Raw genomic sequence first — 68,397 nt, 5'->3', positions numbered from 1 at the left:
GGGGCTCCCTAGTGTCCCTTCATGCCTGGACTTCTGCATCTACTCCCTCATCTCATGCAGTAAACGCTTCTAGGCTTTTACCGGGAGAACCGGGGCATTTGCTGCTAGAGGAAGGGGGAGGCTTGGTGCTGGCAGCTAGCCACAGGCACAACCAGGACACACCGCAGCAGACACAAGGCCCCAGCACCCACTCCTCCTCCCGTCTGTCCTGGCCTTGCGCAGCTCTGCTGGCCACCAGAAGCCACAGGTCAGCTGCAGCCAGGAGCTGGGGCTTCTGGGGGTGAGGACAGGCAGTGCCTCCCTGGGAGCAGGTCCTGGAGCAGGCCGACTCCCCCTACTTTGAAAGTGTCCTCTGCATGGCTGCCCAGCTCCCTGGAGGCCTGTGCGGCCCAGGGGGGACAGGGATCACCTGCAGCCTGGGCCCTTGTGGCCCCTGCAGGGAGAGTCCCCAGTGGGGCTGGTCTTTCTCTGCAGGCCACTGGCCCAGGCAGCCGGGGCGGGGACAGGGCTCAGGGCGGGAAGCTGGCCTGGGCAGGGGCCAACCCTCAGGCCTCTCTTGCCCAGCAGAGGCATGGGGGGGGTGCCTGGCTGCTCTCCCAGCCTGGCTTGCTGCCCTTCCTGAGACCCAGGACTCAGCCCTCCTGCCAAGATGATTATCCACAAACAGCAGGAGGGCGGGGCCCGTGAGGGCACTGCCTGTCTGCATTGTGTCCGCAGCTAATTACGTGCCCCAGCTGAGACCCAGAGCAGCCAGCCTGCAGGGACGGTGGGGTGCCCTGCTCCGGGATGGTGCCCTCGCCCCTTCCAGGGCTGCCTGGGGAGCAGCCTGGTGCCAGGGCGGCCGGGGACAGCTGAAAGGCTCCAGGGCTGTGTTGCCCACACCCCTCTCTGAGCCTCCTCTGAAGGGCAGTGTCTGCCTGCAGGGCTCACCCTGAGACACGGCCAGAACCAGCAGAAAGGGTGTCCTTCCCCAGTGCCCACCCCATACGCCCCCCACTCACGGCCCGTGCTCCCCATGCTCACGTCCCCCAGTGCTCCCTGCTCTGACGCCCCCGTGCTCCCTGCCTCACGTCCCCAGTGCTCCCTGCTCTGACGCCCCCGTGCTCCCTGCCTCACGTCCCCAGTGCTCCCTGCTCTGACGCCCCCGTGCTCCCTGCCTCACGTCCCCCAGTGCTTCCCACAGTGGATAATATGATAAGAGACCTATGGAGTCCCCCCCGCCCCCCGCCTCGGTGGGAATCCTCCCCCTGCAGGCCCATCAGAGAAAGGGGTCTTGCTCCCCTGCGGATCCCCAGCCCACTTCTCACCTGGGACCTGCCTCGGAGCCTTTCCTTGTTCCTTCCCGCAGAGCCAGGTCTCTCAGTCACCTCTGGAGAGCTCTTGGTCTTGTGGTGGCCTGAGTGTGTAACGGCGTCTGGCTGAGGACATGTGAGAGGAGATCTTCTGTTTCGGGGAGGCGTGACTGTGGGAGAGGGTGGCTCTAGAAGTGCTGTTCCCGCCACGAGGAGGTTGGTGTGAATGAAGACAGTCTGCCCTGCACTCACCGCCTTTGCTGGGGGAGGACGTGAGGCCTGGAGCTGCAGCAGCCCCTTTGTGACCACGGGAAGTTGGGAGCAGAGCGGAGAAGCCCTATCCAAGTCCCTGCCACAGAGACCTGGGCCCAGCACAGATAAACTCCTTACTCTGATTAAGCGAAACAAACAAACAAAAAACTCTCAGTGTAGTTCAGGCTACTCTGGGTAGGATGTTCTGTTAATTGCAGCTGAAACATCCATGTAGCATCATATGTTTAGATCAACTTTCTCCAAACTCTGTTCCTTGGAATACTGGTAATAAAGGTGTCTTTAAAAGCCTTTGTTAGTGATCCACACATTTTTTTTCACAGATTGAAGAACCTGAAACACACATTGTTTAATTAAATAAAAAAGGTGTTGCCCTGCCCTCATCCCCAGCCCTGGCAGCGCTGGCCACGGAGCCAGGAGCCACCCAGTGAGGTGTTTTTGCTCCAGGGAGGGTGAAGTCGGAGACGGTGCCTTGACACCTCCCTTAGGAGAGACAAGTGCCAGAAAGCCCAGGAAACACGAACGGGCCGAGCTCTCGGGGGTCCTTGTGCACCACCCACTCCTGCAACGCACACGCCAGCATGAGCTAGGCGGACAGAGGCACGTCCCACGTGGGGAGACTTTTGCTCCCCCTCCCAGCTCTCTGTTGGAACGTCACTGTGGCCACCGGAGTTAGACCGGAACGGGGCACTGAGGGCACCGAGGCTCCCGAGGGGAGGGGGACGTGCCCTGCACCCTCTCTCGATGTGCTTCGTCCAGGAGTTGTTCTGTTTGGAATGTGAATTCTTGCACACGCACGCCGCCACCGCTGCGCACCCGCACCCACCGTCCACTGCTCTCCCGGGGCCGGTGGGCACTGCCTGTCTTTTCATTCACCCCCGCCAGGACCTGCGCGTGGACTTCCGCGTGCGCCCTCGGGAAGCAGCAGAGCGGAGGGAGTCCCGGCAGGGCGGGACGCCTGAGAGAGGGCGTGCTGGCACAGCCCGGTGCCCTCTGATGGCCACTTGGATTCTCCCCGGGACTCTGCAGCGGGGTCTGAGGAAACACAGGGCGGAGCAGAGCCACCCGAGAGGGTGGGAGAGGGTGGGCGCGTGTTGCTGAGTGTGGAAAGCCCTCGCTCAGAGTCACAGAGGAAAACAGTGGCTGGTGACAGCTGAGAGGGTGACACCCACGGTGTTGAGCAGCTACTGAAATGTTTACTTTGGGAGGCCAGGTTGGCGGATCGCTTGAGGCCAGGAGTTTGAGGCTGCACTCCAGCCTGGGCGACAGAGTGAGACCCTGTCTGGAGCAAAAAGAAAAGAACGTATTGCTTGTCTTGCTTCACAGACACGGGGCCACGTGCAGGGACGTGCAGCAGCCGGCTGGGCCGGCGGGATATAGGAACGTCACTCCCCGGCCCGCGAGGCTGCGTCTGATCCTTCAGCGGACACTTGCAGAAAAGTCTTCCGCTGTACTCCTCACCAAAGGCTTCTTAATATACTGAAATATCGCCTTTTTAGTAAGCAAAGTACCTTTTTATTTTAACTAAAACAAAACAGAATTTTTTGTTTCCTGTCTCAGATTTTATATTTCTTTTGTAACACCCTAAATTTCCCCTCGTGTTTTTATTTTTTTTATTTTTTTAGAGACAAGGTATCACTCTGTCATCCAGGCTGGAGACCAGTGGCATCATCACAGCTCACAGCAACCTCAAGTCCTGGGCTCGAGGGCTCCTCCAGCCTCAGCCTCCCCAGCAGCTGGGACCACAGGTGTGCGCCACTGCACCTGGCTCTCTTGTGTTTTTTAACTCATGCACATGCATTGTTTGTACGATTTCTAAAGTTTAATAAAAGATCATGTATTCCGACATTGCAGCAGCAGCGTTTATAGGTATGTTACGCGGTAGCCCACCTTCAGACAGTGTGTGCCATGCTGGACAGGCCAGACTCCACCGCTCGCTGGACCCGGAGCCCAGGCGTCTGCTCCGTGTCTCTGCCGGGCAGCGCCCCCAGCCGCCCGGCTGCAGCCCAGAGTCCAGACGTTGTTTTGCAACTTCAGCAGGTATCATGACACCCATCTGTGTTTCTCCCACACCGGCACACACGCCGCACACACCTGTCTCTCCTGGTTCTGTGACCAGAAGAGGGAAGAAGTCATCAAAACGTAGCAAGGTCTTATGATCTCAAACTGGACCCAAATCCAACAAGAACAAATCAAAGCACACCCTAGTGAAGATCCGTGATCACGGCCTCCAGGACAGGGCAGGACCAGACCAGTGACACCGGTGTCGGGACAGGGCACACTGTGTGCTCAGCACACTCCCTCCTCTGCCGTGGGCGAGCTGCGGTTTTCAGACCATGCAGTCGGAGGACCAGGGCTGGGCCGAGGGGGAGGTTCCCGCGCAGCCAGACGCGGCGGGTGACTCGGTCGGGCTTGCGTAAGGATCTTGCTCCTAGGTCAAATTTTACGAGGAGGAGAAGAAAAGAAAAATGAATTATCTATCTTGCCATGCTTGCTTGCTTAATATATAAATAGTTCTTAATAAAAATATATGCAACTCGATTTCTCTCAGTCTTCTTTTATAAAGTTTAAGACATACACATATATGATCTTAATAATTTCTTGTATCAGTCAAATCACCCAGTAGCTCATTTTCCTGTGTGCCAAGAAAATCTACAAGCACCCATTGTCATTTATTAGACCTTGTCATTTTATAACAATCGTGAGCCTCCGTGTGCCCTAGAATAAAGCCCCCCCGCAGAGCAGCACCCCTGCCTGCAGCTGTGGCGAGCGGCAGGTGTCAGACGAACTCCTGGACCAAAGGCAGCTCTCGAAGCTGCATCGTGAAAAACAGCTCCTGGAAGCCTTTGGAGAGCACCGGGCCAGCCGGGACTTGCGGGAGTCCTGAGGACAGGGAATCACGCTGAGGAGCCTGGAATTCTCTGCCATTGTCCTCCCCAGGGAAATTCGCTCTGGGTGTGCCTGGAGGCCCCACAGAAAGTGGCAGCTTGGGGCGGAGACAGGTGTCGGGGTTGGAGCTCCCGCTCAGCCTTCTGTGCTTCCTTCCTCTCAGGGACTTGCCAGTCTCTGAGCTGTTCGGGTGGGACGCTCAGAAGCGAAGCAAAAATGGCAGCTAAAAGCCTACGAGGCTACGCAGAATTTTAACAGCGCGACGGCGTTGGAGAGAGAAACGGCAGTGAGGCGTCCAGGAGAAGCGACCCTGTGAACACTCGCTCGACTCTGGAATGTGACACTCCAGCAGGCTGGACAAAATAATCTTCCTGACTCCATTCCATCTTTTGCACACGGTGTCCAACACTCGCCAAGAAGTCGCCAGGCATTCCAGGAGATAGGAACAAAACACGAACAAAAAAAGAAGGAGAAGGAAGAAAAGAAACACGCACAGGCCATTCGGACACTGGGGCTGTCAGACATGGGTTTTTAAATGGCAATGGTTAAAACATTCAAGAAATGAGTGACAGGATGGAGACTTTTACCAGAGGCTTGGAATCTATAAAAAACAATCAGATGGAAATTCTTGAATTAAAAATAAGATAACTGAGGCCAGGCGTGGTGGCTCACACCTGTAATCCCAGCACTTTGGGAGGCCAAGGTGGGAGGATTACTTGAGGCCAGGAGTTTGAGAGCAGCCTGGGCAACATAGCAAGACCCTGTTTCTACCAAAAATACAAAAATTAGCCCTGTGTGGCAGTGGGCTCCTGTAGTCCCAGCCACTCCGGAGGCTGAGGCAGGAGGACAACCTCAGCCCAGGAGATCAAAGTTACAGAAGAGCTATGAGCGCACCATTGCACTTCTGCCTGGGCAACAGAGCAAGACCCTGTTAAAAAAAAAAAAAGTGAAATTAAGAACTTGATACAATGTTTGATACCTGAACAATAAAAGGTTTTCAATTTTAAATCCTTTTACTGTCTCCTTGCTCCAGTCTGGATATTTTCTACTGCCCCAGACTAGAGCAGGGGGAGACAACAGGAGGCAAAACTTTCTAAAAATGAGGGTGTGATACGTGGATCCGTGGAAAAGGTCGGACAGGCGTGTAGGTGGCGTCCCAGAAGGTGAGAAGGAAGAGAGCGGCAGAAGCCATATCCAAAGAGGAAACTTCCCAAAGCTGGCAAAGGACGTCAACCACAGACTCAAAAATCCCAGTGGATCCCCAGCAAGATCAATAAAAAGAAAACACTCCGAGGCACATCTTAATGAAATCAGGGAAAACCAAAGGCGAAGAGAAACATTAAAATCTACCAGAGAAAAAAAGACACATTACTTTTCAAGGACCAACAAGGAAACCAATAAATACATTTTCCACAAGAATGTTGGAAGCCAGAAGACAGTAGAATGACATCTTTAAGAGTTGCAAGAAAACTTATAATTCTGCTATTTTAAAAACCCTTTAAAAGTAAAGATGGCAGAAGTACCAATGAGAAGGGTGACACTTTGTCTCCAATGAAGAAAAACAAAACAGAAACCTGTTGCCTTTCTCAGCACGGAAAAGGCGTGGAACAATCGCCAGGCCGGTGCGATGTGCACCCCTGCGACCTACGCCACTTCCACAGACCCCTGCGCGCCGCCAGGAACCCGGCCGCGGGGAGGGGCCGCAGCGAGGCCTGCAAAACCCCGCTGCTCCCAGGGGTCAACGGCACAGTCAGTGAGTCATTCAGATGATAAAAGCAGCAGATTGAAAGACGACCAACACATTTAAACCTGTAAGTTCCCCAAAAGACCAAAAATATGAGTCATCACTGGACGATGTTAGTGAGCTAATTCATTGTTTTGGACACTGGTCAATCCAGGGAAAGAATCCAGCATTTATCCGGCATTTATCCCACCTTTTCCATGTGAACTGTATGTACCTTTAGGCAACTGAAAAGTTTTCCTTTATAGAAATATTCTCGTACAACTATGATATATCAACTAAAAAATACCAAAGAAAGAGAAATATTCTACATGATGGAGGAATAAGGAATGACAGAATGAGCGTGTCACCGTTCCATGACCCTAACTTAAGGATCTCGGCTGATCACGAATGGCTGCGGACACGACGAAAACAGAGGCGCCTGGAGCCGCCGTGCAGCAGCGTCACACCTGAGCGTGAGTGTCACACCTGAGCGTGAGCGTCACACCCCACGGCCGGCGCCGCCCAGCGGAACGTTCTGCCTGAGTCGTGTCCCGTGTCTGCAGCATCCACGACAGGAGGCCGTGACCACACGTGGCTACTGCGCCGCAGGCTGGTGCGTGAAACTGGATTTGTATTTCTATTTCATTGTATTAACTCGGTTGCCGCCTGCAACTAGTGGCTGCCACAGTGGCCGGCACGGCTCCAGGTGCCGCCGTGTTACCGCCGGCCTGCACAAGCAGGAGGGACCTGCCACCCGACGTTGGGTTCCAGTGTCGAGACTGATGATGTCACACACAGACACGCCACGAAGATGTGACAAGGCTATGACTCGCTCAGTTGCGGTGTCTCAGGAGGGCAGGGCTGGCCTCCTAAGCAGGTCCACGATGGCTTGTGGGAGCCAGAGAGGGACACTGGCCTGGGCATTGGTGGGGTGGGGCCGAGTGAGAATTCACACAGGTGGGCAGGAGCTTGCCTGGCTTGAATCTCCCCCTGCACCCGAGGGCACCCGGGCTCTCTTACCAGCTTGTCCAGACGGGGGCACACGGGCGGGCGGAGGCTTCAACGCTGTCGGCAGCCGGACGGTAAGAAACGGAGTTCAGCTCCTCATGGCCAAGCACCGCCTTGGGGAGTGCAGAGGGCGCAGCGAGATGTCACACCACAGCCGGCCAAACCCAGACGGGGAAACCACAGGACGTACCCTGGTCCCCTTGCTGGAAGGGAGGAAGGTCGATGAGAAAACTATAGCTTCAAACAGCCCTGACGTGCCAGCCGGGTGCGAAGGGTCAAAGGTGCTCAGATTCTGATCCAAACAGACACTTATGAGACAACTGGAAACTTGAACATTGACTTGATATTTAATAATAGTAAGAATTTGTTAGATAAAATAATACTGTGGGTTTTTAAAAAGTCTTATTTAGATGCCTACTGAAATATTTATGGATGAAATGATATGATATCTGCCCAATATGATGATTTGCTTCCAACCAATACAGGAGGGGCGAGAGTTGGGTGTGAAGGAAACCAGACTGGCGAGAGGAGATGGCCGTGGAGTTGAGGGAGAGACCCCGGCGGCTCATCACACGGCTCTATTGCCCTTTAGGGCTGACATTTCCCATAATAAAAAGTTGTAAGAGTACCAATATGAAGAGATTTTAAAACAAAAACTGAGATGGTTAATTGCCTTCAGACGGACTGGACAAATAATTAAATAAAGACCATTCTCACCCCAGAAGAAATGGTCCGAGACGGAGGCCCAGCGACGCGGGAGGAAATAACTCAGAAAACGGTAAAGACAGGGTGAGTCTCACACTGACGGTTTCAGTGAATCACCACGTTTAAGGCACGTGTGGAACTAAACACGACGGCTGCGCAGAAGGTGGCCGGGGTACACAGAGTCACAGCGTGGCAGACCCCTGAAGCGTTTGGGAAAAGGAAAGTTCTCATTTGTAGAAGTCTAATGCGCAAAGAATGAGTCTGTCATTTCTAGGTTACCGCTAAAAGAATAAAAAAATATAGCTTTAATGAAAGCCAAAAGAGCGGGACTGGAACAGAATAATAAAGAGTACTTGATTAATCCAAAAAGAAGTCAAGAAAAAAGAAAAATTAAAGGAATGATACATAAATAGAGCAAACAGATTACAGATTGAAAGATGGTAGATTTAAACTCAAATATATCAGTAATTATAATAAATGTAAATTATTTTAAAAAGAATGCTAGGATGGCAATAAAAACAAAGCAATACTCAACAATAAACAGCTTATATAGGCACACCTTAAATAAAAGACTAGAAAAACACTGAAATTGAAGAACAGAACAAGATATTCCATACAGACAGTAATCAAAAGAAAGCTGATGCAGCTAAAATAACATCAGATGAAGCCAACTTCATGCAAGAGACACGAGTAGAGACAAAGAAACCATTTCACCTTATAAAAGAGCCAACCCAGTAGGAAGCCATAGCAATCAAAAACCAGTACGTGCCTAAGAACACAGCCCCAAACACAGAAACAAAACCTGGCAGACCTAGAGGAAAAGCAGTAAATCCACGATCACAGTGGGAGACAGTAAAACATTTCTTCCAGGAACTGGTAGAACAGGCAGATAGAAAATATCAACAGAGACACAAAACATTTTAACACAAGAATTTAACAAACTTGATTTAATTTACACATACAGAACATATCATCCAACAACTGCTGAATACACATTCTTTCTTTTTTCGAGACAGAGTCTCACTCTGTCGCCCTGGCTGGACCTTCCCAGGTATCAGACACATCTCTAAAGTCACTATAATCCAATACATGTGGCACTGATTTAGAAATAGAGAAGTAGATTCCTGGACCAGAATAGAAATTCTAGAAAGAGACACACTGCGCAGGGAAATTTCATTCATGACAGAAGAGGAAGGTTAACTCATGGGAAAGAATGGGTTATTTAACAATTGTGCTGGCAGAATTAGGTAACCATCTGTAAGAAAAATTTACATAGCATGTAAACATAGTAGCCATAGAGGTAGAAGCCAAGGAACCGGAAAAGACCAGGCCAGCACGTACGCAGCCTAGCGTGGAGGAGATGACTCAAGCCAGATGCCCCAGAGCTACACAAGGAAGGTAAACACGTTTGACTCCATAGCAATATTAAAATTCTGTGTGGCAAAAGATACCATAAACAAATGCAACGCCAGTGTGATAACCTGGGGAAGACACGTATTTGTAAACCACTCGTCAGACAGGAGATGAACATCTATAATACGTGAAAAGCTTGTGGAAACTGACAAGAAACAGGTTTTTAAAAACAACAGAAAAATGGGAAAAGGGTATAAATAAGCAGTTCACGGAAGAGCAGAGAGAACGGTCCAACCGTGAGGACACACGAATTCACAGGAAGCACGGCCGGCCCCGAGCCCCATCCTCAGGCAGCCAGGACCAAACGCAGGCCAGGGCCCAGTGCTCCCAGGGCTGTGCTCCCAGGCACCCTCACATGCTGGTGGCAGAAGTGAAAGTCATTACAGCCACCTTAGAAAGCAGTCTGGCAGCCAAAAATACGATTAAGATGAGAAATGGACACTGACCCAGCAATCCCTGATTGAGAATTTCCACCATAAACATAAAACCTGCATTGCAGAAAATATATATTCACAGCTACCTAGCGCAGCACTGTCTGCAATGGCAGAACAAACAGAAAAGAACATGTTAAGTGAAGTGAGCGCCAATGGAAGTAAATGGCTCCTCATTCATCGGTGCACTCAACAATTGCATACTGCTCACGTGCCTGTTGCTGTTTTAAGATCCCAGACTGTGGCAAAAAGCAAATCAAAGCCCTAGTCTTTATGGAAAGTTTGTTTTAGTAAAAAAGACAGAAATAAACAAATATACTGAAAATGTTAGGTAGTAGCAAGTGTTAAGATCAAAAATAATTCAGGAGAGAAAAGGAAATTAAGAAAGCAACTGCATCTAAATAGCATCTAAAAGAACTAAACATTTAGGAATAAATCTAAGGAGGTGAACGACTTGCGCACTGAAGACTACAAAACATTGCTGAAAGAAACTGAAGAGCTAAAGAAATGGAAAGACACCCCGTGGTCATGGATGGGAAGACTGAGTACTGCTAAGATGTCAGTACTCAGCAGACTGATCTACAGATTCAATTCAGCCCCCGTCAAAATTTCAACAGCCGTTTTTTGCAGAAATGGAAAAGCCAACCCTCAAATTCATATGGAAATGCAAGGGGCCCCAAAGAGTCAAAATAAATTTTTAAAAGAAAAATAAAGTTGCAGGACTCACACTTCTTGACTTCAAAACTTACTACAAAGCTACAGTAATTAAAACAGTGTGGTACTGGCATAAGCACAGACATATAGACCAGTGGAACAAAATAGAGAGTCCAGAAATAAATCCTCACATATTTGGTTAAATGACAAAAGTGCCAAGACCTCATAATGGGGTATGGACAGTCTTTTCAACAAATAGTGCTAGGAAAACTGAATATCCATGCACAAAACAATGAAGTTGGAGCCTAACCTTATGTCATATACAAAAATTGACTAAAAATGGATCAATGACCTAAACTTAAGAGCTGTAACTATAAAACTCTTAGAAGAAAACATAGGGTAAAATCTTTATGACCTTGAATTTTGCAATGGTTTCTTAAGTGTGACACCAAAATCACAGGTAATAAATGGACTTCATTATAAGCAGAAAATTTTATGCACCAAAGACATTATCAAAAGAATAAAAAGGTGACCCACAAAATGGGAAAAGATATTTGCAAATCATATATGTGATAAGGGATTAGTGTCCAGCATGTATAAAGAGTTGCTACAACTCAACAACAACAAAAACCAAATAACCCAATTTATTACACCAGTGAGCAAAGGACTCAAATGGACTTTTCTCTAAAGAAGATACACAAATGGTAAGTAAGCACACGAAAAAATGCCTAACATCAATAGTCATTAGGAAAACGCAAAACAAAACCACAAGATACCATGTCACACCCATTAGGATAGCCATTTAAAAAAAAGAAAAAAGAAAAAAAATAACGGCTGGGCACGGTGGCTCACACCTGTAATCCTAGCACTCTGGGAGGCCGAGGCGGGAAGATCGCTCAAGGTCAGGAGTTCGAGACCAGCCTGAGCAAGAGCGAGACCCCGTCTCTACTAAAAATAGAAAGAAATGATTTGGACAGCTAAAAATATATATAGAAAAAAAATTAGCCGGGCATGGTGGCACATGCTTGTAGTCCCAGCTACTCGGGAGGCTGAGGCAGAAGGATTGCTTGAGCCCAGGAGTTTGAGGTTGCTGTGAGCTAGGCTGACGCCACGGCACTCTAGCCCGGGCAACAGAGTGAGACTCTGTCTCAAAAAGAAAAAAAAAGAAAAAAGAAAAGTAACAAATGTTGGTGAGGACATGAAGAAATTAGAACCCTCATGCATTGCTGGTGGGAATGTAAACTGGTACAACCACTACAGAAAACATTTTGGCAATTCCTCAAAAAGTTAAACATAGAATTACCAACATAAGCCAGCAATCCCACTCCTGTGTCTTTACTGAAGGAACTGAAAACAAGGACTCGAACAGATACTTGCACACGAATGGTCACAACAGCATTATTACAACAGCCCAGATGTGGAAGCAACCCAACCACCTATCGACAGATGAATGGACAGAATGTGGTCTATACGTACAAATGGAATATTCTTCCGCCATAGGAAGGGGTGAAGCTCCGATACATGCTACAATATAGAAGGATCTTGAAAACATTATACTACGTGAAATAAGCCAGACATAAAATTTCAAATATTGTATGATTCCACTTATATGGGGCATGCAGAACAGGCAACTTTATAGAGACAGAAAGTGGAACAGAGGTTGCCAGGGACTGCGGGGGCGGGGGGGGGGGGCAAGGAATAGGGAATTACTGCTTAATGGGTACAGAGTCTGGGATAATGAAAAAGTTCTGGAAGTAGGCAGTGGTGGTGATTATACACCATTGTGAATATACTTAATGCTACTAAATTGCACATTTAAAAATCGTTATAGTGGTAAATTTTATGTTATGTATTTTTACCACAATAAAAAATAAATTCAAAAATATATAGCAAAAGGAATGACAATTAAAAGGTACACTAGAAAATATCAGTTTAACACAAAAGAAGGCAACATGGAGGAACAGAGCAAAATATGCAAAATACGTAGAAAATGAATAGCGACACGGCAGACATAAATCCTACCTTATCGGTGATTACATTAAATATTAATATATGAAACACTAATTGAAGATGACATTGGCGGCATAGATTTAAAAACATGATCCAAGGATCTGTCTGTTAGAGATACACTTTAGATTCAAGGACACGATATGTTGAAAATAAAATGATAGGAAAACGTATAACATGCAAACGGCAACCCAAAGAAAGATGGAGTTTCAATACCAATGTAAGAAAATACAAACATTAATACAAAAAATACTCAGCCATAAAAATAATGGTGAGCCAGCACCTCTTGTGTTAACCTGGACGGAGCTGGAGCCCGTTCTTCTAAGCGGAGCATCACAAGAATGCAAAAACACACACCACGTGTGCTCACCACCAAACCGGCACTGATCTAGGGAAACTCGTGCGCACACGTGGAAGTAACATTCGTCAGAAACCAAGCAGGTGAGAGGAGGGGCGGGCAGGTAAACTCACACCTAACGCTGGGTTGGGGCAGCGAGGGCCCCGGGTGCAGGGGTTGGACTGGTCGTGGGCGCAGGAGGTCTCCGTGGGGACCCTCGAAGGGCCTGGGGGCACGTGCAGCCCCTCGGCTCCAGCCTCCGCTCCCCACCTGCGCCTCCCCTCGCGGTTCCCGCCCCGCCTCGCCGCCCACGAGGCACACAGACCCTTGCGGGTCGCCCCCTCCCCCACCACGCCCCCCCCGCCCTGGCAGCCCCCCCCCGCGCCTCCCCCCGGCCTGGCAGCACCCCCCCCAGCCCCGCGCGGCCCCTCGCACCTGTGCCCCCTCGCACCTGCGCCCCGGCCGCTGCGGGTCCACTCTGCCTTCTCTGCGCCCCCCACCCGCCTCCACCCGCTTCCCAGACCGCGGCCGGGCGCGCCCACCAGACACTGCCGGCAGCCCCCACGTCCCGCCCTCCCAGGCCAGGCGCTGCGCCTCGGTGCCCACCCGCGCCCCTCCGCAGAGCCGGAGCTGAAGTCACCGTCCACGTGAGACCCGGCCCTGGACACCCTCCTCACAGCGCCTGCCCGCTCCACGCCGGTCGCCCCCGAGGCCCGCGCCTGCTAGTGTCTCCCGACCCTGGCCCGTCCTCCCCCCAGCCACCGGCGGGCGGGGGTCTCGGGCCTCTCCGCTCTCCGCCCTGGCCAGGGCTGCCACCCCAGCTCTGCTCACCGCCTCGTCATTCTTCGCTCAGCAGAGGAAGCGACCTCCCGAGTGCGGGCCCCACCAGGTCGCAGACTTGCTTAAAATCGGCCAACTCTGACTCATTTCTCCCAGGACCCCCACCCCGTGTTGCCCCCTCCCCCGTCTCCCGCGGGCCCAAACATGCTGCGCCCCGGCCACCTGCGGCGGGCCAGGTCTAGGTACCCGCTGTCACCTCCCCGACGCCCTTCCCCCTGCTCCGAGAGCCTGGGTCCACCTTCCGAGCCCACACGGAGCCCCTCGCCCCCGCAGACCCTCGCAGTCCCCTGCGGCCCCTCCTGCCGTCTCAGAGGGAGCAGGGCGCCCGGGTCTGCACTCCCAGCCTGTGCCCCCACCCCTGGGGCCCCCCAGCGCAGCGCCCTCTGCGGAGGGATCTTAGCAGCCCCAGACGGATGGAGTGGCCACCAGCGTCCGCTGTGTCCAAGGATTGCATTTGCGCGCGACCTCCGCGATCCGGGAGCGGCGAAAGTGGACGTGGGGACACGCGGTGGGCGCGGGGAAAGAGGGGGACCCCGGGCCGGGGCGCGTGGTCCCAGGACCGGCCGGGCAGATGGAGGAGCCTGCGCGTCCTGGGGCGCCAGGCAGGGGCCTCCCCGCCCAGACACCGTCCGCAAAGCAAGAGCTCGGGGCTGGCCACGGGTGACCTGAGGATGATGTGGGATGCCGCCCCCACCCCCAGCTGTCCCAGGCCGCCCAGCTGCCCAGATGGACCAAACCTCTCGCTCTGGGCGTCGTGCTCCGTTTCCCCGCAGTCCCTGGAGGGCCAGGCTTGGCCACTGCCTCCCAAGGGGGTGCCCACTGGGGCCCGAGCACAAGGACAGGGCTCTCTAGCCTCAGCAGACTCTCTCAGACTACCCCTAGCATCCCCCCTGCACTGCGGCCCTGCACTGTCCCAGCATCCCCACGCTGACCCCTGCCCCTTCCGCCCTTGCCCGGTGTGTCCTCCACCCAGAAGCTGGGCTGCAGTCAGAACCCAAGCTCAAGCCCTGTCCCTCCAAGGATCAGACTCCCATCTCCCGCAGAGTGAAAATCAGAGTCCCCGCGACAGCCCTAAGGCCTCCTGCCTTCCCCTCTCCCGCTCCCTCCCGCCCTCCATGCTGGGCAAGGGTGTTTTGCTGCGCCCCACAGACCCCAAGCCCCACCTCGAGCTTCTGCCCCTGCGGTTCCCTCTGCCCAAATCTTCTCCCACCTCTGCTAGACTATCCCCATCAGTGAGGCCATCCTGGCCAATCTTGACACCTGTCAGCATCTGGCATCCTGAATATTACTTTTCTATTTGTTTTTTGGGCCAGGAGGATCTGCCACCTGCCTTCATGAATCCCACAGAGAAGGTCCTGGGCCTTCTGTTTGGTATTAATAGAATGGTCTAGACTCCACAAATGACCTTTTCCAGATCTCAGAAATCCGAGCACCTGCACCAGTTTCCTGCCTGTGCCTCCTCCACACCTCTGTCCCCACAGTGGCCCATGCCCCCACCCAGCCCAGAAGGAAGCCTCCCCATTCCTGGCTCCTCACCCCCAGGACAGGACCTCAGGCCTCCGTGATCAAGGTTCCCAAACTTCCCAGAGTTTGCTCTCAGGCAGCATCCCCGGCCCATCTTCCATCCATCCAATCATCTTCCTACCTACCCATCCCAAAACATCCATCTATCCATTCATCTATGCATCTGTCCTTATCCCCATCTAACCATCCATCCAATGGTCTAACCATCCATCCATCCAACCATCTAACCATCCATCCATCCAGTCATCCATCCAACCATCTAAACATCCATCCATCCATCCAGTCATCTATCCATCCATCCAATCACCCAACCGTCCATCCATCTAAACATCCATCCATCCATCCATCCAAACATCTATCCATCCAACCATCTAAACATCCATCCATCCATCCAACCATCTAAACATCCATCCATCCATCCATCCATCCCTGCTCCACCCAGTCATCCACCTGTACTTGCTTTTTGAGGCATCTCAATTTTGGGGGGCTCTATCCAGTCCTCTCCTTTCCTTCCTGTAATTACATCTCAGGTGGGATCCACGACATTAAGATAGCAAAATGGTCCATTAGTTTAAAATGCCCATATCCAATTTAAGCCCCCATCCCCCACTAAGCCCTCACTGCTGGCCATCCCTGTAACTCACTAGACCTAAGCAGGGGCAAAGGTGTGGTCTGCTCATTCACTCTAGCAACGTGGACAGAGAAGGAGAGCAATGGCTCTGCCTCTGGGACACCCTTTTACTGCCCTCTCCTGGGTCTTGGTCCTTCTTGGTTGGGGGCAAGGAGCGGAGTGGGCAGGCAAAGACCATCGGGGCAGGAGATGTCCCTGCTCTTGCTCTGGCCGGGTCTCTTCCCCTACCATGTGATGGTCTCTACGTAAGTGGAGGTCCCAGTTTTCTCAGGACAGTAGGCAACTTCGGCCAGACCCTCAATTACTGAGACCCCGCAGGGCAGCTGCATGTCCCTTGGGCCCCACCAGCAGTCCGCAGCTCAACCTCTTCCCCAAGGCAAGCATCCTGGCCTGATGCCACCTGGGGGTCTCGTTTCCCAGCTTGTTTCCTGTGACCCCCTGCCGTGTGCCTGGGGAGGGTGGCCCTGTAGACTGCTGCCTGGGCTCACATGCCAGCTGGCTTCTACTGGGCTCGGCCAATGGAAGACACCAGCAACCAGCTGGGCGGAGGGAATTTTTAGGTAGTTTAATACTTTGTCCTGGCTCCTCCAGCTTTAGTGCCCAGTCTCTGGCAGCACCCACAGCCCTCCACGAAAGCAGCTCCCAATGGGCCCTGCAAGCATCGGTTGCTTCCTCTCTCCTTTCAGCCCTACATACGGTGACCGTTTTCTACTTTGGGGAGCGAGAAGCCTGGGTCATCCAGGGGCCCCAGGTTACCACAAAGGACCTTGTGAGAGGGCAAGAGGCTCAGCGCAGGGTGAGGAGAGGGAGACAACAGCTTGGGGTGCTTCGGTGATGGAGGAGGAAGCCGGGAGCCAAGGAACGTGGCGGCCTGAGCAGCCGGAAAGGCAGAGAACCGTCCCCAGAGTGCCCAGGAGCACAACCCTGCTGGTACCTTGACTTTTAGGCTTTTAGCCTCTAGAACTGCAAGAGGGCAAATATGCATTGTTTTAAGCCACTAAGTGTGTGGCAATTTGCAACAGTGGCTTTGGGAAACTCGTGACACATCCTCATCCATTTTGTCCGTTTTGCCTGTGCATCAGCGGATTTGACTTGAAGAATGGTGCTAGAGTGTCATAAATTTAACCAGGTAGCTCCCCTAGGTGTCGTGTCTTTGTGGAGCAAATCACTGCACCTTCGTACCTGGTAGGAGGCTGTTGCCCTGTCCGGTCTTCCCTCAGTCCCAACCAACCTAGATCACCGCCGTCCACCTCGCTCGGCAGCGGTGTCAGTGCCCCTCCGCGGTCTTGCCTTCTGCCTCCCGTCATGACGTGGTCCACGGGGGCCTCGGTCATCCCGACACCTCCTAGGACGTTGCGCTGAGCCTTGGCCTTTCCCACATCAAGCCAGCTGGATCTGGTTCTCAGGAAGGGCCAAATACGCCAAAAGCCTCAGTAAGACGTGTGTGCCAGAGGCTGGAAGATGCATCTCATGAGGTTTCAGGTGGTGACATTTCTAGGGGTCCAGTGGTCTGGAGGGTGGCAGTTATCCCTCCCCCAAAAGTGAAAGATAAGTTGCTATGATTTGTGTCACCAACTACAAAAATGAGGCACCATGCTCCGTGAACCACTGGGATTTTTAAGGCAGTACATTGTTTGGGTTTTTTTGTTTGTTTGTTTGTTTTTTGTTTTCTTTTTCGAGACAGACTCTCACTCTGTTGCCCAGGCTAAAGTGCCGTGGCATCAGCCTAGCTCACAGCAACCTCAAACTCCTGGGCTCAAGCGATCCTCCTGCCTCAGCCTCCCAAGTAGCTGGGACTACAGGCATGTGCCACCATGCCCGGATAATTTTTTCTATATATATTTTTAGTTGTCCAGAGAATTTCTTTCTATTTTTAGTAGAGACGGGGTCTTGCTCTTGCTCAGGCTGGTCTCGAACTCCTGACCTTGAGCCTCCCAAGTGCTAGGAATACAAGGCATGAGCCACCGCACCCGGCCACATGCGCTGTTTGGATACGCTTCCCCAGAACGTTTGCTGAGTGACACTTAAGGCTGCCCACTGTGCGTGGGGCCAGGCTGGGGCCAGGCTGTCTCGCCACTAGGGAGACTTATGACCTGTGGGAGCTAGTGCCACTTAAAGTGCCCGCAGAAGACGCGCATCCTGTGTGGAGCCTTTGGTAAGCGCTAACGGGAGAATTGCAATGAAGACCCTTAGAAATGGGGAACGAGGCCACGCTCTCCTCGCTGCAAACTGTGCCCGTTTGGGAAGCTTCCTCCAGCTGAGCTCCTGGGCCCTGAAGACCGGATCACGGAGCACCGAGTGACTCCACGAGCTGCTCACCGTGAGCTGCTGATGTTCAATGTGCACAGACATAAAATTAAACAAGCACAGCAGCGTTCCCGCCATTAAATGGAAACGGCACGTCTAAGACCGGGCCCGAGCAGGTCCAGAAGGCACAGCGCTCGCACGAGCAGATGGCTCTGCCTCTCGTGACAGTTACCCGCTGCTCCCCTCCCCCGCTCCCAGCGTGCTCGCGGCCCCATGGGGCATCCATTTGACTGGGTAACAGGAGAGAAGAAAACATGGAACTGCTTTACCAGTGGGTCTGAGTGCAAGCTGGTTCCAAAGCTACAGTATGGACAGCCCCGCACAGGGATGGCCCCAAAAGACAGCAGGGAAGGACGGTCACCAGATGGCACCTCTGGTCATCCACTTCATCTGGAAGGCAAAGGTGGCCAGAGGACGGATTGAGGAGGCTCACAGTGGCGGTTAACAACGCAGACTGGGAAGGGCCCACTGATGAGCCACCTGCAGGGGCAGAGTGTGAGGACGTTTGTGTTCCAGGAGCCGCTGGAAGCCTCCCTGCAGAGGAGGCTCTCAAATCAGAGGGGAAAACGGCAACTTCTGTGGGTGCCGTCATCTCCTGACCAAGCCTCTGTAGTCCTTGCACACGGTGGCCGAGGCAGCAGGCACGGTGACCTTCCACGGCTGCGTGGCCCACCCCCGCCCTCCCAGCAACACTGACTGCCGAGCGCCGTCTTACCCACAGCAGGGAAAGCAGCTAAGCCCCCTCCAGCAGGGACAATCCTCAGGGACCCGCGGTCACACGGCTCCTGCCAGCATACCGTCCTTTGCCTCACTCACTGTCTTGGGATCCCACAGGTGACATCCACAATCCAGGAGTTTGTTTCAGAGGGAAAGAAAGCGTGGCAAGGGGCGTGTCCATGAATTTGCGGGTCTCATCCCACGCCCTTCATCCAGGAGCAGGCGGCCTGATGGAACGGTGGGTGGCCCCACTGGGAGACCGTGCCCTCCCTGGGGAGACACCGCAGGTAGGACACAGGACAGACTTTCAACCTGGGACCAAGACAGGCTGCCACTTCCCTCACCGCCAAAGGAGCAGAGGGAGGCCGGCCCTCCGGGAGACATCCAATCATCTGATGTTCCCTCCTGTCGTGGCAAGGTGGGGTCACAGCAGTGGCGGTCCTGGTTCTCAGGGCTCCGGGGACGAGGGTCCCTCTGGCCATCTGGGGCTGCTTCTGCTGGAGCAGGGAGTGGCCATCCTGGGAGTTTGTGGGGATCACTGCCGAGAGGCTGGACCGCCACCGTGGGAAGGGAGGAGGGAGCACTGCGTGGACTGCCCACGATGCCGGGGTGCTGCCTAACACCCCCACGTCCAGAAAGAAAGGTCAGTAGGAACTGCGCAGCCCACAGAGACCCACCCAGGGCTCAGAGCTCGTGTGAAGGAGGGTTTGGTCACAGCATCTGGGGAGGAACCCCAGCCACCACGTGTGCCACAGGGAGGAGCACAGGGAATGTGTGGGGGAAACGGAAGGGGTTATAGGTTGAACTGGGTCCCCCCAAGCCCATATGTTGAAGCGCTAACTCCCAGGGCCTCAGAATCTGACCTTGTTTGGAAATAAGGGCGTTGCAGACGTGATTGGTTGAGCTGGGACGAGCCACACTGGAGCAGGTGGCCCCCAATCCCATATGACAGGTGTCCTAATACAAATGGGAAATTTGGACAATGCAAGGAGAGCGCCACATGAAGATGATTTTGAGCAAAAGGCCAGGAGGTGGGGACAGGCCTAGAACAGACGCCCTGGCAGCCCCAGAAGGACACCCCCACTTTGACCTTCGGCTTCAGGGCTCCAGAACAGTGTGACAATACATTTCTCTGTCTAAGCCCCGGTTTGACAGACCTAGTCATCGTCATCACTGATGTTGGCCACAACCTGCTCCTGCAGTGTGAGGGCAGAGGACAGCACTGCTCCTAACCTGGAGGCCGCAGCCCCTGTCCCGAGGCCCACTCTGCAGGGCCGCTCTGGCCTCCACCAGCCCAGGGTGCCCCCTTCCCGCTAGACTGTGCCTGGGACGCTGGAAACCGCAGAGTTCCTGCCCACACGGGGCCGTGCAGGCCCCTTCTTGGGGTCTGTCTTCTGGTGACCCCACTGCTGTGTGCAGGTGTCTGGGTTTAAGCCTCAGCCTCCCAAGTAGCTGGGACTACATGTAGGACCACACCCAGCTACTTTTTCTGTTTTTTGTAGAGATAGGGGTCTCGCTCTTGCTTAGGCTGGTGTCAAACTCCTGCATCAAGCGATCCTCCCGCCTTGGCCTCCTAGAGTACCAGGATTATGGGCATGAGCCATTTTACCCTGTCAAGATTCTATTTCTAAATAAGGCCACGTTCACAGGTACTGGGGGTTAGGACTTCAATATAGCTCTTTGGGGGATGCAATTTAACCTGTAACAGTTGCAGATCACAGAATCCACTCCAGCCAGTTTAAGAAGAAATGGATTTCTAAGGAGTTATAGGACGGCTCACAAATCAGGCTAAACTTCCAGGAGCAATGCCCAGACCCCCTGCCAGGACTGGTCTGGCTCAGCTGCCTCCCAAGCCCCAGAACTGCTGGGCTCTGCTGTAGCAGGAAGCTGACACCCACCACTGACCCCGGAAATGTGTCACCTGGTTTGCTGGGACCAGATCCAGCAAGCAGTTGCCACCACACGTCAGGTCAGATGTCTGGCCCTCGTGGTGAGGGGAGGCAGACCAGCGAGATCCTGACTCTCAGTGGGAAAGACAGAGTTCCCCGCATGGGGACTGGTGGAAGGCAGAAGGATATTCAGAAGATGCTGAGGGGCCACAGGACAGACGTCCCTCCTGCGGCCACTTCCCCAAGCTTTGTGACAGGGTTGTGATGACTCAGCTCTGGCCAGCGAGATGTAGGTGGAAGCCTTCTGGGGAGCCTCTGCGAATTCGTTTTCAGGATAAAAGAGAGAGACATCTCTGTCACTATCCTTTTCTGCTTCTTCCAGCCAGAACATGATGTGGCGTCTGGAGCTGTGGCAACCCTCTTCTGACCATGAGGAAAGGGCCACAGAATTGCAAAGATGTCGACCCTGACATCACTGGGCTGCTGAACTAATAATGCCAGCTACACCTGCCTCTAGAATTCTTGTTATGGGAGAAGAAAATCCCTATTGGTTCAAACCACTCACTGCGTTTGTTGGAGTTTCTGCTACATGAAGCCAAAAGTGCTTCTCACTGATACATTATCCGTCTATCTATCCATCCATCTCCCTACACATCCACCATGCTACAGTTAACAGAGGTTTTGGCCGGGCATGGTGGCTCATGTCTGTAATCCTAGCACTCTGGGAGGCCGAAGCGGGGAGATCTTGAGCTCAGGAGTTTGAGACAAACCTGAGCAAGAGCGAGACCCTGTGTCTACTAAAGATAGAAAAATTAGCCAGGCACAGTGGCATGCACCTGTAGTCCCAGCGACTCAGGGAGCTGAGGCAGGAGGATCACTTGAGCCCAGGAGTTTGAGGTTCCAGTGAGCTATGATGGCACCACTGCACTAGAGCCCAGGGCAACAGAGCAAGACTCTGTTTCAGAAAAAACAAAAACCAAAAAACAAAGGTTTTATGCAAATGAGTGACAACTTGCTTTTTAGAACGGATTGGAGGGAAGAACACAAGAGGCGTAGAGCCGGACTGGAAGGCAGCTGCGGGGACGCAGGTGCAGGAGCTTATTCCAGAGGTGTCTGCCTGCAGGAAGCTGTTAACTGTTAGAAGTAGGACTAGGGAAATGGAAAGTTTTGACGGATTCCTAGATTTGTACCACATCAAGCCCTCCGATGAGGATACTATAGCTCTCTGAAGCAGCGGTGTTTTTTTCTCCCAGACCTCACGTGTCTGGGTCTTTTGAGATGGGGTCAGAGCTCTTGCCCATCCCACTGCTGTCCCCAAACCTGTCGTCCGCCACCGGGGCTGCCTCGCCGGTGTCTGCCCAGCCCGGCCGGGAGGTCCCAGCAGGCGGCGAGGGCGACCCTGTCGGAGAGGGCCGTGCTGGGAGGCGCAGCAGGGATCGCGGGGAGCGGTGGGGTCGCGCGGCCCCAGCCCTCCCCGCCCGGGCCTGCTGTGGCGTGGCGGCCGCGGCGTCCACGAGAAAGACGCACCCGGGGCTGGTTCCTCCGACGTGAAGTGACCGCGGCGCCGCCCGCCGCCCGCCGCCCGCCGCCCGCCGCCCGCGGGACCCCTCGTTCCCGGCGCAGATCTTTCCCGCGTTCCGTGGCCGACGTGCCAGGCTGGAGCTCCGAGGACGCAAAAGAGAACAACCACACGCGGTCCCTGTCCGCGGGCGCACATTCTGCACAGGGACAGCGACAGGACGCCGCGACACGTGACCAAACAAGGACTAACGCAGGGATGCGGAACCCGAACGCGCGGCTCCGCTTCCGATGGGGCCTTCCGGGAGCTACACCGCCGCGGCTCCCACGTGACGGGCGGGGCAGGCAGTGCGCCTGCGCAGCGCGCCTAGTCCGGCTACGCCCGCGGCCTCGGCCTTAGCTCCGGGAGGGCGCTGGGCTCGGCGCTCCTTCCCGACCCTTCCCCGTGGGTCTCTTGGAGAACGAGGAGGGGCGTGTCGGCTGGGGGCCGAGAGGGAGCTGGCCACTGCCCCGGACCCCTGCCACAGCCCCGGACCCCTGCCCCGGACCCCTGCCCCTGCCCGCTTCCCAGGCCCGGGAAGAGCGGGGCGAGGCCCCCTCCTGGCCGGGACGCGCAGAAGCCTGGGCAGGGAAGCGCCGCGCTCTGCGCCCTTTGAGCGGGGCTCGGACCATGGGCCTGGCCGGGAGGGGATGTTGGAGGGGAGGCGGGGCTGGACCACTCGGGGAAGAGGAGATGGGATGTCATTATCCCATGAGGAGCCCTGGGGGCCCCTAAGCAGGCAACTGCTAGGGTCGAATTAACGTTGTTACGAGACCACTTGGTAATTGTGTGGGGGTGATTATGACCTGGACTAGGGTGCAGGCTGTGGAGAGGGAGAGAAATGCAGAGACTCAGGTGTGTTCTGCACACAGACTCTGCAGAACCTGTTGATTGCGGGAGTGAGGTAAAGAACGGAGGGGGTCACGCAGGCTTCCAGCCTGAAAACGGGCTCACTGGTGCTTTTACTTACTGGAACGAGGGTGACTGGGTGAGGGACTGGAGAGGGGCCAGAGTTCACTGTGTGGTCCCGTAATCTGCTCAGGAGGTGGGATGTGGGTGCTGCACATGTGACTGGATTTCAGAGGAGAGCTCCTGGCGGTCACCGTCCATTTAGGAGGCACCAGCAAGGGATGGCATTTATCACAACGGGAAAGGATGAGATTCCCTAAGGTACAGGTATCCACAGAGAAGAGCGCCCTGGTCTGAGGCCTGAGGAATGCCAGCAAGTGCAGAGATTGGAGAGAGGGGAGGGGCCGGTGCAGGAGCAGCCAGTGAGTGGGCGGAAACCCTGAGACTCTGGGAGAGGAGAGAGCTGGAGGGAGAGTGTTCAGTGAGCAGAATGCGGCTGAGGAGTCAGGGGCACGGTGTGGTGACGTAAAAGCCTCCGTTTGACTTGGTGGTTTCTGGAGCAGTGGATGGAGTGGGGGGAGGGAAGCTGTACTGGAGTTGGATCACAGAGTAAATGGCAGTTCCTTCTTTGAACTAGACGAGCCATCAGAGTTCACGTGGAAAACGAGCATGCAAAAATGGCTAAGGAAACTGGAAAAGCAACAGAATGAGATCAAAACACGTCATAACACTCCATCGGGCCCAGCATGTGGCGAGGCTGCAGGAGAGCGTGGGCAGAGCTAGGGAAGGGAGATGCCCGGACACCCCCACGCCTGGGAATTTACATGTAAGGATTGCTGTCAAGCCAGCAGGGGTAGTAAGTGAAGTCGCTCATCTGGATAATGACAGAGTTAGGTCCATACGTTGACCCGACACCACTTCACACTAAAAAGATCAAAGATATGAATGTGAAAGAAGTAAAACCACAAAAATGCTAGGAAAAAAATTGGTGAATTCAACATCAGAGTGGACCAACCCACTAGGAAGATGGGAAAGGACACAAACAAGAGTGAACCCAAAACAAAATACAAACGACCCACGAGGATAGGAAAAGATACTGAATCGACTTATAATAAGAGAAATGCAAATTAAAACGATTCTGAGATCCCATCTTTTACTTATCAGATTTTGAAAAATCTAAAAGTTTGTTAACAGTGTCAGGATAATGGGGAAACAGGTGTTGGGGCATGGAGATGGTGCGGCCACCACGGAGGCAGTTTGGCACTCTGGGGCGGGGGGTGTGCCAGTGCTTGTCACCGCTGAGCGTGTGCACCACACCATGCGTGCTCAAGGGCATTTGCTACAGCATTAGCTACATTATTTACAACTCAGGTGCCCATCTCCCGCAGACGAGTTAAATACATGATGGCACAACCACACTGTGAAACACAGCGTAGCTCTTTAGAAATAAAAGGGTCAAAGGAGTTTTTCTGTGTTGACATGGAAAGATCTCTACTATATTTTTAAGTGAGAAAAGCCCAGTGCAGACAGGACGTGCAGCGTGCTGCCGTTTGGGTGGCGATGGGAGGGGGAATAAGGAACGTGGGAGGATGCACACGAACTCGTGACAGTGGGGACCTGAAAGCAGGGACAGAGGGAGTGGGGTGGAGCTCCAGGGGGCCACGGAACAGAAGCCAAAGGAAGGATTTCCAGTGTCCATCTTTTAGTGACAAAGGATAAAGATTAAAACACAATACTGGCCGGGCGCAGTGGCTCACGCCTGTAATCCTAGCACTCTGGGAGGCCGAGGTGGGTGGATCGCTCGAGGTCGAGAGTTTGAGACCAGCCTGAGCAAGAGCGAGACCCCGTCTCTCTACTAAAAATAGAAACAAATTACCTGGCCAACTAAAAATATATATAGTAAAAATTAGCCGGGCATGGTGGCACATGCCTGTAGTCCCAGCTACTTGGGAGGCTGAGGTAGTAGGCTCCCTTAAGCCCAGGAGTTTGAGGTTGCTGTGAGCTAGGCTGACGCCACGGCACTCACTCTAGCCCGGGCAACAAAGTGAGACTTTGTCTCAAAACAAACAAACAAACAAACAAACAATAAAAACACAATACTTAGGAACAAAGGGAATAGAAAAGGGAAGACACAGAATTGGCCAGTCATGTGAGAAGTCTTGCTGGAAAAAGCAGAAAAATGGAAGGCGATATGGGATAAAGCAAGAGGTTTTGAATTTTAATCTAATCCACTGAATTGGTAATTAATTGGTAGCATGGCTCAAAAGTTTAAAAGTTACCCTCTTTCTTCATCTTCCAGCCACTAAGTTCCCTCCCCATAGGCAACCAACATTTCTTTAATATCTCTCCAGAAGTATTTCACACATGCAAATGTGTACTGTATGCATGTGCATATAACTTCCCTTTTCACACGAAGGAGGACAGCATACATCACCCTCTACACTCTCATACCCATGACCTCGTCTAAACCCAACGACCTCCCAGGCCCCAGAGAGGCAGGTGCCTTCGTTTCTGACTGTGGCATTCCATTCAGTGGAAGGACCGTGACTTATTTAGCCGGTCCCTTGCCGGTGAACAACGCTCTGACAAAGGCCACTGTAGGTAGGTCATATTGCACGTGTCTACGGGTATAGGATGGGTCCCTAGAACTGCTGGGTCCAAGCATTTGTGCAATTATAACGTGGACAGCAACTATGAAATTGCCCTCCGAATTAGATGCGTGCCAGTCCGTACCCCACCGGTGACGTGCAGTGGAGCCGTCCGCAGCTTCACCGGCAAAGTAGGTTCCGAAGTGCTGGACTGCGTGTTTGTGTCCCCCCAGAACTCCTGTGAGACCCTAATGCCCAACGTGATGATATTTGGACGTGGGGACTTCGAGGCGTGATTAGGTCATGGGGGGGCCCACGATGGGCCTGGGGGAGCTCGCTCTCTCTGCCATGCGACCGTACCACAAGAAGGCTGCCCGTGCCAGGCACCGAACCTGCCGGCACCCCGTCCTGCACGTCCAGCCTCCAGGCTGTGAGGAGCGCGTTTCTGTCTAAGCCCTGCCGTCTGTGGGTTCTGTAACAGCAGCACGAACTAAGACACGAAGCTTTTATCCTTGCCAGTCTGATGCAAGATGGTACCTTTACGTGTTTTTCTGTAAATATTTTGTTATGGAAAGTCTCAAAATATACGAAAACATTTTTAAGGTACAATAAACTCCCTGTACCCGTCAGCAGTTTCAACAGCCATGCCCATCCTGCCATTCTGGTTGTATTAGACAGACCTTCGTCTGTTCCTTGTCCCAACAACTGTTTTTATGATTTTTAAAAAAATGTGCAGACATCAAAATGCACGAATCTTCACTGTAAATTTTGACAAATGGCTACACCTGTGTAGCACGCACCCCTATAAACATCTGGAAGGTTCCCTCATATCCCTCCCAGCCAACCCTTGCTCTCCGTGCAAGGCGGCTGCTGTCCCCATCTTTTCCACCGTAGACCGGTTTTGTCTCTGCTAGGATCTCAGACACAAAACCGTCCTGTCCACGCTCCTGTGTCTGGCTTCTGCCTTCAGGTCAGCCAGCTCCATCCGTGTCAAGCGTGTGTGGCCAGCGCCTCCCCCGTGCTGGTGCGGAACTTCCCGCTGCGGGAATAACCTGCATTCGGCTCACCCGTCTCCTGCTGACGGACACATGGGTTCTTTCTAGCTTTTGGTAGCATGGAGAAAGCTACAATGAACGTGCAAAGACAAGTCCTCCCGTGGCATTTCATCTCTCCTGCCTAACACCTGGGGCTGTCGCTGGGCCAAAGGATGGGCGAATATTCAGCTCTGTGAGAGACCGCCAAGCCCTCTCCCAAGGTGGCTGTGCCGCGTTGCACTTCCCCTCAGCAGCGGTGAGCGTCCCCACCGGTGTTTGGTGGCGTCAGTCTTCAGGACGGGTATGCGGTGATATCTCATGGTGGTTTTATGAAGATTTGCATTTCCCTGGTGACCAGTGATGTCCCGCACTCTGGCATGTGCTTCTTAGCCATTTCTGTCACCTCCTTCCTGCAGGGTCTGTCAGATCTGTTGCACAAACTGGTGAATCTCCCCGGCTGCAGTTTGTCGTTCCAGGGCCCACCCCCTTCCACTCTCCGGCACCGTCACTTGCTCCCCAAGGCCTTGAAGGCTTATTTGCTTTTTTTTTTTTTTTTTTGAGACAGAGTCTCACTCTGTTGCCCGGGCTAGAGTGCCGTGGCGTCAGCCTAGCTCACAGCAACCTCAAACTCCTGGCCTCAAGTGATCCTCCTGCCTCAGCCTCCCGAGTAGCTGGGACTACCGGCATGCGCCACCATGCCCGGCTAAGTTTTTCTGTATATTTTTAGCTGTCCAGATCATTTCTTTCTATTTTTTAATAGAGACGGGGGTCTCGCTCTTGCTCAGGCTGGTCTTGAACTTCTGAGCTCAAATGATCCACCCGCCTCGGCCTCCCAGAGTGCTAGGATTACAGGTGTGAGCCACCGCACCCAGCCTTTTTTTTTTTTTTTTTTAAATCTTTATTTCTGCCCAGAATTCATCATTGCTATGCATGGTGTGTGTGTGTGTGGGGGGGGGTCAGTTGAACCAAGCTACCCCAGCGTTACTCCATGTGGGTTTATTTTAATTTCTTTTATTCTATTTATTATGAACGAGGCGGCACAGGTGTCTTAGGTCCTAGAGACAGTTGCCCTTTCTTTCTGTGACCTGCACACTGAGGGGAGGCTTAGGTCCGCCCTGGGCTTGGGCTTGGCGGAGTAGTCTGACAGCAAAGGCGAGGAGGCTGAGGGGCCTTCCCTGTAGAGAGGCGGGCGGGAAGGGCAGGAGATGGGCGTGAGGAGGCGGCAAAGTCACTAAGCTGAAAACCACGAGGCCAGAGGGTAACCGTGCAAAAGCTGTTTGATCAGGTAGAGCCTGTGCGGTGCCGGAGGGACCCTGCGCTCCAGACTCCAGGGGAGAAACAAGGGAGCAGGGGTGCAGGCGGGAGGGGCGATGCAGGGGAGGGACACTGCAGGGGAGGGGGCGCTCAGAGCCTTCAGCCAATAACAGGGAGACCTGGCTGGAGAGCCCAGCGCAGTGGGGGAAGAGAGGGTGGGTGGTCTACCTGGGGGCGGGGGCGGGGCGTCAACACAGCAGGACTTTGTGAGCGGGAGGGGCAGGGGGACATTCTGCAGGGGTCACGGAGTGTGTCCAGGGCCCATCTGTCCAGCCCGGGGCCTGCCTGGGGAGGACCCGTGGAGGGCGCCGCGGAGGAGTCAGCCGGGGGCTCTGAGTGTGCCCAGCACATTCTAGGATAGAAACAGACACATCCGCAGATGTTACTGACAGAGAAGTGCAGCGGCTGCCCAGGGCCGGGCAGGGCCCGCCTGGGATCTGCCCCGCCCCCTCCACATTCCGAAACGCGCGTCCCCCACAAATCCATATGTCAAAGTCCTGCCCCCAAGTCCCTCAGAATGTGCCTGTGTTTGGAGACAGGACCTTTATAGAGGGAATTAAGGCAAAATGAGGTCACTAGGGTGCACCCTGATCCGACGGGACTGGGGTCCCCATGGGAAGAGGAGGTCAGGACGCGCGAGGGAGGACGCAGGGAGGACCCCGGGGGGGAGGCGCCGTGTGCAAGCCCAGGAGAGAGGCCTTGGCAGGACCGGCCCTGGGACACCGTGGCCTGGGAACTGCGAGGGCATAAGCGTCAGCATTGAAGCGGCCTGTCTGTGGTCCCGTTGGCAATGGGAGCAGACCCAGCAAGGCAAGCGAGGGTCTCCCTCAGTGCAGACTTCTGTGTAAGTCAGTGAAAACAAAACCACTGAGGGAGGCGAGTCTCCGTCCCCTGAGACCCACTGGCCTCTCTGAGGGGCTGCTTGTCACCCAGGCCTGGAGCTGGGGCAGGTGGACTTGCCCCAGGGCTCAGTCATCCCTGCCATCAGTGTCCTGGGCCGCTCTGAACCAGCCACAGTCCTGGGCAGCTCCAGGGGCAGCGTTTTCTGCCACTGCCAGCCGTGTCTGGAGCTGCCCAGCCGTCCAGCCAGCTGTCCCTGGGCCTCTGCTGCTGCCCAGGGCACCCCACCATTCTCTGCAACAGCTGCAGGGGGGAGGGGAGAGGAGCAAGTGGCCTTCCCGAGGAGCAGGACTGAGCCAGGCCAGGGCCCAATGGCGGTGGTCCTCAAACTGCAACGTCAGCAACCCCCAAGCACACCCAACATTCTGGGGCAGCCTGGGGCACTCTGTAAGGCCCTGTCACCATGGTTTCTTGTCCGGGGCTCCCTGCTGTCCTGGTGATGGTCCCAGAGGGAGGCGGCAGCACCGCCAACACTCAGTGGCCATGGCTGTGCTCACTGGGCATTATCCCATTCACCTCCCAACTGGTCTGCCACCACTCCCATGTTACAGGTGAGAACACTGAGGCGGAAGAGGACAGGACAGGTGGCTGATGGGTCAGGGAACAGGTGGTCTGGGGGCCATGGAAGTTGCTACGTCTAGCAGAGGGTGTGTTGTTGGGAGGTGCCGGTGTGGCAGGTGTAATGCAGGGAGGTGTAGAGATACAGGCTTATGTTTCTCTGTGTGTGGAGGGGCGGAGGTGAGAGGGAGGAGGTGAGGGAACTGAGAAAATACCCTGGAACTCCATGGCTACAGAGGAGGGAAGTGCAGATATCGAACCTCCACTCTGTGACAAGGGCAGCATCCCCTTTCTCCAGCCACTTCTCAGACTGAACGTAAGCAAGCCCTATATCTCACCCTGGAAGCTGGTCGCGGGCCAGGTCCATTTCTGTGGGGGTCTTTCATAATGGTGGTCATGGTGGTAACAGCGGTTGCGGTTGTGTAATGGTGGCGAAGATGGTAGTGGCAGAGGTGGAGGTGGTGGCAGTGGAGGTGGGGGCGATGGCAGTAGTGATGGAGGTGGGGATAGTGATGGTGGAGGTGCTGGTGCTGGAGGTGATGGTAGTGGTGATGGTGACGGTGGTGGTAGATGTGGAGGTGCTGGGGGCAATGATGGAGGTGCTGGGGGTAGAGGTGGAGGTGGTGGCAGTGGAGGTGGGGATAGTGATGGTGGAGGTGACGGTGATAGAGGTGACAGTGATGGTGGAGGTGCTGGTGCTGGAGGTGATGGTAGTGGTGATGGTGATGGTGGTGGTAGATGTGGAGGTGCTGGGGGTAGAGGTGGAGGTGACGGAGATAGTGGTAGAGGTGGAGGTGATGACGGAGGTGGATGTGACAGAGGTGGAGATGATGGCAGTAGTGATGGAGGTGGGGGTAGTGATGGTGGAGGTGGCAGCGATGATGGAGGTGCTGGAGGTGATGGTGACGGTGGTGGTAGATGTGGAGGTGCTGGGGGTGGTGGAGGTGGTGGTGACAGTGGTGGTAGATGTGGAGGTGCTGGGGGTGGTGGTGACAGTGGTAGAGGTGGATGTGGAGGTGGAGGAGGTGATGGTGATTGACGTGGTGGAGGTAATGATGGTGGGGGTGGAGATGGAGCTGACGGTGCTGGTGATAGTGGTAGGGGTGGAGGTAGAGGTCACGGTGGAGGTGATGGAGATAGTGGTAGAGGTGGAGGTGATGACGGAGGTGGAGGTGACAGTGGTGATGGTGATGGTGACAGTGGCAGAGGTGGAGGTCCTGGCTGTAGTTTGTGGGGCCAGCTGATGGTGATGACCATGATAAAGACAGTGTGGGGGCTGGGTTGTTCGGTGAAGACAGGATGGGACTGAGGTGGGGAAGAGAGAAGCCACAGTCTAAGACCAGGGCAGGGGCCCGGGTGGCTTGGTGTCCACCCCCTCAAGGCTGGGGACCGTCAGGTGGAATGAAACCCCTGTGCCATTGAAGGGTTTGGTGCCATTTATGAATGTTGGGAAGAGGTGAGACCAGGTGTGTGTGGGGCTGGGGTAGTGGGGGGAGGGAGGGCTGAAGCCACTTCAAAGCCGGCAGGCTCCCTGTGGCTGCGTCCACACCGTGGGCTCACACACCTGCTCTGCAGACGTGCCCTCGCACCCTGACACGCCTCTGCACCGCATAGCCCCCGCCTGGTGCTGTCTCCCTGTTGTCCACCGAGAGGCTCCTGAGAGGTCACTCTTCCAGGGGAGCTTCTTGGGACAGCTCCTGCACCAGAGTCAGCCCCTCATCCTCCTCTGGCCCTGTCCTTGCTGTCCTGCTCTGCCACCGCCCCAAAGGCTGCCCAGGCCTTGGACAGCACTGGGGGCACGTGCCCAGCACACAGCTGAGATTCCTGGAGTGTGTGGACGCCTTGGCTCTGGGACTGCGGGCCAGTTCTGGGCCCTTCCACATGCCACAATTTACCCGCGGGCCAAGGGATCAGGCTGGATGGCCCCCAGGAGGGGGCCAGGCGGGCTCCAGACCAGGAGTGGGGCTGATGGCGTCAGTGGCAGCTCTGGCAGTGACCTGAGTGTGAGCACAGCTTGGCAGAGCTGGGCAGGCTGGAGAAGCCCCAGGAAGCCCCCTCCCTCCAGGGCACTGGAGACCACCTCCTCCCCTGCCTGGATGCCATGGCAACAGCCTCCTCCTCCCCCTCCCTTGGGAAGGCTGGGCTGAGTCACAGTCCCCACTGGGAACATGACAGGGCCGCCCTGCAGGATAGGGCTCTGGTCCAGGCTCACTGGGAGGCAGGGTGGGTGTGGGGAGGGGCGGTGAGGGGCCAGGCTCCCTCCCAGGGAAGGGACATGCACGGGGCTCAGGATGGGGAAGGCCACAAGAGCCGGCAGAGAGCCGCTGGCCCTTCCAGCACCAGCTCAGCCTGAGCCCTGGGGCCCTTTGGCAAGCACAGCCCCCTCCCCGCCCTAAGCCTGGGGTTCACACGGAAGCTCGGGGCACATGGAGGCCATTCCGCCCCCCTCCCCCGCCCCACCCCACAGCCTGCTGGGGAAGGCGAGCTCACGGAGACAGGTGGGGGTGCGGGGGGTGCGGAACTGCAGCACTGGCCCCATCAGCCAGAGCCCAGGACCGCTGGCCCAGAGCTCTAGAAATCTCTGCACCTTGCCCTACCCACAGGGGGCCAAGCCTGCGTGGCCACCCACTAGGGAGGGCTGAGGGTGCAGGTGGTAGGGAGGAGAGACACAGCTAGGCCTTGCCCACCTCCAGCTCACGCTGAGGCTCTGGGGGACCAGTCCCAGCCCAGGGAGTGGGTGTGACCGGTGTGGAGGGAGGAGACAGCTGGAGTGAAGACCAGCAGCGTGGGGGCCGGAGGGAGGCGCTGCCGATGGAACCCACAGAATTAGGAAGGCACAGATCTAAGACCTGGGCCCGGGGCCACCCTGCTCAGGGCTCGGCAGGTGTCCTCCAAGGGTCTGCTTCCTCCCCAGGGCCAGAAGCCACTGGGGCATCCCCTGTATTTGCAGCCCTTGCCCTGCCTCCCTGGGATGCCTCTCCCCTAAACTCCGGGGTGACAAACCTAGGGAAAGAGGAGGGCCACCTGCCTGCTCCAGCCCACCTCCAGCCCCCTCCCCTCTGGCCAGCCCTCTTTTGCCCCCAGAAGCCCAGACCAGCAGCGCCACGCTGGGCAGGCCCACACCTGGACACAGGAAGCACGGCCCTTCCCACCAACAGCCACGATCTCCACCTGGGGTGGGCTTTATTTCCACTGTTGTCACGACGTGAAAATAGGAAGACAGCACTCATTTCCGTGACTGTCACGGCTACAGCAGGCGGGTCCGTGCAAATAAGACCTTCCCGCCAAACGCTAAGCACAGACAACTGTCCTCTGGGGTCACCGGAGCCACCCTCCAATCCCCAGGGGCAGAGCAGCAGCGAGACCTGGGGCAGGGGCTGGGCTGGCTGGAGAACCGGAACCGCACACGGGCCTCCGGCGCACCCTCGCAGTCAGTGTCTTACATACATGCGCGAGTACACATTGCATCTGAACCGTGTCGGTTACTAAATTAAAAGTGACCACTTCTCTTTACGCTAACTTCACAGTAACTGTGTGCAGTAAACAGACTCCAGTGTTGATAACCCAGCAGGCTTCCCTGCCCAGGAAAGGGAAGTTCTTCCCCGACAAAAACCACGGCAGTGGGCAGGGCCACAGCTCCCTGCTCAGCCGAGGTGCGGCTGCCCATCTGCAGGGCTCGGGCCCGCCACGGCCTGGACAGACAGACAGACACGGACACACACACACACACACACACACTCACGGAAACCCCCGATCATGGAGCGTATCACACGGGCTGCAAAGTCCCACCGGCCCTGCCTGAGGTGGGGGTGGAGGTCAGGACAGCCAGAGCAGGGCCCCCTCCCCAGCCAGACGGCGCAGACAGAGCAGCACCAGGGGGCAGCGAGCAGCACCAGGGGGCACCGGGCTCCCGCCGGCTCCTGCACACCTGGGGAGTCCGGCGCACGGCGCACGGGAGTGAACCTTGGAAGCGTTCATCCGCTGCAGGCCAACTGTGCTTCCACTCCAGACGAGGCAGACGTAGAAATACAACATCAAGTGTCAGGAGGAGAGAAAATAACTTAGCCTTGGGCACGCTCTGTCCTCTGTGCCCCTTCCAGTCACAGCAGACACAGGCCAGGTGGTGGTGGGGAAAACACCTGCTGACCCCCAGAAGCTGGGGCCAGGCTCCCCCTGCCCCTCGCCACTGCCAGTGAGGTTCGGGGCAGGATGTGCTTGGTGAGTAGGTGGGGGAAGCAGGGGACCCGAACCGTTCCGGGAGTGCCAGCCTCCCCCTCCCCACCCCACCACGCAGACCCCACCGGGAGCCCTGCAAACACTGCTCCTGGCAAACCGCAGACTGCAGGCCCTGCTCGGTGCCCTGGAAATGACCACAGCTTCAGAGAGACCCTGGCAGGCAGGAGAGTGACCTGCAGGGCCAGGCCCACCTGGCCCAGGAGCAGCCTGGACCCACAGAGCCCGGCTCAGGGTGGGGGCTGCTGTCGTCCCCTCCGGTCGCACCTCCGGAGACACTCAGAGGCACCCCGCACCCGCACTCAGGCAAGAGGGCAGCACAGCTGGTGGCCCACCAGCAGACACCTGGCAACCTTGGGGAGCCTCTTTCTGGGTCTAAAGAGAAGCCATTTTCAAATTTCCACTGTCCCTGCCCAAAGTGACAGCGCAGTCAGGACCAATGTCCCACCCCAGTGGCGGCAGCTCCAGAGCCTGTTCAGCTTCTAGCTGGCTCCACTCCTGCAGTCTGGGATCCCTGCTGGGGCTGCACCCCCTCCCACCCCCCATGGTGACACCAGCTGTGCCCAGATGGCCCCTCCTGGCACTCTCCCTGCCCTGGGCCTTCCCAGCAGGGGTTCCTGCTGCCACCCACCAGGAGTGGCCTGTTCCCTTTGAGCACCCCACTGGGACTCACACTAAGAACTTTTCTGACGCGTGAATCATTCACCTAGCATGGGGCCGAGCTCTCAAGGATATCCCCACAGTATGACAGAGAGGTGGCAAGGAACGTCCCCGGACAGAAGACAAACGTGCTGTCTCACACCCAGGGACGTGAGCAAAAGCCAGGTGCCCGCTGGACACCCTGGGAACTTGGCTGGAGGGGACGGTGAGAGGAAGACGGGCAGTCTGGGCAGGGCACAGCCTGGGGGCAGGGGTGAGCTGGAGTGGGGGGAGGGGAGGCGAGGCAGGAGGCAGGCTGAGGCCGTGTTCCAGGAAGCAGCAGTGTCCTTTCTGCGGCGTGGGTCCCGCAGTCCAGTCTCAGAGGTTCCCACCTGGCCTGTTCCAGTGTCCCACCTGCCCTGCCCCTTCCCTTCCACGCCACCCCCAGGACCCACAGGGGACACATCACGCCAGCAGGGACTTGACCAGGCCGCAGTGGAATTTGCGGACGTGGCGGTACAGGTCCCCAGACTGCGTGAACCGGCGCTCGCACCAGCGGCAGGCGTGGGGCTTCTCCCGCGTGTGCACCACGGCGTGCCGGCTCAGGTTGTGCGAGTACTGGAAGCTCTTGCCGCACTGCACGCAGGTGTAGGGCTTCTCCCCCGAGTGTGTCCGCTCGTGCCTCTTCAGCGTGTACGTGCACGAGAAGGTCTTCCTGCACAGCGGGCACGTGGGCACAGCGCCGCTGGGCGAGAGCCGGGTCCGAGGGCCGTCCCGCTCACGGAAGTGGGCGCTGAGGTGCAGCTGCAGCATGTGGGAGCTGGGGAACAGCTTGCTACACAGTGGGCAGACGCAGAGGTGCCCACCGGGCCCCAGCTCACCCCCACTCGCCACCCGCTCTGCATCCAGCTCCAGCTCCAGCTCCAGCTCCCGGCTGCCACTGACGGGCAGTGGCTCCAAGCCCACTGCCAGGCCCTTGGCTGCAGGAACGCAGGGTGGCTTCAGGGGGCTGTGGGGGCTCCTGGGGCTGCTGCTGTCCTGTTGGGACAGTGAGTCCTGCTCCTCCTTCACAGGTGGCCGGGCTCCCTGCTGCAGCTGGCTGCACACGGGTGTCTGGAGGACACAGGGCGGGTGGACCACCTCCTGCCTTTGGCCAGGCTTCAGGGACAGGTCCAGGGCCTGGTCTGATTCTCCTGGGGCCGGCCAGGGAGGAGGCCTGGATGCTCGCAGAGGGCGTGAGGCCTTGACCCCAAACTGGGAGAGCTTGGTCTTCTGGGCAGCTGGGCAGAGATCAGGAGTCCAGGCAGGCCAGGGACATGGTGGCTGACCAGGTCGCTCCGCGAGAGGGGTGGGGGTCTCCAGGTCCAGGTTTCGGTCCTTGTCCCTGAGCCTGCCCTTGCAGACCTTGACGATGTCATACATGTGCAGGTAGCTGGCGGCGGCTAGCACGTCCTCAACAGGCAGGCTGCACAGGTCCAGGCGGCCCTCGTACATGAAGTCTAGCAGACGGCCGAAGGCGGGCGCCGTGACGATGTCGCCGTTGAGCCGCACCGTGTCGCGGCTGCCCGGGGGCCGGTCCCTGTAGAAGAGATGGAAGTAGACGCTGCACGCGGCCAGCACGGCGCGGTGGGCCGGGAAGCGCGCGTCGCCCACCAGCACGGTGCAGTCGCACAGGAAGCCCAGCTCGCGCTGCTGCCTCAGGCGGCCCAGCAGCCGCCCGCCGTGCTCGGGGAACTCCATGCCGCCGCCGTCATCACCTGGGCACAAACGGGACGCCCGTCAGCGCGCCTGGAGCGCCCGCGAAGCGCCCTGCCCGGCGCAGGCAGCGCGGAAAGAGCGGCGCGGAGGACCGCGCCGAACCGCCGCCCGGGACCGCCCTGGGCACCTGCCCGGAGCAGGAAAAACTCGATCGAAAGTAAACAGAAGCCGCTGCGCCGCGGGGGCGAGTCCCGGGACGCGGGCAGAGGGGCCAGAGCCGCGCGAACCTGCGCGCGTCCCCGCCCGGGCGCCCCTGAACTTCACTCCCGGGCCGCCGCCGCCCGCCCGGCGCGACCCCCGACGCCACAGTCGCTGCGCTGCCGCCGCCGCCCGCCCGCGCCTCCGCGCCGCCTCCAGCTGCCGCCCGGCCAGCCAGATGCCGCCGCCGCCGGCCCCATTTAAGGCAGCGCGGCCGCGGGGAGCGGGCCGGCGGGCGGGGCGGGCGGAGCCGGGAGCCGCCCCCCGCGCTCACCTCCGCCGCCCGAGCTCCTCTCGGTCTGCGCCTGCCCCGCGCGCCCTCCCGGGGCGGCCCCAGCGGGCACCGAGCTGCGGGCAGCGCGCCCCGGCGGAGAGGGCGCGGCACCGGGAGGGCGCCGGGCGGGGCGCGCCGCAACTTGACCGGCCCGGCGCCGCCCGCCGCGCGCCCCGCCCCGCGGAGAGCGAAACTCGGGCGGGGGCTGGAGGGGGCGGGCCGAGGCGACTTCCCGGAGCGGCGGAACCGCTGAGGTCACTCTCGCCACCCCTTCCCTGTCCGTCCCGCCTGGCCCGGCCCCTCGCGCCGACAGAGGGGGCGCTGGGGTGGGAGCGGGCTTTGGGGGGCAGCGCGGGGGCTGGGGGGTGTCTCGCGATACTTGCCGCCTCGGCCTCGGTGCCTCCCCCGTGGGGTCCCAACTGCAGAGACCCCTTCAGAGGGCCCGCTCCCACCCAGGTCTGCGCTGGGGCAGTTACGTGAAGCCACAGCCAGACCCGACCTCCTGCCACCCAGCAGGTCGCCGGCCCGGCGTGGGGGAGGGGGCGCATGGGTGGGGTCGTAAATTTTGAAAAAAATCCCATCTTTTTCCGTGAACTCCTTTTGAATTTAAGTTAATTCAGCCGGGATCCTCTTCCAAACACTCAAGCGGGATCTCGACCTCGGAGTCCAGACTGGGGGACTCCCACCCTCTCAGCAGACCCCAGCGTGGGCTGGGGACCAGCGCTCCGAGCTGCTGCTGGGCTCGGAGGACAGGGCACGTCCCAGCAGACACGGCGGGGTGGGAGACACACGCGGTAATGGAGGGAGGCGGAAGCCCTCCAGAGCGCAGGGCAGGCTGGAAAGTGTTCAAAGAGGAGGAGACAGCCAAGAAGGGCCAGGACCGGTGTCCTGGGCAGGGAGTTCCTGGAGGAGCAGTGGCAGGAAGGTGTGAGGGGACACCTCGTTCTGGGAGAAGGAAATAGAAACAGAACGAGGAGTCTGGCAGGGTTGGGGTCCCTGTGGGGGGGGGTCGCACTGCTGGCTGTGGAGCCTTTTCTGGGGCACGACCAAAGGGGCTGCCCGCGGCCGAGAAGGTTCGAAGGCACTTCGGACCAGCGCCAGGATCATCCTCACAACGACCCGTTAACACATTCTCTTACTTTTATCCCGTTTTGGTGAGGGACGGTAGGAAGGTGCCCAGGGCCACACGACAGGAGGGCCGTCTCTCCGCAGGGAGATTGAGGGTGTGGGGCGCAGTGGGCCGGGGGCAGAAAGGAAGCTTTGACCCGGGATTGGGGGGTCCGAGGGAGGCGCTGGATTACAAGGGGTAGGTCCCTGGCCAGGTGTGTGTGGGCAGGAGGAGTGGAGCCCACCGGGTTACAGCTGAAGTCTGTGGGAAGGAAAGCCGCATTGTTACACTAAAAAATTATTCCTTGTTTGACCGGATGTCCTGCATTTTTATGTCCTCAGTCTGGCAACTGCAGCTTGGAACCGTGGAATCACACTGCACTCACAGCCACTCGGACCGGCCGAGGGACAGCGGAGCCCTGGCTCCCTAGGATGGCCGTCTCCTCTGAGGACCCTTGGGAGGCCCAGCATCCCTTCCTCTGCCCATTTACATAATTACCTCCTCCCCCCCAGCCCTCACTAGGAATGGCTGCTTTCAAGTTCAAGGTGAACCCTGAGGGACTGCCCCCTTCCCCTTCCGGCCCTCCCTGGGTCAGAGCCCTGCCCCTCCCCTCCCAGCCTTGAGCTCCACCAACCCCTGACCTCTTTGAACTTAACAGCTCGCATCTGCACAGTGGGGGTCTGAGTGCTTCCCGGGTTTTCGTGAAAATTAACTGCAGGGCCTGGCACTCAGAGATCTCAGGGCCTTTGCACTGCTGGTCACTCACTTTCTGGAATGTTCTCCAAAAGGGCCTTCATTGGCTCTTCTTCATCCCTGTCTCTGTTCAATGTCACCTCAGCCAGGGTGGCGGTTCCTCAACACCCCCCCCCCCAGTGGCCCATCCTCTCCTGCCTTGGCCTGGTGGCTGTGCACTCCGTGTCTGTTGAGTGAGTGCTCGACGGTGGCTTCCGTGAGGGGTGAGTGCTGCCTCCCCCGGCCGGCCGAGCACCCGAGGCTGGGGAAGGACAGTCCATGCAGTGGCTCTGGCTGACGGGCCAGCAGCCCCCCACCCAGGCTGGGGGTGTGCCCTGCCTGCCCTGTCTGCTGGCGGACAGAGCAAGCCTTGGGCACTTGATAGACGCTCTGGTGCCCGGGAGGGTCAGGAAGCTGCTGCAGGAGTGGGGTAAGATCTGGAAGGTCCAGCCAGGGACGGGCCACAGGAGGGGGAGGGGACAGTGGGAGCAACGTCTGAGTTCTAGTCGCTCCTGCCCCAACGCTCCAGGATGGGGTGTCCCAGGAAGGCCAGAGTGGGTCCTGGAAGCCCCACCAGCCTGCAGCCCTCAGATTCCCTCTCCAATGGCTCCGTCTCAGGCGCAGGGATGACAGGAGGCTGTCGTCGTAGAGCCACAGTCACGGTGGCACGGCGGCCATCTGGCCTGGGAGCTGCCCCAAGGCCCAACCCTGCAGCTGCTGCTGAGACCACGCAGCCCTGGGCCCTTGAGTCCTGCCCCGTGGCCGGCAGCTGGAGGAGGTGACAGGGTGGAGGCCCCTGGAGGGGACAGGTGGTACCCTCCTTGAGGCCGGGTGCAGCAGTTTTTGCTGGAAACACCTGGCCATAGAGTCCCCAAAGTGGCCATTCCATGGGGGGGAGGGGTCTGCGGGTTGGGATGGGAAGGGTGTGTTCTGGAAGAGAGGGCTCTGCTTTCCCCGCAGGAGGCCAGAGGAGAGGGGGCTGGCCCTGTCCACCAGGAGACCCCAGGCTTGAGGGATGGCACAGGTGTGAAGACAGGACTGGGTGTGGGGCTCACAGCAGGTCATGGCACAGCAGGTCATGGCTGCTCCCAAAGCATCAGGCCACGGCGGGGGGCAGGGGGGTGCTCCCTACACCTCCATAGTATGGCCAAGCCCAGGATGGGGGTGGGCACGGGGGACTCTTCCTGGGGGAGCCATGGGCAGGTGGGACAGTCCCAGAGGAGCCCCCGGTGGCCCATGGTGAAGGTTTGCTGTGAGAGTGACCGACAGACATCCAGGCTCTGGGGTCAGGCATCCAGTCCACATGGCACAAACCGGCTGGGCCTCTGACTTGGCCCCCTCGGGGCAGGGCCCTGCCTGGGGTCACCCAGTCTGAGCTGGAACAGCTATGCGTGGCAGGGGGCGGGGGCTTGGGCAGAGGTGCGCATGGGAGCATGGGAGAGACAAGAACCGGGAGTCCCCCGAGGACTGAGTGCCCCTGTGCAAGAGGGGAGAGTCTCTGGGAGTGTCCTCTCTTGGTCAGCCCCAGGAGGCAGGGAAGCAGTCCCAGTTTTGGCTGCAGATGGTCCTGGGGGCTCGGCTGGGCTGAACCCGCTTCTGTCTGTGTGCCCCCCCACCCCCTTCTGTGCCCCAGATGAGCTTTGGCTCTGGATAAAAACAAAATGACCCACCCACCAAATACTTACCAACCCCAGGAAGGTAACTCACAAGTCTTTCTCTTGCAAAAGGGATATCAGCCTTTGGGGCGGGGGAGGGGCAGTTGGAGTAACTTCTGGCTCTAGCCCGAGGGCCACCTCCCAGGGAGGGGTTTGGGGTGGCAGTGTCCCTGAATCTGCAGGGGGAAGGGTTTGCATCCCACTCAGAGGAGGCTGCTCTCTCCCAGGGGCTGCAGACTGGGTGCCTGGGGCCCATCTGCACCCAGCACGGAGGGTGCTGGGCTTTTGCAGCCCTCACAGCCCTTCCTTTGAGTCTGACGACTCCCCCACCCCAACGGGCAAACACAGTTCCTCCTCTGGGTTCCCACGCCAGGCTCAGGGTGGGATGTCAGGCCAGGTACGCCCCTCCCTCCGTCACCAGCAAAGTCCCCCCTAGTGTGTGTAGCGGGCAGCACATGGGGTAATGACAGCTCCCCTCCCAGCATTCCCCCAGAGGGCTGCCCCGTGCTCCCCCAGGCCACTATGCCCCAGGGGCCCACTTACACCCCGCCCCCACCGCGCCGCGGGCTGGCACGTTCGCACGGGGCACAATCTGAAAGTCACCCTAACCTACCCCTCCCAAAGTCTGCAGAAGTCCGGGATTGTCCCAGACGGGTCTCGAGCCCATTCTGCTAGGGTCACCGCAGAGCTAGGCCCAGGAGGACAGGGGCGCTTTACAAAAGGGGAGACTGAGGCCAGAGAGGACGCGGCCCTAGGACGGGAAGGACGGCGATCTGGCTGCCCCGTTAGCGGCCCAGCCCTGGCCCAGGCCCCCGAGGCCGCCCTCGCCCGCCGCGCGCTGGGGCCCGGGGCGGCGGAGGCGGATGTGGGCGGGCGGCTCGGGGCGCGGGGCGGGCGCGGGGCGGGGAGAGGGCGGGCCGGCGGCGGCGGGACCGAGCGCGGCGGCGGCCGGCCCAGCGCAGCCAGCGCGGCCGGAGGACGGGAGCAGGCGGCCGAGCACCGAGCGCGGGCCCGGGCAGCGGGCGGCGGCACGCGAGGCCCGGCCCCAGCAGCGCGCGCCCGCCGCGGCCTCCAGCCGGTCCCGCGCAGCGCCGGCCCGCGGGGATGCGGAGCGGCGGGCGCCGGAGGCCGCGGCCCGGCTAGGCCCGCGCTCGCGCCCCGACGCGGCGGCCCGGTGAGTCCCCGCCCCGCCCGGCCGATTCCCTCCCCGCGGCCGGGCCGCTTTGTTCGGGCCGGGCCGGGCCGGGCCGCGGCGCAGCCGGGCGGGAGCGGGAGCAGGAAGTGGCCGCGGCCTGGCGGGCGGGAGGGCGCGGGCGGGCGGGCCTCGCCGGGCGCCGGGGTGCGGGCCCGGCCTTCCTCATGACCTTGGCGGGCCGCTCCAGGCGAGGCCCGGGCCGGGAAGGGGCGCCGCCGGGCCGGCCGGGGTTGGGGCGCCGGGCTCCCGGGCCGGCCGGCAGAGTGGGCGCTCGGGGTCAGGAGGCGGGTTTGCCCCGCGGCCTTCAAGTCTGTGGGAGGGACCTGGGAAGGAGACCTCATTTCCCAGGGACAGAAAGTTGTGCGCGGTGGCCGGGTGCCCGGGCTGGCCTACAAAGGACTCCAACTCTCCTGGGCCCTGAAACTGCTTCCTGTCCTGGGTGGATGTCCTGCCCACCCATCCCAGAGGAGGGGCCTGGAGGGCAGCTGCGGCTTGGCCCCCAGATGGGGAGTCCAGGGACTGCTGACGGACTTGTCCCCAGGCGGGAGTGGGCTTGGGCCTGTGCTCTGTGGCCAGAGGGCCCCCACATCCACTCCTGGGTCCCTTGGCCTGGCTCCAGTGGCCACTCCTGACTTTTGAGCACCCGCCATCCTAGCAGAGGGTGGGGTGCATTGGTGGGGGCTTGCTTCCCGCCCCCACCCCCGGCTGCACGGATGGCTCAGGGACCAGTGCTCTGGAGGTAGGAGGGAGCCCTCTCAGAACAGTGTTTTCTAAAAAGTTGTGACTCAACTAACAGTAGTGGCAACAGTGCACGCTGGGGGAAGGCCTCAGGGCACAGAAGCCGTGGCATGTAGGGTCCTCTCTGTGCGGCCACCCTACACCCAGAGCAGCTCGGGCGCAAGCCTGGTGTGTACGTTCCCATGCAGACGTGCACCGCCCCGTGTGTGCACAGATATATTTTTACACGCGGCTGCCGACAGCTGTCTGACTCTGTCAGCAGGCCTCCGGGGCTCGGGGTGGGGGTGGGGGACATCAGAGGTCTTTGGGTCCAGCCCTGGGCCGCTGGGCCATGCCCACTCATTGTCACCAGAGCCCCTATGCCCGCCGTGTGCCGGGACTCTGAGCCCCGGCACACGGAGCCCTGTCTCGGTGGTGTCCCTCTCTGGCTGGCTTCCTGTCGCTGCCCGGGGGCCTGCCAGGTACGTCAGGTTCTTTCGTCTTGGGGCAAGGTGTAAGCTTCCCTGTCCTGGCACAAGACAAGGCCGTGGGCCCTTTCTGCCATTCTGAATTCAGCTTAAGACAGCCAGTGCAAAGCGACCCTCCCTGGTTGCCCAGACTGTGCCTCAGGAGGCCAGAAAGGTGGGCTGGCGGGACAGCGTCACGGCTGGCTGTGGAGGGATCCGTGTTGGGACCCATTCCACAGAGGTCCCCAGAGGTCTCTGCCTGGCCTGCAGGTCTCAGACAGGATCTTCCTCCCCTTAAGAGTGCCCACCTGGAAGGGGGCAGAGCACTGCTTGCAGGAAGAGCATGCCAAGCACTCCCTCCCAGCATGCCCAGAGTTGGCGACTTGGGAACTGGGTTTTGAGGGATGCCTAGGAGTTCATCCAGCAGGGGAGAAAGGAGGAGGGCCATGCAGGATCAATGGCCAAAGTGTGCTCAAGTGAGGGCTGGCTGGTGGGCCACTGCAGGGTAGGGGCTTGTACAGTGCTCCCCCATTTGTTGCCTCCTGAATGCTGTAATTATGGGTCTGTAACCACCCTGAACTGAGTGCTCCTCACCGACAGGACGTGTCTGAACCTCTCTTTGTCCCCCGCGCCCAGTGCTGGGCCTGGCAAAACCAGAGATGCCTGGTACATGGTGGCCGAATGAATAAACCAGATTGAGCCCGGCAGGGGCGCTGTGGTTTAGGAGGAGCCTGGGGTTTCTCCTGGGGAGATTTTTAGCATCACCCTGGAGGGCTCTGGGCTCTCATTTGTGCCAGCAGCCAGGAGTCCTGGGCCTTCCTTCTTCATGCTTGAATTCTCTGCTTTCCTGGTCTGGGAGCAGGGAGGAGGAGCTCTGTGCCCTGCCCAGGATCTCAGCCCATGGGTAGAAATACGATGGATGGGGTGTCAGTCACCAGGGGTGTGGGGAGGCTGAGCCAGCCTGGGCTGCAGAAGTCCGGGGGGCTGCCTGGAGGAGGCAGCCTCAGCTGGTTCAGCAGGTGGAGGCTGGGAAGGCCTTTTGGGGATGGGAGTGACTTGTCCAAAGGCCAGGGGAGGTAGGAATGGAGAGGTGAGCAAGGCAACACCTCCAAGGGCCTGCGGTTGGGGGTTGGCAGGGGCTCGGAGCCCAGTCTGAGGAGCAGCATCCAGTGACATGGATTTTATGTCAGGCAGCAGGAGTGTCTTGGGGAGAGGTTGGGCAGGCTGGCAGAAGAGTGAGGGCGGGATGGGGGTCTGAGACCCTGGAGGGGGCAGGCCACATGGGAATGCAGGCGTGGGTGGAGACCCCAGGCTCGTGCAGCGGGCCCCCGCGCTCACCTCGGGGACAAGGAGCTGCTCCAAGCCGGACACGGCCTCACGCTCACTCAGCATCCTTTGCTTCTCCCAGAGGCTGTGGCCAGGCCGCTGGGCCCAGGAGAGCCTGCCTGAGAGGAGACTGTGAGCACCGCCTGGGCCGCCCGGCCTGCCGGAGCCCCGGGCACCATGAACGACGTGGCCATCGTGAAGGAGGGCTGGCTGCACAAACGAGGTCAGTGCCCGTGTGGCTGGGCCTGGGGACGGAGGCCCCATGGTCTGCCCAGGGGGTCCTGGAGCTGGTGGGGCTGTGCCCGGCCTGCAGGCTTTGTTTGCCGCGGTGGCCCCGGGTCTGCCTGTGCGTGTGCGTGCGCCTGCTGGGCGGGAGGGGCTGTCTGCTGGGGCTTCTGGACTGGCCTGGGGAGAGCATCCAGCCCCCACGTCCCCCGCAGCATGCAGGGCACTGCTTCATGGGGCCTCCGGGTGGAGGGAGAGGCCCCATACAGGGCCGGCTGTCGGAGTGGTGGCCTGGCAGGGCCCCGGGGGTGGGGAGCCACTGCCCGCCTCCCTCCCGGTTTTCCTGGAAGGCGGCTAGGACAGGGGCCGTTCCAGGGGCTGGCATGCCCGTGGCCCAGGGCACTGCCCAAGGGCTCCTGAGGGCAGGGCAGGGCTGCTTGGCTTGGCCTCCTGCCTGTCTCCGGCCTGGCCTTCGGGGCTGGGGGCTCTGTACCACCCAGGGGCCCAGTGTGGGGCATGTTTGCGTTGTAGCTGCAGCGCTGGCTGGGTCCGGGGCCCCCAGCCCCCTCCTCCTCACTCAGCCCTGCAGCCCAGGGAGGGGCGCTGCCCCAGGCGCTTGGCCAGGAGCAGGTGGGTTGGGCGCTGCAGCCATGGCCCTCCGCTCTAACCCTGCCCACGGGCCCCCTTCCCGGCCTGCTCTCCACTGCCCCTCTGTACTGCTGGGTTAGGGTTCCAGGTGCCCTGGCTGAATCAGTCCCTCTTGCCCCAGGGCGAGGATTGGCTACTGCTCGGAACTTTCTCTTTCAACAGACCTGTTCCTTTCTGAAGTTCAGGTGACCCATGCCAATGGCCCACCACTGCTCGTGCATACCTTCTAGCAATGAATCCCCCATCTAGTGGGAACCCCAGACACAAAGCAGACAGGGAGGCGTGGTAAAATAGGTGTCACAAGATGGGGTTTTGTGGGATGAATAGGAGCTCCCCAGTAGAGCAGGCCTGGGAAGCCACAGGAGCTGGGGGAGGAGGTGAAGGAGGGCCGGGATGCGATGGGCTGGTAGCAAGGGATGGAGGATGTGCTCAGCTGTGTGGTTTGAGACCTCAACTGGCAGCAGTGGGAGGCCTGTGGTCCATGGGGAGCCCCTCACCTGGCCTCCCCCAGGTTTCCTGCACCACCTGCCTTCCCCACTCGCCTCTTTGTTGCCTGAGGAGTCCTGCCTCTGGCCTGGAGCCCGCACGGCCTTGCAGGGTGTGGCATTAGGACCCCCCTCCCCCACCCGGCCTCTGCTCTCTCCTCTGTGCCATCGGCTGCCTGGGGCTGCTAGTTCTTAATCCTGGGCAAATGTTTGTTGATTGTCTATGAGATTAGGGCTGACCCAGGAGATACCTGGGCCTCAGGACTGCCCGGGGGCCCGGTTACTGGGGTTACTGGGGTATCCACCGGCCAGTTGGCCCAGGCAGGAGTAGCCTCGAGGCCGAGGCTGGGGGAGCTTCATGTTGCTGCTCACGGTTGGTGCCTCCTGCAGGGGCTGGGTGGGGCCTGGGGACATCAGCCACTCCCTCACCATGTACCTCTCCAAGGGAAGTTCCTTGAGCTCGGGCCTTGGTTTCCGCATCTGTGCTGTGGGAGTGGGGGCAGGGAAGAGACCTCGTGGAGTGGCCAGCGTGGTTTGTGAGGGCCGGAGTCGGTGCAGCCGGCGTCAGCAGCCTCGACCGGGAGGGAGGGTCCTGTCTGCTGCCCCGGCTCTTCCTCCTGCGCCCCAGTGTGGTGGCCGCTGGGTGAGAGGTGGACACGTCACGTGCCCGTGGTGGGTCTGGCCTCTTGCTGCTGGAGCAGGCGGTGTCCCCGCTGCACGGCCCGCCCCTGCTCGCCGAGGAAGACCTGTCCTCGAGGGCACCCCTGTTCCCCCGGGTCCCCCTGTGTGTCCCAGCCGGTCTGATGCCCTGATGGCAGGGCCAGGCCCCTCCCCTGTCCTGCGCTGGGGCCAGCAGGGCCACGTTGGGCCTCACGGTGCTCGGGCCTGGCCTGGCCTGGCCGGGGTGGGGGTCATCGGCTCCCGCCCTTTCCTGCCACGCAGGTGAGGGTGCTGCCTCGGGGTCTGGACCCCTCTCCTTTCCGGATCTCCCTGGGTCTGGCCCAGGGCTTGGAACTTGCCAGTTCTTGGCCGAGCCCCTGAGACAATAGTCCCTCCAGAGCCGCTTGGGCTGGCCACGCAGGGAGTGACGGTGCCTTTGGGGCTGGGTGGCATGGAGATGAGGGGCGGGCATGGCAGGGCAGCAGCCCCAGCCGGGGTCCCTCCTGCTGCCCCTGGGACGTGGACGGCTCTTTCTGGGGAGTGACCCTCGCTTCCCTGTGTGCTCTGAGCTGGAAGGTTCTGGAGCTCAAGTTCCAGCTGTGCACGGACCTGCAGCTGCACCCAGGAAGCCCTCTGGGCCTCAGCGTCCCCCTGTGTCCAGCAGGGAGCTGGGCCCTGGGAGCCGAGCTCCGGCCGCCATGGGTGGGAGCCAGTGAGGGGCGGCCCGGCAGGTGGCGCCGGGCGGGGCCGGCAGGGACAGATGGGCAGGTGCCCAGCCGCGTGATGAGCTGCTCAGACGTTCCATTTCCAAAGATCTGGCCTATTACGTGAACATTCCTGATTTTTGAAGGTTGATAATCTTTTAAAAACCAACTCTGGGTGGGAATACGGTTCTGTCCGCAGTCGGCCTGCAGCCCCCAGTTTTCAGGCTTTAACGAGCCGCTAGCTCTGCGCTGAGGCTGCAGGCCGGGGCTCGCAGCTACTTTGGGGTCTTCTCCCCCAGGGACTTGCCGCCCTGCCCGCTTGCCTGGCACCTGCCACCGGGCACTGCCCACTGCAGCCCGGCCCCAGGAGAGCTCTCTGGTGGAGCCGCAGCCCGCAGGGGCCACTCCTGCCCGTCTGGCCAGGTTTGTAGCTGTCCTTGGCGTCCCCTGGTCCGCAGACAGGCTGGCTGGACCGGGTGGGCCAGGAGAGGGCAGTGGCACCCAGGCTGGAGGGGCTGTGGGCGCTTGAGGAAGAGCCGGTGCTGGGCTGCGCTGGCGGAGGGGCTGGCGAGGAGGAGCAGGCCTGCCTTCCTCAACAGTCCGCCCCCCCCCCACCCCAGGCGACTGAGGGGAGTGGCCTGTGGTGTGGGCTCCCTCTGCCCCGGGCCCGTGCCTGGAAGTGGAGGCGCGTGTGGGAGGCGGGTGTCTGAGCCTCAGTTTACATTGACCCTCGGGAGCCGTGTGGGGCCCTGTGTCCAGGGAGCTTGCGGAGGGTCCATTCTCTGGACATCTGAGGTCCTGTGGCGCCTCCGCCCCAGGCCTATTCCTGGCACGGACCCCCCCCATCCAGGCCCTGGGGTGACCCCTGACCACCCTTGCTGGGGTGGCCCCAGGCGTCTTGGTGGGGAGTGCAGCTGCGCCCCGACCCTGAGGGGGCTCCTGGTCCATGTCCCCTCCCACCTGCTCTGGCCCAGTCTAGAGGTCCTGGACAGGCTGTTCCCGCGGGGCGAGGGTCTTCCGCTGCACCGTGTCACGCGGTGTTGGTGAGCTGACACAACCCCTGCATCCCTGGCTGCCTCCCCGGCCCTGCCATGCAGCCGGTCCTGGGGTCGCTGTGCGGGGTGGGGGCCATGGCGGCTGCAGCCCACTCCCCTTCCTTCCCAAGGAGGCCTTGGCTTTGGCGGGCAGACGGCGGCGGGAGGGGGGAGGCCTGTGGGGGCTCGTGGACCATCGCTGCTCGGGTGGGATGGGGCTGCTGCCACCCTGCCCTGCGGGGAAGGGCTCAGCAGGGCCGAGGGAGGGAGCCTGCAGGACCACGTGGGCTGGAGGGCAAGGCCTCAGTTTCCCGGCTGTCAGATGAGGGTCAGCTCCGGGCCACATCCAGGTGGCCTCTGTCCCTGCAGCCCACTTGGGCCCCGAGACTGTCAGTGTACAGTCCCTTGCGGGGAGCATCGAGGGTCCTGAGTGGCCCCAGGTCAGAGTGGGCGGCCGGGCGGAGGAGGGGCCCGGCCTGGGTGGGAGGGAGGGAGGTCTGTAGGTGGCACAGGAGGGCTGGACAGGGGTGGGGCCTCGGCCCCAGGCCCAGCCAGCGGAGGGGACGGTGCAGGGGACGGTGTGGGGGGGGGTGGGGGGGTGGAGGCTGCAGCAGGGGTGGAGGCTGCAGCGTACTGTGCTGTGGCAGAGGCCGGGGTTTGGGGAGTTCCCTGTTTGTGAGCGCAGTGAGTTCTCCCTTCAGAAACAAACAGCAAAAGAGGAAGCTGAGCGGCCTTGCTGGGCGGGGGTGGGGGGGGCAAGGGGTCACTGCTGGCCCCAGCCCTGGACCCTGGGCCCCTGTGCCTGGGCGTTCCTGAGCGACGCTCTGTGGGGTCTGGACTGCAGGGGGGTCGAGGGAAGGGGAGTGGGGCTGGGGCCATGGGACCTGCCCACCTGCCAGGCGCTGGACGGCCTCTGTAGACCCCGCCCCCGCCTCCCCCTCCCCTCAGGGGAGCAGAGTGCCTTATGTGGAGGGAAACTGAGGCCCGGAAAGGGACAGGGCAGACTGGGTTGAACAGCTCCTGCCCCAGACCCGTGCCCGCTGAGGGGTCTCCGCCTGCTCCCGGAGGAGCTCACAGGGGACGCTGGCTGGGTTGCATCAGGCTGGTTCCTAGAAGTACCGAGGGAGGGTGACCGGAGGGAATTGGCTCGGGCACCGCTGGCGTCCCCTCTGCCCGGCACGCCCGGCTGGCGTGGGGCCAGCACCCTGCCCTCAGGCCCGCCGGTCGCTGCAGCCCGTGGCTGTCACTCTGGGCCTCTCCCCAGGCTGCCCCACAGGTGGGCAGGCGCCCGCTGCTCTCACCCACTCAGGGCCCGTGCCCTGTCCCCGTCCCCTGTCGGGTGGCCCCCCAAGAAGGCTCCCCCAGTCCACCCCTGGGCCCTGGGCTCCAGGCGAGGGTGGCAGTTAGGTGGCCCCGGGCCAGGCCTAGGAGCCACAGCCCCAGCTGGCCCCCCACTCCCACGGCCCAGGGGGTTCCCCTTTCGCTCATCCTGCCCTTGGGTGCGTTTTTGTTTACTCCTAGGAAATATTAACAGGCCTGTGTCAGAAACATTAGCCCGAGGACGGCAGGCTTTGTTGGTGATGGTACTGCCAACCCTGGGGGCTTTGGGGTAGGATCCCTGGGGTTTGGGCTTACAGACCCCCCCTGGGGCCCCTGTTGTCACTGGCTGGATGGGTGGCCGGGGCCTGCACTGGTGCTGAGGCCGTAGTGCTGCGGGGCATGTGGAGGGGGCGGGTGAGGCCGGGGTCCCAGAGGCCGAGACCCTGGGAACCGGCTGGACGGAGGCGCCTGGGGGAGCCGGGGGGGTGGGGCGTGGAGAGTGGGGGGCCGAGTGGGGGGGGCGCCTTCACAGCAGGCGTTCTGAGCTGGCCGGGTCGGCTGGGGGGGCGGGAATGATTGCAGGGTGGGGGGCAGGGGTGGATCCAAGGGGGACTCAGGAGGTAGCTTCGGGGATCTCAGTGACAGATTGGGTGTGTGGCGGGGTGGAGGTTCAGGGCCCCCTTTCCTACCCCAAAGGGTGAGTGATGGGTGGTGCCGTGGAGGAGGCGGGTTTGTGGGAGGACGGGTGGGTGGGACACCCCGACCCAGGAGTCTGCGGGCGGCTGCTTACTGGGGGAGGGGAGCTGGAGGGGGGCTGTCGGGAGGCCCAGAGACAGGAGTGCCCCGAGTCAGACGCCGAGGGCGGTGGGAAGAGCTGGCAGTGCTGAGGCAGTGGCCGAGGGTCTGGGCGGTGTCCCCACGTGGCCCTGCCTCCCCCCCCCCCCGTCCCCCCCGACACCAGCCCTCCTGAGTGTACCTGCGGCCGGGGGTGGGGGGTGGGGGGTGGCAGCCTGTGAAGAGCTGACGGGAGGAGTGGGTGCCCTGCCGGGGCAGCAGCCCTGATGAGCTGGCTCTCGGTGGCCTTGAGGGTCACCTCCCCCGAGCCTCAGTTTCCCCAGGGAGCTGCTGGGCACAACGGTCCCTGCCCTCCCTGTCTACCAGGTGGGACAGGAGCGTGGAGCGTCACCCCTGCCAGGCTGGCTGTGCCCCCGCAGCCCTCAGACGGCTCCTCCCTGGGGAGCGGGCGGCGTGTTTCACCCGAGTGGGGTCAGCTGCCTTGGGCGTGTGGCCCCTCCTTCCCCACCCCGGCCCGCACGTGCCCACAGGGTTTGCGGGCTTCCTGGTTGGCCGTGGCCTGGCAGGCTGGCCCCCCGAGATGGCCCGCGCCGACCGCTGCCCGCCCGCCCGGCGCAGTGCCCTGGGCCGCCGTCAGCAGCCGCCCGCTCAGTGTGCTGGGGAAGGTAAATGGGCGCCCGGCAGCTGTCGGCCACGATGGATGTGTCAGCGGCGGGGGACCGCGCGGTGGCCGCTGTCAGCTGGCATCCACTCCCCGGGCCTGCTGGGGCTCACTTTGCTGTGGAGAAACAGCTCGGTGCCGCCTGGCGCCCTGCCAGCCGCTGCCGCCGCCGCCGCTGTGGCAAAGTGTTTATCTAGCAATTTCCCGAGAGCTGGGGACTTGGGGACGATGCTCACAGAACTGAGGACGTGGTGGCTGGGCGGGCTGTGGCTGGGAGGGGCCAGTACACCCGGCAGCTCAGGAGGACTCGGGTCAGGCCTGGACATGAGGTGCCCACACGGGCCTGGCCACAGCGGCGAGTCCCGGCCCCCATGCGTGCGTGGGTGCTGTTTGGGGTGCCCTCACCCACGGCGTGGCCTGGGACGTGTGTCTGTGGGACCCAGGCAGGAGAGGCCTCCTCCTGGCACCCCACATTTGGCCCAGGAGGGGCTGCTGGGGCAGAACCCCCTTTCCTTGGGGTGAGTGGGGGTGGGTGGGGTTGGTCCCCGGGTGGAGGGGACCTGGGGAGCTGTCCCCTGGGGGCCCCGGGGGGACGGGGCAGCATCCTGAGGGATACACGTGGCTCCCCTGTGTGTCTCGGCCAAGGCCTGGCGTGGGCACACGCAGGGGGCCGTGCCGCGGTGTTCGGGGCCGTCAGTTCGTGGCCCCCGGTGGGGCTGTGCAGGTGGGTGCAGCGGGCGGGCACCAGCCGCTCCAGGTCTGCCCGGCTGGACTGCGCTCCTGCCTCTGGAGTGGGCGTGTCCAGGGACCAGACCGGGCTGGGACAGCAGGCTCCCTGCCCAGGTCGCGCACCGGCACCTCGGACGTGGAGGACAAAGGGAGGCCCCTGGTGGTGTCTTCTGCTGGGGGAGCGTGGGGTCTAGGGAGTGGGGCTGGTAGAGGGGGCCGGGGGCCACCCTTACTGGCTGATGTATGTCCGTTGCCTCCACCCTCCCGAGGGAACCCAGGGTGGGCAGGTGCCAGCCTGCAGGCTCCCATGAGGATGGCAGTGGCCGGGCCCCGGGGTGGCCGTCTCCTTCGCGTGCCCCATTCTGTGTCATCCCCAGTCCTGAAGCAGGGAGTGGGGGGCCTGGGTCCCCTGTCATCTGGGTTGGCTGCCCGCCCCGAGTCCTGTCTGGCCTGAACTCATCAAGATGCGAGCCACGGCCGGGCTGCAGTTGGCGCTGCCGGAGCCCCCAAGTGACCGCCTGGCTGGACCTCTGGGCGGGAAAGGAAGAAAGAAGCGTGTGTCTCTCACTCCGCTGCCCTGGGCCTGCCCTGGGCCCGGACTCCTGGGGCATCACGGGGCATGGCTCCAGCGCCTCAGTCCCTGGGTCTCCAGAGGCCCTGGGGCCTGCACCCGTCCTGCCCCCGCCCAGAGGAGGCCTGCCCCCTCCTGCACCCCACATCCAGCTCCCAGAACCTGCCAGGCGGGGCCTGGGGAGGGGCTTGTGGGGCTGCTGGAAGGGCGAGAGCAGGCTCAGGGCCGGCGGGGGCGGGCGGATGCGTGTGCGGCCGTGCAGGGTCCGTGGGCGCAGGGGGCCGTGGGCGCAGGGGGGGCCGGCGGCAGTTGGTGGATCGGATGGGTTCGGGGCGCTCATCAGTCTTCTCGCTCAGCGTCCCGGGGAGCGGCAGCTGGCGGGAGGGAGGCACTCCATCAGGGGCCGACAGCTCCAGACTGGCACGCAGGCGGGTGGGCGCAAGCGGGACGGGGTGGGGGTGGGGCGGGTCGTGCATCCCCCTTCTCTCCCCTCCCCACAAGCCCCCAGCCCGCCTGCTGCACCTGGGAGGCCGGGGGCTGTGCAGGTTGGTGTGCGGACACTTGCACGTGGGGGGCGGAGCCGGTGCCTGAGTGTGGCCTCACCTGCTTGGCCAGACCCCACCTGCTGGGTTGAGCTGGGTGGAGACGCTGAGGAATGGCCTTGGGGGCGGGTGCAGATGTCTGTCCCCCACCTCCTCCTGCACCCCCTTCTCCCTGAGGGTCCGTGTTGGCTGCAGGCTAGAGGCCCCCCATGGGCTTGGGGTGCGGGTCCCCAGGTGTCCTGGCCACGGCTCCTGAAATGTGGACTCATAAGAAGGGGCGGCGGAACCTCCCCATTCCCTCGAGGGACCCCGCCACGTTTGGGTCAGCGTCACAGAGGGTGGGCGCCTTCCTGCTTTGCCACCTTGTTCCCCCGACCAATGCCCGGGTGCTCCCTGTGCCGGGGGCGGTGCCTGTCGGTGCTGGTGTCTGGCTGAGGACGCCTAGCTCCGGCTGGGGACGTGGCCAGGGTGGCTCTGGCTGCCTGGCTGGGCCTCTGGGTGGGAGATGCTGCAAGCGGCCTGTGTCTCCGGAGCCCCTGGGGCTGACCGGCAGCCTGTCCCCACACTGGGGCCCTGCTGGGCGGGCTCTCTGGGGAGGGGCCCCAGCATCCCCCAGCGGCCTGGGTCTTGCAGAGCGAGGGCAGGGCCTGCGCAGGCCACATGCTGGGGGGGCCTGGTTGGGGGGGTCTGGGCAGTGGAGCTGGGGAGGAGGGGAGGCCACGGCCGGGGAGGTGGCTGTCTGTGGAGCCCCAGTGGCTTTCCCGGCACCTGCAGGGCCCCGCTGCCCGCACCCAGGGAGCCGGGTGTAGCCGGTGGCCCCTGAGAGCCTTCAGGGGGTGGGTTCGAGCTGCAGGTGCGGGTCAGCTGGTCCCGTGCAGCCCACACCGAGCGGCGCTGTGGCCCGCAGAGGGCCTGAGGGTGGAGAGGGCTGGCCAGGTGCCCCAGGGGCTGCAGGAGGACGGGTGGCGGCCACTGCCCAGGCACCGGGCCTGGCCTGTGGGAGCCGCACGAGCCCTGTCCCAGCCAGACGTGCTGAGTGGCTGGGAGAGCTGGGGCGTCTGGGTCCCACCAAGTGGACTGGCAGGACCATGGGTGGGTGGCCCGGTGACAGGACAATTGCTTGTCCACCTGCAGCCCTCCAGGCACCCTCATCTAGGGCTGTGGCGGGAAAACCCAGGCCTCAGAGCTCAGGGACCCCAGACCCTCCCCGGGCCCCTCCTGCCTGTGGTTGCCTAATTAGTAAGCTCCCTGTTGTTCAAATTCCTTGCTCGACAAAATGTAAATGAAACGTTTTTTTCCGGGTGTCAGTATGAAAAATGACAGTTGCTGGGATATCACAGAGGACATCTGCTCTGATCCTTAAGTGTGAACGCCCGCTTAGGGCTGATGTTGCAAAACTCGTGGGAGAACGTTCCCGTGCACCTGGGCAGCTCATGGGTGGGACGGGCCCAGCGGGCCTCCCAGGCGGTACGGTGGGTCCCTGGGCTGCGGCCACGGGGTCTCGCCCTGGGTGGCCCTGACCCCTCACTGAGGACACCAGGCTCTGTTTTCTCAGCGGGGACCAGCCGTGGGGGGCAGCCCACACATGCGTTGTCACCTGCAGCTACCACCTGGCCGGCCCACCTGGCCAGCCCTGCGTGCTCGGGGGGAGCCCTTGACCCTGACGCCCCAGCAGCTCAGCCCAGACCTGCCCCAGCTGCCTGTTAACCGATCACGCCCCTTCCCCACGTCCGGGGGCCCTGGCCTTCCAGACACCGCTGTGGGTGGCTCTGCATGGGGTGGGTGCCTTGGCGTGGGGAGCCTGCCTCCTCACGGACCCGGGGCCGTCTCTGCTGCTGGCCTTAAGCAACACGTCCCCGCCGCCTGCCTACGCCCGGACTCGAGCTTCCTGGGCACATCTGTCCCGGACAGCCAGCTGCCAGCCGTGGGCGCGGGGAGTCCGCGGGCCGCAGCCCTCACCGCGCGCTCTCACAGGGGAGTACATCAAAACCTGGCGGCCCCGCTACTTCCTCCTCAAGAACGATGGCACCTTCATCGGCTACAAGGAGCGGCCGCAGGATGTGGACCAGCGCGAGTCTCCCCTGAACAACTTCTCCGTGGCCCGTGAGTTCCTCTCTGCCCGCGCCCGGGGCCGGCAGCTGCAGGCAGGGGGACGGGCTGGGCCGTGCTGGCTCCCGAGTCACGTCCTCTAGGACCGCTGGGGGGCCAGCCCTGGTGGGAGGGGGTCTCCAGGCCAGTCTCGGGCTGGCTGGCCCTGAGCAGTTCCCCGGTCCCCTGCTCTGGAGGCTGGCGGGCCCAGCCAAGCAGTGACGACAGCCCCCTCGGGGCACATGGCTGACCCAGGAACCCTCCTCCCGCCGGCCTCACCCTGGGAGAGTGCTTGGGTGGAGGGCACGGGGGGGGGGGGGGGGGGGCGGGGAGGGGCGCGTGGGGCTCGGGAGCCTCCGTCACCCCGGGAGGAGCCTGCAGTTCTCCCCGAGAAGGGAGAAGGCCCTCCGGGCCGCAGGCCTGTGGTGGGACCTTGCTTCCCTCAGCCGGGCTGCGGGTGGGAGTCTGCCCCGCCCGGTGGCGAGTGTGGTGAGGCCGGCCAGGTGACGCCGGCCCAGGTGAGGCTCGCCCAGGATGTTGGCCGGGGCGTCCCTCGAAGCCAGAGGAGCCGTGGTGCTTTCTCCCGTGTGCTACTGTGGCTTCACTCCCTGCCTGTGGGGGACAGCATGCAGGACCCCACCCCTGTGGGGCGGGGACCCAGGGGTGGAGGTGGCCGTGTGGGGGGGATGCTGGGGCTGGGGGCCCTCCCAGCCTCATCCCCATGCCCCGTGCCAGGACACAGGCCTGTGTGTGACGAGTGGCTCGTTAGGGCCTCACTGTGGGACAGCTGCCCGCGGGGCCTGGGAACCACAGCCGCCGAGATCTGAGTTGGGCCGCGGTCCGGGGTGCAGAGCCCGGTGCCCGCCGAGGGTTGGTCGTAGGTTCCAGCCCTGGCACCGCTGTCTTAGGCCCTTCCTGCAGGTAGCTCTGCCCTCTCTGCCGTGTGGCCTGGGACCCCGGGCTCCTCCGGCTCCCCCACCCCCCGACCCCTCAGTTTCTGGTCCAGGGTCTTGAGCGAGGGTCAGCACCGGGCTGGGTGGGAGAGACTCCCAGCGCAGTGGCATCTGTTGGGCGCCTGGTGGCCAGCATACCCTGCCCTAAGGGCGTCTAGTGGGAGGGGACGGGCCTGGGCTGGGGGCTTCCAGGGGATCTGCAGGTTCCTGTGAGCCCTGAACTGCCCTCCTGGGCTCTCTGCTGCAGGCCTGGCAGCAGCAGAGCAGCCTGAGAGGGGACCCTGGGTGAGGGTGGACCCAGGAGGCAGACACCCGGGCCCCTGGCGGCCACGTGACCTCGTGGGAGGTGCACTGCCGCTCATGCCGGGCTCTCCCCCGAGCCTCCTTGGCTGGGGCTGGGGGCTGCGGGGCTCCCGGAGAGAGCCGGGCGCCCGGGTGCCCAGCGGCAGCCTCAGGCAGGGCCCTGCTGGGGGCGGGGAGCGCAGGAAGGAAGGAGACGGCCCTCTCGGGAGGGGACACATGGGCGGGCACCTGCCAGAGGGGGCTGTCCTAGCAGAGGCAGGCGGGGACTTCAAGCCAGGCCACTGGTGGCCTGGAGCAGGTCCTGGGGGGCAGAGCTGCTGCAGTGGGGGCTGTGCTGGGTCCTCTGTGTCCAGGGGCAGGGTTCTGGGCCAGGGGGCTTGAGACCCCGGCCCTGGGATGGAGCTGCAGCTGCTGGGCTCCAGCGGGCTGTTCAGGAGCGCGCGGGAGGCTGGTGTGCTGGGATGAGAAGGCCCACTCGGGTTTTCCGCCTCCCCTGCCCACGGTGACACAGGCCGCCCTCCCCCCGAGGCCGGCCGTGAGCCCCTGCCTGGCCCCCAGGCCCAGCAGACCGCTCCCTCGCGGCCCGGCCGGGGCCCCTCGAGGTTGCCAGGGCCAAGATGCTGGAATGTCGGAGGCCCCTCTGCTGGCCCCCCGCCCTCCTGCCTCACACAGGCTGGGCCAGAACCCTGCTGAGAGGCCTCCAGGCTGCACCTTGTGCTCACACACTCTCTTGGGGCCTGGTGTGTCCCCAGAGTCCCTCAGCTGCAGATACGTGTGTTCCAGGCGTGCGTGCGTGTGCTCCAGGCATGTGTGTGCTCCAGGTTTGTGTGTGTGCTCTGGCATGTGCGTGTGCTCCAGGCATGCGTGTGCTGTAGGTTTGTGCATGTGTTCCAGGCATGCGTGTGTTCCAATGTGCATGTGCTCCAGGTGTGGGTGTGTTCCAGGTGTGTATGCCCCAGGTGTGCATAGACTCTAGGTGTGGGTGTGTTCCAGGTGTGTGTGCCCCAGGTGTGCATAGACTCTAGGTGTGGGTGTGTTCCAGGTGTGTGTGCCCCAGGTGTGCATAGACTCTAGGTGTGGGTGTGTTCCAGGTGTGTGTGCCCCAGGTGTGCACAGACTCTAGGTGTGTGTGTGCTCCAGCTGTGTGCCCCAGGTGTGCACAGATTCTAGGTGTGTGTGTGCTCCAGCTGTGTGTGCCCCAGGTGTGCGTAGGCTCCAGGTGTGCGTGTGCTCCAGCTGTGTGTGCCCCAGGTGTGCACAGACTCTAGGTGTGTGTGTGCTCCAGCTGTGTGTGCCCCAGGTGTGCACAGACTCTAGGTGTGTGTGTGCTCCAGCTGTGTGTGCCCCAGGTGTGCATAGGCTCCAGGTGTGCGTGTGCTCCAGCTGTGTGTGCCCCAGGTGTGCATAGACTCTAGGTGTGTGTGTGCTCCAGCTGTGTGTGCCCCAGGTGTGCACAGACTCTAGGTGTGTGTGTGCTCCAGCTGTGTGCCCCAGGTGTGCGTAGGCTCCAGGTGTGCGTGTGCTCCAGCTGTGTGTGCCCCAGGTGTGCACAGACTCTAGGTGTGTGTGTGCTCCAGCTGTGTGTGCCCCAGGTGTGCACAGACTCTAGGTGTGTGTGTGCTCCAGCTGTGTGTGCCCCAGGTGTGCGTAGGCTCCAGGTGTGCGTGTGCTCCAGCTGTGTGTGCCCCAGGTGTGCATAGACTCTAGGTGTGTGTGTGCTCCAGCAGTGTGTGCCCCAGGTGTGCACAGACTCTAGGTGTGTGTGTGCTCCAGCTGTGTGTGCCCCAGGTGTGCGTAGGCTCCAGGTGTGCGTGTGCTCCAGCTGTGTGCCCCAGGTGTGCACAGACTCTAGGTGTGTGTGTGCTCCAGCTGTGTGTGCCCCAGGTGTGCACAGACTCTAGGTGTGTGTGTGCTCCAGCTGTGTGTGCCCCAGGTGTGCACAGACTCTACATGTGTGTGTGTGCTCCAGCTGTGTGCCCCAGGTGTGCACAGACTCTAGGTGTGTGTGTGCTCCAGCTGTGTGTGCCCCAGGTGTGCGTAGGCTCCAGGTGTGCGTGTGCTCCAGCTGTGTGTGCCCCAGGTGTGCACAGACTCTAGGTCTGTGTGTGCTCCAGCTGTGTGTGCCCCAGGTGTGCACAGACTCTAGGTGTGTGTGTGCTCCAGCTGTGTGCCCCAGGTGTGCACAGACTCTAGGTGTGTGTGTGTGCTCCAGCTGTGTGCCCCAGATGTGCACAGACTCTAGGTGTGTGTGCTCCAGCTGTGTGCCCCAGGTGTGCACAGACTCTAGGTGTGTGTGTGCTCCAGCTGTGTGTGCCCCAGGTGTGCGTAGGCTCCAGGTGTGCGTGTGCTCCAGCTGTGTGTGCCCCAGGTGTGCACAGACTCTAGGTGTGTGTGTGCTCCAGCTGTGTGTGCCTCAGGTGTGCGTAGGCTCCAGGTGTGCGTGTGCTCCAGCTGTGTGTGCCCCAGGTGTGCACAGACTCTAGGTGTGTGTGTGCTCCAGCTGTGTGTGCCCCAGGTGTGCACAGACTCTAGGTGTGTGTGTGCTCCAGCTGTGTGTGCCCCAGGTGTGCGTAGGCTCCAGGTGTGCGTGTGCTCCAGCTGTGTGTGCCCCAGGTGTGCATAGACTCTAGGTGTGTGTGTGCTCCAGCAGTGTGTGCCCCAGGTGTGCACAGACTCTAGGTGTGTGTGTGCTCCAGCTGTGTGTGCCCCAGGTGTGCGTAGGCTCCAGGTGTGCGTGTCCTCCAGCTGTGTGTGCCCCAGGTGTGCGTAGACTCTAGGTGTGTGTGTGCTCCAGCTGTGTGTGCCCCAGGTGTGCGTAGGCTCCAGGTGTGCGTGTGCTCCAGCTGTGTGTGCCCCAGGTGTGCACAGACTCTAGGTGTGTGTGTGCTCCAGCTGTGTGTGCCCCAGGTGTGCACAGACTCTAGGTGTGTGTGTGCTCCAGCTGTGTGTGCCCCAGGTGTGCACAGACTCTAGGTGTGTGTGTGCTCCAGCTGTGTGCCCCAGGTGTGCACAGACTCTAGGTGTGTGTGTGCTCCAGCTGTGTGTGCCCCAGGTGTGCGTAGGCTCCAGGTGTGCGTGTGCTCCAGCTGTGTGTGCCCCAGGTGTGCACAGACTCTAGGTGTGTGTGTGCTCCAGCTGTGTGTGCCCCAGGTGTGCACAGACTCTAGGTGTGTGTGTGCTCCAGCTGTGTGCCCCAGGTGTGCACAGACTCTAGGTGTGTGTGTGTGCTCCAGCTGTGTGCCCCAGATGTGCACAGACTCTAGGTGTGTGTGCTCCAGCTGTGTGCCCCAGGTGTGCACAGACTCTAGGTGTGTGTGTGCTCCAGCTGTGTGTGCCCCAGGTGTGCGTAGGCTCCAGGTGTGCATGTGCTCCAGCTGTGTGTGCCCCAGGTGTGCACAGACTCTAGGTGTGTGTGTGCTCCAGCTGTGTGTGCCCCAGGTGTGCACAGACTCTAGGTGTGTGTGTGCTCCAGCTGTGTGTGCCCCAGGTGTGCACAGACTCTAGGTGTGCGTGTGCTCCAGCTGTGTGCGCCCCAGGTGTGCACAGACTCTAGGTGTGCGTGTGCTCCAGCTGTGTGTGCCCCAGGTGTGCATAGACTCTAGGTGTGTGTGTGCTCCAGCTGTGTGTGCCCCAGGTGTGCATAGACTCTAGGTGTGTGTGTGCTCCAGCTGTGTGTGCCCCAGGTGTGCACAGACTCTAGGTGTGTGTGTGCTCCAGCTGTGTGCCCCAGGTGTGCATAGACTCTAGGTGTGTGTGTGCTCCAGCTGTGTGTGCCCCAGGTGTGCATAGACTCTAGGTGTGTGTGTGCTCCAGCTGTGTGCCCCAGGTTTGCGTAGGCTCCAGGTGTGGGTGTGCCCCAGGTGTGCACAGACTCTAGGTGTGTGTGTGCTCCAGCTGTGTGTGCCCCACGTGTGCACAGACTCTAGGTGTGTTTGCTCCAGCTGTGTGCCCCAGGTGTGCATAGACTCTAGGTGTGTGTGCTCCAGCTGTGTGTGCCCCAGGTGTGCACAGACTCTACGTGTGTGTGTGTGCTCCAGCTGTGTGTGCCCCAGGTGTGCACAGACTCTAGGTGTGTGTGTGCTCCAGCTGTGTGCCCCAGGTGTGCACAGACTCTAGGTGTGTGTGTGTGCTCCAGCTGTGTGTGCCCCAGGTGTGCACAGACTCTACGTGTGTGTGTGCTCCAGCTGTGTGTGTCCCAGGTGTGCACAGACTCTAGGTGTGCGTGTGCTCCAGCTGTGTGTGCCCCAGGTGTGCACAGACTCTACGTGTGTGTGTGTGCTCCAGCTGTGTGTGCCCCAGGTGTGCACAGACTCTAGGTGTGCGTGTGCTCCAGCTGTGTGTGCCCCAGGTGTGCATAGACTCTAGGTGTGCGTGTGCTCCAGCTGTGTGTGCCCCAGGTGTGCACAGACTCTAGGTGTGCGTGTGCTCCAGCTGTGTATGCCCCAGGTGTGCACAGACTCTAGGTGTGTGTGTGCTCCAGCTGTGTGTGCCCCAGGTGTGCACAGACTCTACATGTGTGTGTGTGCTCCAGCTGTGTGTGCCCCAGGTGTGCATAGACTCTAGGTGTGCGTGTGCTCCAGCTGTGTATGCCCCAGGTGTGCACAGACTCTAGGTGTGTGTGTGCTCCAGCTGTGTGTGCCCCAGGTGTGCATAGACTCTAGGTGTGCGTGTGCTCCAGCTGTGTGTGTCCCAGGTGTGCATAGACTCTAGGTGTGTGTGTGCTCCAGCTGTGTGTGCCCCAGGTGTGCACAGACTCTAGGTGTGTGTGTGCTCCAGCTGTGTGTGCCCCAGGTGTGCACAGACTCTACATGTGTGTGTGTGCTCCAGCTGTGTGTGCCCCAGGTGTGCATAGACTCTAGGTGTGCGTGTGCTCCAGCTGTGTATGCCCCAGGTGTGCACAGACTCTAGGTGTGTGTGTGCTCCAGCTGTGTGCGCCCCAGGTGTGCGTAGGCTCCAGGTGTGCGTGTGCTCCAGCTGTGTGTGCCCCAGGTGTGCATAGACTCTAGGTGTGTGTGTGCTCCAGCTGTGTGTGCCCCAGGTGTGCATAGACTCTAGGTGTGTGTGTGCTCCAGCTGTGTGTGCCCCAGGTGTGCGTAGGCTCCAGGTGTGCGTGTGCTCCAGCTGTGTGTGCCCCAGGTGTGCACAGACTCTAGGTGTGTGTGTGCTCCAGCTGTGTGCGCCCCAGGTGTGCGTAGGCTCCAGGTGTGTGTGTGCTCCAGCTGTGTGCCCCAGGTGTGCGTAGACTCTAGGTGTGTGTGTGCTCCAGCTGTGTGTGCCCCAGGTGTGCGTAGGCTCCAGGTGTGCGTGTGCTCCAGCTGTGTGTGCCCCAGGTGTGCACAGACTCTAGGTGTGTGTGTGCTCCAGCTGTGTGTGCCCAGGTGTGCGTGTGCTCCAGGTGTGCGTGTGCTCCAGGTGTGGTTGGGAAAATAGCAGAACGTTCCTCCCAGGCCCCTCCCTGCCGCGGCCCTGTGGGCCCTGCACACGCCCACCCGTGCGCGGCCTGGGGCCTGCTGGGGCTCAGGTGGAAGAAAGGAAGGACCGCAGGCGGGGACAGGGGTGGGGGTTGACCCGACCCAGCCCCAGATGTGCTCTGGGGTTGCCTCCCTCCTCCAGAGCGGGGTGTGGGGTCCTGGCCCCCTTTGACGAGGGGGGAGGCCGCAGTTTGGCAAAGGATGAAACGGGACCTTCTGAGGCCTGGTGGGAGGGGTCCGAGGGAGGCGGCCAGCGCCAGGGCGGTGGGGCAGGCTCTGGGGTGGCGGGTGGGCGCGGGCAGACGCGTGCGCGCTGGCCCCACCCCCAGAGTGCCAGCTGATGAAGACGGAGCGGCCCAGGCCCAACACCTTCATCATCCGCTGCCTGCAGTGGACCACAGTCATCGAGCGCACCTTCCACGTGGAGACGCCCGAGGAGCGGTACGCGGGCCCGCGCGGTGCGGGGCTGCCTGCGCAGCCACGTGGGGACAGTGGGTGCTGGCACCCTCTGCCTGTGGCCACCCTTGCTCCCCAGTGCTCCCAGGCCCTGCTCAGAGCCCATTTTGGAAATTGTCTGTGGGGTCTGGGTGGGGAAACTGAGGCATGGCATGAAAACCAGGTGGGGAGGAGGTACAGTCCTGCTGCAGGCTGCACCTCGGTGTCCCCAGTGTCCAGGGGGGTTGCTGGCCGAGTGTGGCCAGCCCAGGGCTCTCTCTGGGGTCTGTGTCACCACGTCTCAGCTGGGCTGTGGCGGGGAGGCCGGGGTGGGTGGCAGCTGCAGGGGGGGCTCCTGCTGGCGGGCAGGGCCTCACGTGACCTCCCTGCAGGGAGGAGTGGACGACCGCCATCCAGACGGTGGCCGACGGGCTTAAGAAGCAGGAGGAGGAGATGATGGACTTCCGGTCGGGCTCGCCCAGTGACAACTCCGGCGCTGAGGAGATGGAGGTGTCCCTGGCCAAGCCCAAGCACCGCGTGGTGAGGCCCCAACTCTGCCGTGCCCGGGGCCGCGGAGGGCCAGGCGGGTCTGGGCCTAGCGGGGTGGGGCTGGCTCCCCCGTCTCCTTCCCCGTGTCGGAAGTGAAGTCGGGGTGCCGGTCCGAAAGGCGCGACGGTGTCATCACACCGTTCCCCAGACCCCAGAGCTCCGGACTGGGGCCGCAGCCCCGTGTGCTCAGTGGGCCCAGAGCCCTGCGGAGCCCAGCGGGCCGGTGGGTGACTCCGGGGCCCACTTGGGCCGCTGGCGGGAGGAGGGTGAGCCGGCGTCCGCCGACCCGCTGCCGCGCTGCCCTCAGACCATGAACGAGTTCGAGTACCTGAAGCTGCTGGGCAAGGGCACCTTCGGGAAGGTGATCCTGGTGAAGGAGAAGGCCACCGGCCGCTACTACGCCATGAAGATCCTGAAGAAGGAGGTCATCGTGGCCAAGGTGGGCACGGGTGGGCCAGGCCGGGGGGCGGCGGTGGTGGCGGGGCGGCAGCTCACCGGCCCTGCCTTCCAGGACGAGGTGGCCCACACGCTCACCGAGAACCGCGTCCTCCAGAACTCCAGGCACCCCTTCCTCACGGTGAGTCCCGCGGCCCTTCCAGGCTCAGGCTGGGGTCAGGCTGTCACCCACACAGCTGCCTCTGAGGGACGGTCCCGTCTTTCCGGCACGCATGAGGGACCTGGCTTCAGACTTGGTGATGCTGGGACCGGCCTCCGTGGAGGATTGGGGTGTGGAGGTGCCGATGGGGACAGGGTCCTCTGTCTCTGCCACTCTGGGGGGCCCTGGGAGCCCCTAGGCTCCCAGACACCCCGGGACCCTGTGGGCCAGTCTCCCGCTGCCTCCTCTGTGGGGGTGCAGGCCAGGTGGTCCCTGTCCTGGGGACTCGGCCCGGAGGTATTTGCCGTGAGTGAGGTCCAGCCGCTGGGCTGGTTCCTGGGTCACCATGTTTGGGTGCGAGTTGGCCATCGGTGGGGTAAGAGCAAAGCCACCTGTGGCTCCAGATGTGCAGGCCGCCCGGCCAGCTCTGCCCAGGAGGGCGTGTCCTCCCCCTGCCAGGGCAGTGGGGTCGGGAACTTGTCACTCCGCTGCCTCCCCCTTCAGTGGCCCCCGAGCTGGGAGTGCGGCCAGCGCCGAGGTCCTGACTCCCCCAGACACTTGAGCCAGACCCACCTGCTCATCTTCAAACGGCCTCGGTGCCTCTGGGTGCCGCATGCCTGCCCGTCCCACCCGCGGCTCCGTCTCTGCCTCTGTTTCAGGCGCTGAAGTACTCCTTCCAGACCCACGACCGCCTCTGCTTTGTCATGGAGTACGCCAACGGGGGCGAGGTAGGGGCCGCGGCTGGGTGGGCGGCCGCGGGGCAGCTCTCGGGAGGGGCTCGTCCTCTCGGAGCCTCCGCTGCCGCCTGCAGCACGGGGTGGTGTGGCTGGTGCCCGCCGCGGGCGGCTGCCTGCCGGGGGGCGACTGCCGTGCCGAGTGGGGCCTCCAGTACCTTCCGGGCCCCCTGGGCCTTCTGAGGCTGGTCCTGCCTCACGGCCGCCCCCCACAGCTCTTCTTCCACCTGTCCCGCGAGCGCGTGTTCTCCGAGGACCGGGCCCGCTTCTACGGCGCCGAGATCGTGTCGGCCCTGGACTACCTGCACTCGGAGAAGAACGTGGTGTACCGGGACCTCAAGGTGCGCCCCGTGGGCCGGCGGGAGGCAGGGAGGGGGCCCGGCAGGCTGACCACGCCGCCTCCCGCCCGCAGCTGGAGAACCTCATGCTGGACAAGGACGGGCACATCAAGATCACGGACTTCGGGCTGTGCAAGGAAGGCATCAAGGACGGCGCCACCATGAAGACCTTCTGCGGCACACCCGAGTACCTGGCCCCCGAGGTGCGCCCGCCGCTGCCCCCGCGTGCTGCCCCCAGGCCCGCCCGGGCACGCGGTGACGCCCGCCCTGCCCCTGCCGCCCGCCCAGGTGCTGGAGGACAACGACTACGGCCGGGCCGTGGACTGGTGGGGGCTGGGCGTGGTCATGTACGAGATGATGTGCGGCCGCCTGCCCTTCTACAACCAGGACCACGAGAAGCTCTTCGAGCTCATCCTCATGGAGGAGATCCGCTTCCCCCGCACGCTCGGCCCCGAGGCCAAGTCCCTGCTCTCGGGGCTGCTCAAGAAGGACCCTACGCAGAGGTGAGGCCCCCTGGCGGCTGGGCAGGCTGGGGCGGAGGCTGCGGCCCCCACACCTACTCGGGAAGCCCCCAGCCCCATCTGCAGAGGCCGCCGGCCGTCCCCGCCGCCCCGGGGTGCTCCCTCTGGGGGTCCCCAAGTCGTGCGGCGGGAGGGTGGGGCCTGAGCCGGTGGTGGCGCGTCAGTGGCCCCGTCTCCCGCCCCAGGCTCGGCGGGGGCTCCGAGGACGCCAAGGAGATCATGCAGCACCGCTTCTTCGCCGGCATCGCGTGGCGGGACGTGTACGAGAAGAAGGTGCGCCGGCGGCCCGCAGCCCCGAGTCCCCGCGCGTGCCCTCAGCGTGGCGCGCCCGCCGGCTCCGTCACCCGTGCCCTCAGCGTGGCGCACCCCCCGGCTCCGCCACCCACGCTCGCACGGCCAGGGGGTGTGGAGCCCGCTGCGGCCCCAGGCACCGGAGGGCTCTGCCTGCGTCTGGCCCCTGTGCACGCACGGTGAAGGCTGGCGGGGGTGGAGGAGGGGCGCGACCCCTCCCCTCCACCAACCAGTTCCCTTGCTTATCTGACCTCAACCCCTCCTGCTGCAGGGAAAGCCCAGCCCTCCCTCTGGATGTGCAGAGATGGGACAGCACTTGCTCTTGGGTGTGTGGGAGGCCGCCTGAGGGAGGCAGCTGTCCTGCGTGGGGCCCTGTCGTGGGGGGCTCACCCTGCCCAGGGGGCCCCCGGCCCCGGTCCAGGTCCTGGCCCCGTGGGCTGCCACCTTCCAGCCCTGCCCTCCGAGGGTGTGGGGGGCTCGGGCAGTGCCTGACTCCCCCGGCCTTGACCAAGGAGCCCGCTAGTGCACAAGGGACAGCTCTGGCACCAGGCCGGACTGTGGGGCCAGCACTTGAGGATGTCCTTGCCTGGGGACCTGAGGCGCCGTCCGGTGGCCCCTCACGTGTGCACATCACTTTACAGTTACCCGTGCGTCCTGGGTCCTTGGCGTCCTCTCTGCAGCCTGCCCCTCGCCCAGGCCCTTGAGCTGTGGGGGAGGCTGGGGTTCCACCGGACCCCTCCTTCTCCCCTTCCCAGTTTACAAGAAACCCAGTTGAAAGAAAAACCAGAAAGAGCCAGGCATGGTGGCTCACGCCTGTAATTCCAGCTACTCTGGAGCCTAGACTCAGAATTCGAGACCAGCCAAAGCAACGTAGGGAGGCCCCCTCTTAAAAAAAAAAAAAAAGAAATTGTCCCCTATGCCTGGGGGCAGGGCGGGTCTGGCAGGGCGGGGCTGCGCTGTGCATCTTCTGGGCTGATGGGCGTGTCCCAAAGCTCCCGCCCTCCCCAGGCGCTGCTGCACCTCTGCCTGGCCGCCCTCTGGGAACGGAACGGGGGCTGTGCCGCTGGGCTGGCGGCTCTCCCCGACCTCAGTGCCGCCCGGAGACAGCTCCCTGGAGGTGTCGGGCACCGTGAGGCCCGGTGCATCCTGGGTCTGGGGTGCTGGGAGTCGGGGCGAGGCCTGTGACGGGCCCCCTGTCTGCCCCTCTGCAGCTCAGCCCGCCCTTCAAGCCCCAGGTCACATCCGAGACTGACACCAGGTATTTTGACGAGGAGTTCACGGCCCAGATGATCACCATCACGCCGCCTGACCAAGGTGAGGGCTGCTTTGCCGGCCGCCCTCCCCCGCTGGCGCGCCCGGTGGCTGCGCTCTGAGGCACGCTCACAGGGATCCACTTCTTTTTGGCTTCAGATGTTTTAAAATCAAAATTTTTAAAAAGCTGCTCTTGGAAGGTACTAATGATTATGGTGGGAGGCTCACTCCCCCGCCCCCAGCACTCAGAGGGACGGGGTCCCGTTTCCAAATGTGGGGCCCTGCCTCAGTTTCCCTGGGTGCATGGCACTGGGTTGGCGGCGATTTTGGAGGTCTGGCGTCATCCTGGAGCCGGGGGTGGCGTGAAGGTGGCGGGGGCGGCCCGGGTCTGAGCGGCCTCCTCCCGCAGACGACAGCATGGAGTGCGTGGACAGCGAGCGGCGGCCGCACTTCCCCCAGTTCTCCTACTCGGCCAGCGGCACGGCCTGAGGCGGCCGCCGGGCAGCCCCGGCTCTGCTCCGACACGGCTCCACGGCCAGAGGCGGCCCCGGACGGATGATGTGCATTTGATGGTTTTCATTCCTTGGGTGTATCTGAGAGGAGCCACGCCATCCTCCCGAGCACGGTCCTCCCGAGCATGGTGCAGAGATGCGTCGTGCTGTGGGCAGCATCCTTGGGGGAGAAAATTGTCCTGCGACTTTCCTTAATTTATTTCATCCAATTTGTGCTCCAGACATGGCCTCGGGCCTCAGAACAATTCAGAACAATTCGATTCTCGTAGGAAAACGTTACGGACTTCTGCCGCCATGTGCAGAGAGGTCTGGGGTCCAGGCAGGTCCTGCCGCTGCCCCAGCCTGGCCCTGTCAGCCCGTGTCACCAACCGCCCCTGGCTGTCACCTGGGTCTAAGGCACCAGAAACAACCTCACAGTGGCATGCTGGCTGGCACCCCCGGGGGGCACGTGGCAGCCCCCAGCACTAAGGCCGTGCCCGCAAGGATGTCCTCAGAGGCTGGCCCCCCTGAGACAGGACCTGGGGTGGGGGTTGGGCCAGGGTTCGCCCAACAGGACAGAGGAACAAGGTTTAAATTTGTTGCTGTGTATTATGTTGTTCAGATGCATTGAGGGGGTTAATCTTAGTAAAAAGAAAGCCCCCTCCAGGCCACCCCTTCTCCCTCCTGTGTCACGGTCTTGGTGGCTGTCCCACTGAGCTCCTCCCTCTCAGTAGCACTTGTCTTCTAGACGCTCCCTTTCAGCTGTGCGCCCCAGGCCGGCCCCCTTCTGCAGGGAGGCCGCCATGGCCCCCACGCCCCTCCCGGCCAGATGCTGCCGCTGCACCATGGCGTTTTTTACAACATTCAACTTTAGTATTTTTACTATTATAATATGAAACTTGCCCTCCAAATTCTTCAATAAAAATCGCTTTTCAAGTTTGTGGCTCACTCTGCCGGGGGAAGACCCTGTGGCCCGGGGAGGGGGCCTGGTCTCCCCTGCTCTGCTGGGCGTCAGCGCCCTGGGCGGGTTTGGGGAGTGGCACTGCCTGGCTGGGTCCTGCGGGCCTCCAAGGAAGACCCTCCTCCCCCAGCTCTGGCGGGGCGTGCCCGAGGCGGGACGTGGGATGCCCGGGTGTCCCGTGACCCCGCTTCCTGACCCCACCGGGCTTCGCCCCAGCTATGGAGGTGGCCGTCCAGGCTGCAGGGCCACCTGCCCCTGCCCCAGCTGCCGTGCCCTGCGCAAAGCCGCGAACATCAGGGAGGATGCGACTCGCGGGGCCCAGGTCTGGGCGAAGGTCCTGTCCTGGGCCACAGCCAGGCCCCAGAGCCGAGTGCTCAGTCACACAAGTCTGGGCAGAGCAGGAGAAGGCGCTGCCCTGGGTGGGGCGAGGATGGGGGCCGAGGTTACCTCCAGAGCGCTGGGGACAGTTCTGCGCTCCGACAGCTGCAGGATGCGCTGCTGGCGCCACCTGGTGGACGCCTGCTGGGGTGCTCTCGGCCAGCTGACTGGCACGCGGGCCGCCGGCGCCAGGCGGGTGCGGGGCGCTGGGGGCCAGGGGTCGGGGGCCTCGACTTCCTCATCTCAAAGGGACTCAGCCCCGCAGCTGAGGACACTGATAGGGCCCACGGCTGGCCAGATGGCAGTTGTCCTCTCTCCAAGGCAATGACAGGGGGGTGGCCAGGGGGTGTCTGGCAGGGAGCACAGGGTGGGGATGACACTGGGTCTGTGGGAGCCACGACAGCCACATCAGGATTGTCCCAAGTTCTCCTGTGGGGGGTCCCTTACCGCTCCAGTCCTAGCAGGCTGTGAATTTCAAGTCCTTCTGGAAGGTGCAAACGTACACAAAACACTGCACACTAAACGAGGCTTTGGAGGGAAGAGGCTCCCGGATTTCAAGTCTAGAAAAAGACGTGCATCGTAGAAACCGGAAAACACAGTGTCCCTGCAGCATCCTCGCACTCCGAGCAAAGCGTCACTGAGAGTGGTCCACGGCGTGTGGAGACAGGGCTGTGCAAGGCGGGGGTGGCGTCCTCCAGACGGCCAGGCCGAGCCGGGGAGCCGCTCCTTCCCGCAGGACCCCCGTGGACATCGGGTGGAAGCTTTAGGGACTTTGTGCAGTCCAGAACTTCAAAGTCATGGGTACGAACACAGACACGGTATTATTTTCTGTCCCCACTGTGGTGGGTGAGACCCTAAGGGCATGAACACAAGAATGCAGACCCTCTGGGAATGCCCTGACCTCCCTGGGGCGGGCGTGCGTGC

General features: G+C 61.1%; 2 protein-coding genes across 4 annotated transcripts; one reads left to right on the top strand and one right to left on the bottom strand.

The window, feature by feature from the left end:
* Positions 1-33,800: 33,800 nt before the first annotated feature.
* Positions 33,801-36,050, bottom strand: ZBTB42 (zinc finger and BTB domain containing 42). The gene has a single exon (XM_069465326.1). The coding sequence runs from the start codon at positions 36,048-36,050 to the stop codon at positions 34,776-34,778; it is 1,275 nt and encodes a 424-aa protein (XP_069321427.1). The 3' UTR covers positions 33,801-34,775.
* Positions 36,051-40,954: 4,904 nt separating this feature from the next.
* Positions 40,955-67,070, top strand: AKT1 (AKT serine/threonine kinase 1). 3 transcript variants are annotated; one of them, XM_069490746.1, is made up of 15 exons: positions 40,955-41,209; positions 43,353-43,433; positions 43,823-43,963; positions 54,089-54,217; positions 61,259-61,370; positions 61,757-61,904; positions 62,221-62,352; positions 62,425-62,490; positions 63,168-63,236; positions 63,458-63,583; positions 63,655-63,783; positions 63,869-64,083; positions 64,287-64,374; positions 65,604-65,706; positions 66,053-67,070. In XM_069490746.1, the coding sequence occupies exons 3-15, from the start codon at positions 43,918-43,920 to the stop codon at positions 66,130-66,132; spliced, it is 1,443 nt and encodes a 480-aa protein (XP_069346847.1). In that variant the 5' UTR covers positions 40,955-41,209; positions 43,353-43,433; positions 43,823-43,917; the 3' UTR covers positions 66,133-67,070. The 3 variants fall into 3 exon arrangements, with proteins under 3 accessions (XP_069346847.1, XP_069346837.1, XP_069346857.1); XM_069490736.1 differs by lacking the exon at positions 43,353-43,433; XM_069490756.1 differs by lacking the exon at positions 43,353-43,433 and having other exon boundaries at positions 41,126-41,209; positions 61,757-61,901.
* The last annotated feature ends 1,327 nt before the right edge of the window (positions 67,071-68,397 follow it).

Source organism: Eulemur rufifrons, chromosome 2 (genome assembly GCF_041146395.1).
Source record: "Eulemur rufifrons isolate Redbay chromosome 2, OSU_ERuf_1, whole genome shotgun sequence".
Classification (NCBI taxonomy): Eukaryota; Metazoa; Chordata; class Mammalia; order Primates; family Lemuridae; genus Eulemur; species Eulemur rufifrons.
This window is presented reverse-complemented; position numbering and strand designations above follow the sequence as displayed.

What these genes read in the sequence shown, in the direction of transcription:
- ZBTB42 (XM_069465326.1), bottom strand. Translation starts at nt 36,050, where the DNA reads ATGGAGTTCCCCGAGCACGGCGGGCGGCTGCTGGGCCGCCTGAGGCAG.
- AKT1 (XM_069490736.1), top strand. Translation starts at nt 43,918, where the DNA reads ATGAACGACGTGGCCATCGTGAAGGAGGGCTGGCTGCACAAACGAG. An exon ending in CCAAGCCCAAGCACCGCGTG is followed by an intron (nt 61,905 to 62,220) that starts GTGAGGCCCCAA and finishes CGCTGCCCTCAG; the next exon opens with ACCATGAACGAGTTCGAGTA. An exon ending in AGTACGCCAACGGGGGCGAG is followed by an intron (nt 63,237 to 63,457) that starts GTAGGGGCCGCG and finishes CGCCCCCCACAG; the next exon opens with CTCTTCTTCCACCTGTCCCG.